Consider the following 72,089-nt stretch of genomic DNA (forward strand, 5'->3'; position numbering starts at 1 on the left):
GGTTACAGGGAATATCCTTTATGTGAGCTCAGCCTGAGGACATAATGGAGCTCACCAGTGACCCCCAGTGTGTCGTCTATCTGTGGTGACCAATTTTCTCTACAGAACTCCTGAGTGGAAGCTGCATGAAGAGTTCTGTCCTTCTGATATTTCCTGTTTTTATTGCTTTAAATTGTTCTAGCTGTCTTTATATTCCAAAGGAAGAAGATATTTCTTAGTGCTACAAAAAGGTCAGTGACACACCAACATTTTCTTTAAGCAAAAAAAAAAAAAGTTCTGTAAACAAAATAACAAGGACGAAAGAAGGAAGTGCTCCTTGTTGGATGAGAGATGATTATTTGATTTTTAAATTTCCTTCTAATTATTTCTATATTTTAATTATTTGGAACAATTTTAAATGTAAATATATTTTGATACAATTTTTTCCATCCCTTAAGGTCTTCTTTATCCTTTACCCTCCCTATCCCCTTAACTTTAAGTTCTTTCTCCGAAAATAAACAAAACCCTAATAAACAACAAAATCACCCAAAACAAAGAAAACGAAATAAAACCATATCCAAAATGAAAAGGAACCAAAGAACACCCCCCCCGAGACTGGAACCCAATAAAAGCAAACGTGTGTGTATGCGCACAGGCGCGCGCGCGCGCACACACACACACACACACACACACCAAGACAAAACAAAACTCTGGAGTCCAATGATATGTTGGTCAACTTTTCCAAAACATGAGGCTTATCCTGGAGAGGTTGGTATACATGTTGTCACTCTATTGGACAAAACTGATTTTCTCTCTCCCAGCAGATATAATCTAATTGTTAACCTTTACCCTGTTGGCTAGGTTTTCTTTCATTTTTCAAATATAACAAAATAAAATATAAGATAAAACTAAAACTATCACATCAAAGTTGGACAAGGCAAGCCAAGAAGGAACGGAGCCTAAAAGAAGGCAAAAGAATCAGAGACCCACTCAATTACACAGTCAGGAATCCAATCTGATTGGATTCACTGATTGGATTCAACACTAAACTGAAAGCCATAGCATTTTGCAGAAGACTCAGTGCTTAATCGTGCAGTCCCCATGCATGTTGCTTAAGTCTCTGTGAATTCATATGAGCTTTGACAACTAAAGTTATAATTATGCTGATTTAAAGCATTGGTTCTCAATCTTACTAATGCTTCAACCCTTTAATACAGTTCCTCAAATGTGGTGAACCAGACTACCATACCCAGCAAAATTTTCAATCAACATAGATGGAGAAAACAGAATATCCCAAGACATAAATAAATTTAAACAATATAAACACAGAAATCCAGCCCAACAAAAGATATTAGAAGGAAAACTCTAATCCAAGGAGATCAACTACAATCAAGAAAACACAGGATAAAGATAACTTCACAATAAAAAAGCAAAAGAAAACAAGCACACAAACACACAGTCACCACCAACTCCACAATAAAAGGAACTAAGAATCATTGGCCATTAATATCTATCAACATTATGGTCTCAACTTTCCAATAAAAAGACACAGACTAACAGATTGGCTGTGGAAACAGGATCCAACATTCTGCTGCATTTAAGAAACACACATCTGCAACAAAGATAGACACTACTTCAGAGTAAAGGGCTGAAAAAAAAAGGTTTTCCAAGCAAATGGACACAAGAAGCAAGTTGGAGTAGCCATCCTAATATCTAATAAAATAGACTTTCAACCAAAATTAATCAAAAGAGATGGAGACAGACACTTCATACTCATCAAAGTGAAAATCCACCAGGAAGACATAACAATACTGAATATCTATGCACCAAGCAAAAGGGCTCATGAATTTGTCAAAGAAACATTATTAAAGCTTAAATCACGCATTGTTCTAAACACCTCAATAGAGGGAGACTTCAACATCCCACTCTCACCAAGGGACAGACATTGAGACAGAAGCTCAACAGAGAAATACTGACACGTACAGAGGTCTTAAATTAAATGGACATAATGAATGTCTACAGAACCTTTCACCCAAATACAAAAGACTACACCTTGTTCTCAGCACCTCATGGATCCTTCACCAAAATTGACCATATAATCAGGCACAAAGCAAGCCTCAACAGATACAAGAAGATTGACATAATCCCTTTTATCACATCAGACCATCATGGTATAAAACTAGACCTCAACAATATAACATAAATAACAAAAAGCCTGCACACACATGGAAACTGAACAATTCTCTACTCAATAACAACTGGATTAGGGAGGAAATAAATAAAGAAATTAAAGACTTCCTAGAACTTTATGAAAATGAAGGTACAACTTGCCCTAACTTATGGAACACAATGAAAGCAGTGCTAAGAGGAAAGTTCATAGCACTAAGTGCATTCATAAAGAAATTTGAGGGATCTCATACAAGCAACTTAATGGCACACCTGAAAGCAGAAAAAAAAAAAAAAAAGAAAAGAAAGAAAGAAAAAGAAGCAGACACACCCAAGAGGAGTAGACAGCTGGAAATATCCCAACTCAGGACTGAAATCAATACCTTAGAAACAAAGAATCAATGAAACCAAGAGCTGGTTCTTTGAGAAAATCAATAAGATAGACAAACCCTTAGCCAAACTAACTGGTTTCACTCTAGATCCCCGAGCTATCTAGTTCCAAGTTCTTGGTCATCCAAGCAATGTTGAATATGAGTTCAATCTCCTGGAGTGGGTTTCAAGTCAAATCAGCTATCGGTTGGTTGTTCCCACCATATAGTGCCACCATTGCCCTAGCACATTTTGTAAGCAGGACACCATTGCAGGTAAAGGGTTTGATGCTGGCTTGAGGTTATGTTTCTCTTTTGATAGCATGCAGAGTACATTCCTGTACCGAGGATACTGGAACCTAGAGGTGAATGCTTTATGTAGCCACAACATAACTTCTCCATCTTTAATCAGTTGTGTAGATGTTGTCTTCAGCAATGGAGACTTCCTGCCCATTTGTGGGGAGCAAAGGCTTGCAATATCTTGGGTTGTTTGGGAACTCCTACGGGCTTCTTTGGCCAACAACTCTTATTTTTTAATTTCTATCTACCCTGACACGTGTACTGTACGGCTTAGTTTCTCTGCACTGGGATTTCCCCATTCGGTAGAGAGTTATGGAAATTATAGTTTCCTCAAAAATCTGTCCTTTCATACACAGAAGAAGCATTAAATTCTTATGTGTCAACTGCACCTACATGTATGGAGACACCATCACACAGGGTGAACAAAAAGACAAGTGACCTCGAACTCATCTCCTATGACAACCCAATAGTGCTTGTACATACCAAAAAAATGATGATATTATCACTTCTAATATCAGCCCTACTCACTCACTTGTTTATATCAAACTGTATCCAGGTAGGAAGGGCCTCCTAGGAACTATATAAAGTGTATGTGGAAAGACCACTCCTGGGCACAGTAAGATTGAGAAGTTCTTGAAGTTTTACAGCATGTAAGGATTGCTTTCAGAATAAGGCCAATAAGGCATTTATAGTTCAGTTCCCATACGATATTTCATGTGCAGGAATGAAACAATTCCAATAATGGCAAAGGCTTTCACTATTGATGGGACTTGCTCAGAAATCAGAATCGTCTGTGCTGAGCATCTTTATTCTACTGTTGTCTAAAAGGAGATTTAAGAAAGAGAAGGAAGAGTCTTGGTTCCCATCAGTCACACAGGCTGGCACTTTGGGAAAGTCAAATAAGTCAGGAAACAGGGAAGCTCAATATTCAGAAACTTTGTTAGTGTTCATTTTCTCACCTCATATCCTTCCTCTCAAATAAGTAGATCCTAATTAAGCTTGAAATAACTTCTGATCAAAACAGATGTAGTAACTGTGGGGACAGAGGGAAGCTGTACTTCAGGGACTGATGCCCTGCAGAGGCCTTCCTTCCCCTGACACTGTGACAACATGAAACTTGAAGTCCACAATACCTAATGGCAGCCAAGGGACCCACAAGTCCAGATGTACAAATATGACCTGGCAAGTGTCACCTTCCTAGAGCTGCTCCAGAGCCAGTCGGCACCAGAGAGGTCCAGGTGAGTCCATGGAGGTAAGATCATTCTCAGCTGTGCCATGGAGAGTTCTGTTAATGCTCCAATCTCTCTCTGACTGAGCCCAGGAGTGGTTGAGAGGCTCTGTGAGCTTTGGGTCCTCCGCTTGGTTCCTCCTTCTGACACTGACAAGGCTTGTATCTGGCTCCAATGAGATCAGAAACTAGTTCCTGGAGATATGGAAATGGAGTAGAAATGCTGAGGCATCGCTATCCTTCCTCCCGGCTCAAGTACCATGACAGAGCTCCAGGTAGGTCTTTGCGTGTGGTTGACTTTTTACCTTTTTCAAAGGATTTTTTGAAATATAGAAGATTTTGTCTCAAAAATTTTTGACAAGCATAGATACACTCTTGTAACATCAGCAGTAGAGAGACTGAGACAATAAAATTGTTCAAGACCAGCCTTATGTATGTTAGAGACTGTCTCAAAAATAACAAGGCAAAAGAGAAACAAACAAAAATTGACCTGATGTCTAAGTGAAAATTTCAGCATATCTTTTGGTGATTCATATTTAACTGTCTAGAAATTTTTATCCAGTTTGACTTGATATTGAGGTCTACCTTAAAAATATCTAGTGAATATTTATATGGAGTAAAATCACAGAACAATAAATACAAAAACTTTAAATCTTTAAATATGAAGATGTAGAAATTGAAGATACAAAACATTGAAGTCAAATGCAAGTAAATAAATTGTTATGTTAATAAAGATGCAATTTAGAAAAAAACATCAAACAAAGAAGGACTAATATGGAAGATAAAGTTACTAGATCTCAGAGATATCACAGGTGTTAACCAGGAGTGTTTCTCAGTAACTGTGTGATGTGAGGAAGCCAGAAAGATTCGTCAAGAACCTCAGACTTTGGGAATTGGGTGAGGAAATACAATAAAATAGAATGAGAAACTGAGGGAGAAATTTTGGTTAAGGAACTTGGAGTTCAATTCCAGTATGCTGAGAGGTAACAGGAATAAATGCAACAATGCAACCTGAGAGACAGGCTGACAAACACACATCCACAATGCTGAGTCAGTTTTTCTAGTGTGGAGCTAAAAAAATAAAATCTTCTTTAAATCTTTATATTTGAATAGCAGTTATCAAACACCTGTCAGATCAGACATAATAACCCAGTGCCCACAGGAAAAAAAGGGGAGAGGGGATTTCAGGAACCTAATCTGCAACAGGACATGTGTCTGCCACTGTTGAACACCAGAAAAAGCTATTATGAAAAAGTGTGCTGTTCAGATCCATGTCTAGCGTTATTGATGCTTTCTTTAAAATTTATTTGCATCTGATCTTATATACCAGGAAAGAAGAAATGGTTTTGAAGTTTATTAAGAAAACAATTTTTCTCTTCATGACTGTGCTTGGCATTCTGGGGAACATGTCTGTTTCCCTGAATTACATGTTCAGTTGGTGGGGAGCCCCTGAGAAGAAACCCATGCACCTTATTCTTATCCACTTGGCTTTTACAAACATCATAACTCTTCTTGCAAAAGGATTGCCAAGGACAATTGCAGCTTTTGGATTGATAAACTTCCTAGATGACATAGGCTGTAAGATCCTCATTTACCTGGAAAGGATGGCCCGTGGCCTCTCCATCTGCACCAGCAGTCTCCTCACTGTGGTCCAAGCCATCATCATCAGTCCCAGAGCATCTGGGTGGAGGAGGCTCAGGCCAAAGTCTGCCTGGCACATCCTTCCAGTCTTCTCAGTCTTTTGGATACTCAATTGTTTAATAAGTGTAAACCTAATCCATTCTACCACAAATGTAAAAATGAATGCATCACAGCTTCTGAGTGATGACAGCTATTGTTATTTTATGCTACCAAGTCAGAAAAGGAAATGGATTTTTCTCCCTCTCATGGTCCTGAGAGATGCAGTGTTTCAGGGTGCTATGGGAGGGGCCAGTGGCTCCATTATATTTCTTCTCCACAAGCACCATCAGAATGTCCTCTACCTTCAGAACTCCAAGGAGCTCTGCAGAACTCCCCCTGAGCTGAGAGCTGCTCAAAGTGTCCTCCTTCTGATGCTCTGTTTTGTTTTCTTCTATTGGACAGATTGTGCTCTTTCTCTATTTTTAAGTCTCTCTTCAGGGAACAATACTTTGATGGCAAATACTGTCCGAGAAATTCTGACCCTTGGTTATTCAACTTTTAGCCCCCTTGTTTTGATTCACAGGAATAGGCTTCTGGTTGAGTGTTGGCATGGGAGAAATTGAGAAAATGTCTCTCTCATTTATATGTTCAACAAGTGGGAAGATGCTTTCACTTCTGCAATATTGTCGGTAAGACAAAATTCCACACAGCAGTTTAAGCATGTGTTTATTCTCAAACAATAATCTTGATGATTCAAGCCTTGCATTGAGAATGGTCTTTGCAAATTACAGTGATATAGAAACTTCATTCTCCACTGTCTATTCTTTTTACAGAACTTTATTTGTGTACATTTTTACTTTTATATTAATTTACTGTGTGTGAATAGTTTGCCTGCATTTAAGTCTGTATAGCACGTGCACACATGAGGCCTATAGATGCTGGAAGAGATCATCAAATGCCTTGTGGCTAACTTGATTTGACAGATGGTTCTGAAACAACATGTAGTTGCTAGGAATTGACCCTGGGTCCTCTGGAAGTACAGCCAGTGCTCTTAATATCTGAGCCATCCCTCCATCACTGAGAAAGTTTTGTTAACCAGGGTTTGTAAAACTGATTTGGCTACCACTATCATTGGAGGCACACAGATAAATTTCATAAATTTTATCAAAATTCATATTGATGTTATCATATTACTCCAAAAATTTTCATATCTTTTACCTGACACTGTACTTGCTAGATGTTCATACCACAGAACTATTTTAAGCTACTTCAAAGTGTCTGTACGTATCCACCCAAAGCAAGGATTTTAGAAAATTATGAAATGTACTGTGCATTCAGTCAATAGGAGCCAAATACACCAGTCACAGAATTTTTAATGCACTGAAACATTTCATTGTTGTTATATCCTTGACAGTTCTCTGCATGAATAAAGACTGTACATAAGGAATAAACTAAATAACTAATATTCAGTAAAGTTTCTTTTTATGTCTGTCTATAGTTCTATGTTGATTGGCAAATTGCCATGATGAATCACTGAGTGTGACTGAAGCAGACCGGAGGTTTGTGTGCAGCTGCCCCTTGTTAAACCCTGGGAGTGCTACTCAGCACCATCTAACTCTCTATCACCAAAGAGCTGCAGAAGAATCTGATTCTACACTCATCTAAATGCAGGATTCACTGCTTAATTTCTTAAATAGGATCCATACAATAAGGTATTGACATGGTTCTAAGAACCTAACAGACACATTCTGAAAAAATGTGTCTTATTGTTAGAATCATTGAACATTAAGCTGTAGTATGGTTAGAGGTAAACATATAAACTGTTTTTAAAAATTACCTGGCATATCTAACTAGAACCCTTGTAAACACTTTGAGTGCATCCGTGGATCTACTGTACAATATGAATATGTATTTATTTCTGGCACGTTTGCGCAGTATATACAAAACTTTTAAGTAAGTGGTGTGTATTGTATTTTGCTATAGCTTATTAATTAGCCTGTGATTATATCACAAATAGTTATTTTATTTCTGTGTATATGTCTGTGTGAGTGTATGCCACATTTGTACAGGTGCCCACACAGGCCAGAAGAGTGCACTGGGTCCCAGAACACTAGAGCTACAGGCTGTCATGAGTTCTATAATATGGGTGGAACAAGGTCCTCTGCAAGAGGAGCAGGTCTCTTCAACATTCCTCCAGCTCCTTCTCTTTCTCATGTAAATGTGATTTGTAATGTTTCCTGTGAATGTGACATCATTGCTCATGTTATTCTTACAGCTCAATTGTTAAAGCCTTTTTCTAGTGTCTGACATAAAGAACCAGACAAGTCAAGCACCTTTTAAATCAGTCTGTGTATTGGACTCAAACGGAAGTGATGTAAGAACATGGAGAAGGACTGTGGAAAGATGTGTTTAATCTGAATGATGATGAGGTTGCTCCACATTAAGAACAGACAGGGGCTGGAGAGATGACTCAGTGAGTAAAAGCACCTGACATGCAGACAGCCTGATCGGGCTCTGAAGAAAGCTGAGTCTCTCATGCTGTCCTCTGACCTCACATACCAAGGCTGGCCTGGGCTCTGAGTGGCATATAGAGTTGTTATTTTTAATTTATCTCTAAAAGTCAGAGTAGATTAGGGAAAAAAATAAAATAAAATCTTGATCAGAACATAAATTAAAATTTTAATACATGATAAAAAAGTAGTTACAAATCTAAATACATAGAAGATAGTGAAAGCAACCTGGAGATTGAATTAAACTATGCTCTTCGGATACCTCACCAGAGATTTGGCAGTTAGGTCAATATGAACATCACCTTAAATATTATCATTTCTTTATGCTGAACATATTGTTACTAGAACAGACTAGTGGAATATTATACTAAATGGAATAAGACAGCTACATGAAGACAAATCTTCAGGAAATCACAGGATTCTCCTAGTAACTAGAATCTAAATAAAGAAGAAAAAAGAGCCTTCAGTGTGTGGTGCACAGCCTATAAGTACAAACTGAGAAGCTTGGCCTTGGCAGGCCTAACCCAGCACTCACCTTCAGCACAGGCTCCAGGGTGAGGAGAACTCACAGTCCTTTGGTTCACTTGCAGATACTACAAGGTTTCTTTACAAGGCTGCATTTAGTTTGCTTTCACCAAGCAATGGAGGTTCAGAGGGGCTTTGAGTCTTAGAATCTCAACTCCTCTAACAGCAGAAAAATTGGAGACCAGTCTCCCGGCTCTCATGTCACAAATACTGAAGCATCTCTGTCTCTATGTTCAGCAACAGACAACTCTGGATTGGGTTTTCACTGAGGTCTACATCTTACATTTTGAAAAAGCTTAGAAGATGAAGTTCTTTTCAGTGTATTAAGAAAACTTCCACACATCCATGCCAGCATGTGCTGTCACTAGAGCTTTTGATCTTAGCCACTCTGATAGGAATAAGATGGAATCTTTGAGTATTTTGATTTGCATTGCCCTCATGGCTAAGAATGTTGAGCATTTCTTCTCGGCCACTAGAGATTCCTCTGTTGAGAATTCTTTTGGCTCTGTACCCAGTTTTTAATTAGATTATTTGGTTTGATGGTGTTTAATTTCTTGAGTTCTTTGTATATTTTAGGTATTAGCCCTTTCTTGGATGTAGGGTGGTAAAGATTTTTTTCCCAGTCTGTAGGCCGCCATTCTGTTCTACTAACAGTGTCCTTTGTCTTACAGAAGGTTTTTAGTTTCATGAGGTCCCATTTATTAATTGCTGATCTTCAAGTCTGACCTCTTGGTGTTCTGTTCAGGAAGTTGTCTCCTGTGCCAATGAGTTTATGGCTGATCTCCACTTTCTCTTCTAATAGATTTAGTTTTTCTCACTTTATGTTGAGGTCTTTGATCCACTTGGACTTGAGTTTTGTGCAGGGAAATAAATACAGATCTATTTGCATTTTTTTACATGTAGGTATCCAGTCAGACCAGCATCATTTATTGAAGATGCTTTTTTTTTTTTTTTTCCATTGTATGGTTTGGAGCATATAGAGTTTTGTGGAAGAGTCATGGAACAGATAGAAGGACTTGGAGGGGACAAGAGCTCCACAAGAAGAGCAAGAGAACTAACTAACCAGGGCCCATCGAGGGCTTGCAGAGACTAAAGCACCAACCATACATGGACTAGACCTAGGACCCCTACACAGATGTAGCCACTGGGCAGCTAGGTCTTCGTGTGGATACCTAGTAAGGGGAACAGGAGCTGTCTCTGACCTGGACTCTTGTCTGCTTTTTGGTCACTTCTCCTTGGCAGGGCTGCTTTGCCAGGCCACAGGAGAAGAAGATATACTCAGTTCTGATATGATTTGAGTTGCTAGAGGGGCAGACATTTCCCTTTTCTGAGGAGTAGAGGAGGGGGATAGGGAGAAGAGGGAGGGAGGATCAGTCCTGGAGGAGATGAGGGAATGGGCTGCAGTCAGGATGTCAAGTGAAGAACGAGAGAGAAAACAGACAGAGAGAGAAAGAAACGAAGAAACAAAGACGACTTCTGGAAGCCTGGCCTAGTCTCATGCTTTTAATCCCAGAACTTGTAATGCTGACCCAGACAGATTCGGAGTTTGAGGCCACAGGCTTCCACTGCCATACAACGCAAGGGGGTCATTTTTGGCAAGCTTTAAGTTTGTTTGGGGAGGGGTTGGTTGTTTTTTGTTGTTATGTGGAGGGTTTGATTGGTTGGTTAGCTTGGTTTGTTGCTTGTTTTTTGTTGTTGTTTTTTTGGGAGGACGTTTGTTTGTTTGTTTGTTTGTTTGTTTGTTTTTGAGTCAGAATCTACTATGTCACCACAACTGGGATAGAACTGACTATATGGACCAACCTGGACTTGAACTCACAGTGATCTGCCAGCCTCTTCCTCCAAAGTACTGTTATTGAAGGTATTCACCACCAGGCCTGGCTTAAGGACAATCTTTTTAAGAGCTTTTGATCTCTGACACAATAATTAAGCACTCAGTAGTCTGCCTTTATTCATGAACACTACTGTGCTTATGATGGAAGCCTACAGCATAATTCATTAAACATTAGACAGAATTTAATACTGCTTCCTTTAGTGCATTGGTGGAATCTAGTCCCTCCCCCATATAAAATGAAAGGAAACAGAAGTTTAAAGGCCATAACCAAAGTCAGGTGCTACCTCCTACCAACTCCAGGTGCAAACCAGTGTTCTCATAGTTTAGGTTTCCAGAAACCTGCAGAGAAGAAAACTCCAACGCAATCATATATTAATAACTAGGAAATAGAAGAGGAGCTAAGGTTGGCTTTCTAACTATTTAGAATATATGCAAATCTCAGAAACCTGCAGGGAAGAATATTCTAAAGCAATCATGTAATAATAAATAACATGTAAAAGAAGGGCTCAAGTTGGCTTCCCAACTATTTAGAATATATGCAAGTCTTGGGGAACAAACATCACTTTTTTCTTTGTTGTGTTAGTGTTCTTGTACTGTACATATATATGTATTGTATGTATATATATATATATATGAAAATTATCTACATTTTTCTGACTGGATTTGGTACATGTCTGTTCTCATAACATGTACATGTTTGGCAGGAGATATTGAAAAGAAATCATTCTGTCTTATTCTTCGTCATTTGGCTTTTCACCAACATTATAATGCGTCTTTCAAAGCATTGCTCCAGACAAGCAGCCATTGGTTCGAGAATCTTCTTAGTTTGTTAGTCTGAAAAGGTCTTGTTGACAGGAACAGGATCATAAGCTCCAGAGCGTCCAGGTGGGGGAGGCTAGGACTGAGGTCTGCACAGCATGTGCTTCCCTTGCTGTGGATTCTCAGTTCCTTGATCAGCATGAATCTCCTCCATTTCATCAGATAAAAATCAACATAAATACATCAAAACTGAGGAAGAGTGTCCTGTACCTCTCCTTTGTACAAGAAAGTCAGAAAGTGAAATGGACTTTCCTTACTCTCAAATACACTGTTTCAGGGAGGTATGGTTGGGATCAATGGATACATGAAATTTCTTCTTTACAAGCACCAACAGCACGTCCTCTACCTTCAGAACTCCAAGACTCCCAAGAAAACTCCCCTTGAGCTGAGAGATGCTCAAAGTGTCCTCCTAACGTTTTGTTTTTTCTTCTTTTATTAAACAGAATGTGGGTTTTCCTTACCTTTTAAGTTTCTATTTAAAGAATAATTCCTTGATGATACATTCATGAGTTTGTGAGCCTTAATTATACTATGCTCATCTGTCTTGTCCTGCATTATATAAAGAAGCAAGCTGAGGGAGCCAAGGCAGGCTGGCCATTCCTCTGAATTTCTGTGTAGGGATACAGACCTACTCATGTCTTTCTCATAGGTCCTGATGAAAGGATTAAGGGAACTCTAGTTTTATATCCTTGTCCAGGAACATACCTGCAGGACCAATATGATGCTAGAGCCAGTTCTTCATGGGAGTCAGGGTTCAGGCTTCTAGGAACCTGACTCGGCCCCCTGGCCTGTGGTTATCAGTACTATGGCAGCTATGTCTGAGGTATCCTGTGTTCTTTGTGCCAGCATTGTCTGTGAAATAGAGAATATTAGATGTCAAATACAAGGTAGAGAATTGGGAGCATTAAGTCAACCAAATGTTAAATCAGAAAAATTAAAGAACACTATTCTGGGACACTATAAAAAGACTAGCCTACAGTTCATAGTTACAGAGGAAGAAAAAGAGACCTAAGTCAAAAGGCATAGAAAACATTTTCAACAACAACAAGAAAAATTAAAATAAAAAGCAGACACCTTAACCTCAGAGGGGTCACTGAAGGAATGTAGGGAAGGACCAGCTGCGAAATCAGTGTACAGGCCAAAGTCTGTCCATCAGGAATTGGCACACTTCAGAAAGCCAAGAAGAATCACTTTATAAAAAATATGATTTATAATGGACTTTCAAAAACACAAATTTGTAAAGCAAATTGCTGTGGTTTGAGGTTCTGACCCACAAAATTGAGAACAGAGAAAAAGAACTGTGAGTACAGATAGAGAATAAATATAGAGGGCACCACATACAAGACACACTGCAAACATATTCACAGGCTGAGGGAAAGGCCATCTCCTGTCACGGACCAGAAACAATGTGAAGATGGAAGAAGGTAGCAGACTGAGAGAAGGGGAGTCTGGTTCAGTCAGATCTCTCTAGGTTTTGTTCTGATCAGCAGAGACAGGCAGAACCAAAGAAGACACTGATGGAGAGCACAATTTGTAGGAAACAAAACAGACTTATCTCACCCGAAATATGCTTAGAGGGGCAAAACTCAGTAATCTACCACACTTGGAAGACAGCCCGCAAGCAGCTGATGAGAACATGGGACTAAGGACTTCAAAGATACCGCCAAGAGGGACAGACAGTACCTGAGGCCACTGAGTACAGTAAAGGAAGTTCCCTTGTTCCAGTTTGTTCTTGGCATTTCCCAGGTGACAGCTGGAAAACCAAACAGTGACCCCACCTAGGTTAATGTGTCTGGTGACAGCATCTTGAGCTGAAGGATTCCTTGAGACAAGATATTGTAATGAGTGTCTGCCTCATGATCTCAGTTTTATAGATTTAGGTTTCCTTAAAGCAGAAGAAGGAGGGATACATCCAGAATGTTCTAGTGTGGACACCTACTCAGCAATGGGGCAAGTGTCCTTTTAGTGAGCTGAAGTGCAGTGGCTTATGAGAAACCAGAGTCTGCGTCTTTGAGTAGTTACAACATTAGTGAAAAACGACAGCCTGTGCTTTTAGGTTGAGAAGGCTGATTTACTTACATAAAACTATTTAAATAAATGTTAGGAATGCAGGGAGTTTACACTAGTAGTTGTGATTCTATTGGAAACTGTAGCTGCTGTTGCCTGTGCCACTCCGGAGCATTTCCTGGTCATTATTCACTTAATTCTTAACACAGCTATCCATTTATTTCTCTTTTAACACTCACCTCCCAAAGCTTGAGTTCCTTATCATTCCTGTCTTGCTTGGCCTGCTGAGGGTCCTAATTACTCACTCCCTTAGATTTGAGAATATTGCAGCTCCTGTGTAAAATTTACAGTGATTACAAATCCTTAAAAGGCTTAGGAAGCATATCCCACAGTCCTCAATACAATTATTTCAAGAGTTCGTTTTTGTTTGGGTATTTTGGGACAGGGTCTCTCTCTGTAGCCATGGCTGTCCTGGAGCTCCCTCTGTAGACTAGACTGGCCTCACAGAGATCCACATACCTCTGCCTTCTAAGCACTGGTACTAAAGCTGTGCACTATCACACCCAGCTCAGGAGCTGTTTTATTTTATTCATTAAAACTTACTTGTTTTGTGTGAAGTGTTTTAACATAATGACCTATGCAATGTGTAATGTTGGCCTAAAGAGTAAATGACTAATCAATTTTTAGATTTGTAGATTTTAGTTGGGAAGTATTTTATATTTTACCATTGATGACAAAATAATGGAATGTTGCTGAGAACTTAGTCATTTTGTGTAATGTATTATGGTAATTCAGATTTCAACATATGGGATGGTTTGCTTGTTTTTAGTCAAGTTTCTTAAATGCCTGTGCTATTAAATTTCTGAAGGAATTTATGTGTAATGGGACCGTTAGAAACTCCGTTGATTGAACCTAAATGAATTCTGCCAAATATTAATTAAAGACTCCCTTGAACATGAAAAAAAAACATAGAAGAAAACTTCTATAGTTTAAGAAAAGAGATGCTTACCAAGAGCAGTGGTAACTTCCTGGAATGAGTCTATAAAGGTGACCCTAATAAGGACTCCTAGTAATGGGGATTATGGAGTCTAAACTGGCCGTCTCTTAGAGATAGGTGAGGCTTCCAGTGGTTGGACTAAGCTGCATTCAGTTGAGTTGTTTGCCAAGGGTGTTCCACAGAATTCCCCAAATAACTGAGGCTGTTGCTAAGACAAAGTGTTTTTCTCTGAAAACTGACTTTAGAGCCCCATTGCTGAAGACAACATCCACACAACTAATTGAACATAGAGAAGTTGAGCTCATGCCTACATGGAGCCTTCACCCTTACATTCTAAAAAGGTACTCTTGCAAGCTTCAGAAAGAGAAGCATGTTCACCAACCCAGCCATAAAACCTTTGACCTACAATCTGTCATGCATGAAAAATATGCCAGGGCAATAGTGACAGATAACTTATGGAACTAGACAACCAATGTCTCATTATATTCAAGGCCTACTCCATGAGAAGGAACTCATACCCAACACTGCTTATGTGACCAAAACCAGACACTAGATAGTCCACAGACCTAGAGTAAAACCAAATACTATTGGTCTTAAAAAAAATTATGAGTAAAATGACCCCTAATGATATTCTTCTGTACACATAGATCAGTGTGTTATCCAGTCATCATCAGACAGGCTTCCTCCAGTACCACATAGGAACAGATGCAGAGACTCACAGCCAATTATTATGCAAAAAGGGAGTCTATCTGGGAGGTCTCAGTCAAATCCCTCCCTGCAGAGCACAAGGGGTCAATTGGAAGAGGAGGTAGAAAGACTGTAAGAGCCAGAGGAAATTAATGACCCCAGGGAAAAGGGCCCTCAGAATCAACTAAGCAAGGTGCATATGAGCCCTCAGAGACTGAAGCCGCAAGCACAGGGCCTAAATGAGTATACAAGAGGTCCTTTGGAGATGTGGGAACCTCAGTGGACAGAAAGTTGGTGAGTTGTTCATTTACTCACCTCACATTCTTCCTCTCAAAATAATAAATCCCAATTATGAAATAATTTCTGAGAAAAACAGATGTAGTAACTGTGGGGACAGAAGGAAACTGTTTTTCAGGGACTGAGGCCCTGCAGAGGCCTTCCTTCCCCTGACACTGTGACAAGAAACTTGACGTCCACAATACCTGATGGCAGCCAAAAGCCCCACAGATCCAGACTGTACAAATATGACCTGGCAAATGTCACCTTCCCAGAGCTGCTCCAGAGCCTGTCTGCACCACAGAGGTCCAGGTGAGTCCATGGAGGTAAGATCATTCTCAGCTCTGCCATGAGGAGTTTAACTAAAGCTGAAGTCTCTCTCTGACTAAGCCAGGGAGTAGTTGAGAGGCTCTGGGAGCTTTGGGTTTTGCACTTTCCTTCTACTCTGACAAGGCTGGTCCCTGGGTCCAGAATGTTCAAAAAGGATGAGTTTCTGGAAATAAGGAAATAGAATAAGAATGCTGAGGCATCGCTGTCTGTCCTCAGGCTGGAGTACCATGGCAGAGCTATGGGTAGATCTTTGCCTAAGGTTACCTTCTTATTTCTGTAATTGAATCAATAATATATAGAAGATTTTCAGATGTCTATAAAAATTTGAGACAATAATGAAACACTTACATAATATTAACTCTAAAGAGACTGAAGCAAGGTAATTGTTCAGGGCTAGCCTGGTTTACACAGGGAGACCCTGCCTCAAAATAACAAGACAAAACAAAAAACAAGCCAAAATAAATGTTGACATTTCGTGTTTGCCAGCACTGTGACTTCAACAGTGTCACTAGTGTTTGTGAAATTTATACTTTTCACTTTTGATTTTCAGTTTTCAAATACTGGCACATGTTTTCTTTTAGAGCAACATTATAACTCCTAGCTTGAAGGTTTTTCATTTTATATCCACCTTTAAATTCTCTCAATTATATATTGAGGAATCATGATTCAAAACTTTCCCTCATCTCTTCCCAGCACCTAACTCCACATTAATTCCCTTCTTCCATCCCCTTCATCAGCAAGAGCTGGTCCCTGTCTGCTCCTTGCTCCCTTAGTCGCCCTGAGGTCCCCAATTGAGGCCACAGATGCCCTGAATCATCTGCAGAGAGCACAAGCCTCTGCTACTGTCTTTCTTAAGAACACCCAACACAGTCCCTGCCTGCAACCTGGAAGTTACGTGAATTTTTCTCACAGAGTCTTTTTTCAAGATCTCTTTTGGTGATTCAGCTTTAGCTATGTGACTTTATCTAAAACATGTCTGTTTAAAACAATTTGACTTGACAATGAGGATTATCTTTTAAAGATAATCTTTAAAGTAAACATTCATACAGAGAACGGTCACTTAATAAATGAAGTTGTAGAAACGTAATACATTAAGTTACCGTATTAAGATATAAACATATTAAAAAACAACGTATTAAGATGTAGAAATTGGCTGTGAGTCTCAGCATCTGCTTTGATCCCCTGCTGGTAGGAGTCTTTCAGAGGATATCTATGGAAGATGTCCTGTGCCTGCCCTATTTCCTCTCTTCAACAGCTTCTGGTGTTTTTTCTACTTGCCCTTCTGAATGAAAATTAAGCATCCTCCCTAGGTCCTCCTTGTTACTCAGCTTCTTAACTCTGTGGACTGTAGTATGATTATCCTGTATCGTACTGTATTGCTAATATCTGCTTATAAGTGAGTATATACCATATGTGTTTTTGGAGAATGGGCTACCATACTCGGTATGGTATTTTCCAGATCCATTCATTGCCTGAAAATTTCATCATGTCCTTGTTTTTAATAGCAGAGTAGTAGTGTTCCACTGTGTTAGATGTACCACAGTTTCTTCATCCATTCTTTGGTTGAGGGACATCTGGGTTGTTTCTAGTTTCTGCTTATTACAAATAAATCCACTATGAACATATTTAAGCAAATGCCCTTGTTGTATGGCAGAACATCTTTTTGGCATATTCCCAGAAGTGGTATATCTGGGTCTTGAGACTCACAGCCAAACTTTGGGCAGAGCATAGGGTGTCTTATGGAACAGTGGGAGGACAGGAAAACATGGAGGGAACAGGAGCTCCACAACAAGACCAACAAGACAACAAATCTGGGCCCAGGTGGGTCTGTGTAAACTGATATACCATCCAAGAATCGTGTGTGGAGAGGACCTAGGGCCCCTGTTCAGATGTAGCCAATTGGCAGCTCAGTTTTCATGTGGGTTCCTGGTAAGGGGACCAGTGGCTGTCTCTGACATGAACTCTGTTACCTGCTCTTTGATCACATCCACCTAACGAGGTGGCCTTGCCAGGCCACAGAGGAAGAAGATGCTGGCAGTCCTGAAGAGACTTGATAGTCTACATTAGTTAGTGAGGAAGGAAGGCTCTCCCTTTCTGAGGACTATAGGATTGGGATACAGGGAAAAAGAAAGGGAAGGTAGGACCAGAAGAAGATGAGGGAGGGCACTACAATTGGGATATAAAATGAACTAATTAATAGAAAAATTTAAAAGATATAAAAATTCATGCCAAATGCAATTCTAAAAATTGTTCCACTACTCAAGATGCAGATACAAAAGAATTATCAAGCAAAAGAGGAGACAGTGTGGAATGTAAAATTACTAAATAAGCAATGTCTCAGGCTTTAACCTCCTGTGTGTGTGTGTGTGATGTAAGGAAGGAAGACAGCTTAAGAATGAGCTTCAGGTTTTGGGAAATGGGCAATTGGGTTGGGAAATATGATGGAACAGATTGAGAATCAGGAGAAGAAATTTTGGTTGGGGTCCTTGGAGTTCAATTTGACCAAGCTGAGAGGTTACAAGGACAATTCGTGCCAGTAGACAGACTGACAGAAAGACAGACAGACACACAAAAGCACACACACTTGAAAAAAATCTATTTTTCTAGTGTAAATCTAAAAAAAAATATCTCCTTTAAAATTTTAGATTTGAATGCAAGTTACCAAATTCATCCGTCAGAGCACACACAGCATCCCAGAATCCACAGGGGGGTGAAAAAAGGAGGGAAATTCAGGCACCTAATCCCCAACATCACATAAATGCTATTATGCAAAATAAGCTCTTAATTTCCATGTTTAGAATTTCTAATGCTTTCTCCAAAACATGTTTGCATCCTGGATACAAGATTTTTTATCTAGGAAGGAAGAAATGGTTTTGAAGTATATTAAGGGAGTAATTTTCCTCTTTCTCACTGTGGTTGGCACTCTGGGGAATATTTTTGTTTCTGTGAAGTATTTGTTCAGTTTATTGGAAGGCCATGAGAAGAAACCCATACACTTTATTCTCATCCACTTGGCTTTTACAAACATTATATCTATTCTTGCAAAAGGGTTGCTAAACTTAGAAGCTTTTGGTTTGAGAAACTTCCTAGATGACATAGGCTGTAAGATCATTGTTTACCTGGAGAGGGTGGCCCGTGGCCTCTCCATCTGCACCAGCAGTCTCCTCACTGTGGTCCAGACCATCATCATCAGTCCCAGAACATCTGGGTGGAGGAGGCTGAGGCCAAAGTCTGCATGGCACATCCTTCCATTCTTCTCATGCTTTTGGATATTCAATTCTTTGATAAGTATGAACTTACTATATTATATTAAAAGTACCAATAGTGTGAACCTAACACAAGTCAAAAAAAGTGGCAACTATTGCTATTTTCTGCCTGAAAGTTTGATCACAAGATGGATTTTTCTCATCCTCATGGTCCTGAGGGATGCTGTGTTTCAATGTGCCATGGGAGGGGCCAGTGGCTACATGGTATTTCTTCTCCACAAGCACCACCAGCATGTCCTCTACCTTCAGAACTCCAAGCTTCTCTACAGAACTCCTCCTGAGCTGAGAGCTGCTCAAAGTGTCCTCCTTCTCATGCTCTGTTTTGTTTTCTTCTATTGGGCTGATTGTACCTTTACTCTATTTATAAGTATCTCTTCAAGACACAATTCTTTGATTGTAAATATTCGAGAATTTCTGACCCTTGGTTATGCAACTTTTAGCCCGCTTGTGCTGATTCACAGTGATGGACTTTTGGTTGGATGTTGGCATGCTCACTGGGAGAAACTAAGAAAATGTCTCTCTCATTTATCTGTTTAATAAGTGTAAAGAAAAGATCATCATACATCCAGTAAGTGACTAGATATATATTGTTTTGAAACAGTATATAGTTCTTAAAAATTTAACCTGCCTTCTCTGGAACAATGCTTTTAAGTGTTGAACCATCTCTCCAGCATTGAAAAAAAAAATAGATCTAATGAAGATTTGTAAAACTGGCTTTGCCACTACTGGAACTGTGAATATGAAAATGAAATTTGTAAACCTTATCAAAATTCATAGTGATTTAATCATGTTAGTCCAATAAATTTGATATCATATACTTGCCAACCTCTGATTCCCAAGGACTAAGATTAAAGTTGTTCACCAGCATGCCTGGTTTAAGAGTAATTACTTTCAAAAGCTTCTGATCTCTGACACAATAATTAAGCATTCAGTAGTCTCCCTTTATTAATGAACACTATTGTGCTTGTGATGGAAAATTTCAGCATAATTCATTAAACATTAGACACCTAGGACTTCATACTTCTTCCTTCAGTGCAATGATGGAATCTAGTCCCTCCCCCATATAAAATGAGATGAAACAGAAGTTTAAAGGCAATAACTAAAGTCAGGTGCTACCTGCCACCAACTACAGGTGCAAGCCAGTGTTCTCATGGTTTAGGCTCCAGAAACCTGCAGAGAAGGAAACTCTAAAGCAATCATATATTAATAACTAGGAAGTAGAAGAGAAAGAGCTAAGGTTGGCTTTCTAACTATTTAGAATATATGCAAATCTCAGGGATCAAACATTGCAATGTTCCTTACCCTAGCATCCTGTTTCATATGAATACAGCTATATGGGAGATGTGTTGTTACAGTTCCTGGATGAGAAACAATAAACTCATGTACATCTAGAAATAAAATCAAAATCACTGTGACACAGTTATTAACAAGACTGAGGAAAAAGAAATGGGTAAACCGGAGGAAACTTAAAAATTGACTGCAGAACTCCTGAAATGAAGCAGTATCCATGACACCCAGGACGTGAGTGATTTCATTTCATTACATAACCGATTTGCTTGGCTGAAGGAAGCTGTTATAACACATTCTGTGTTCATGGATTTCCCAGATCCCATGACAATTCACAGCAGCAAGTTATTCTCCTTCCTGCAATGCACCTTAGAAAGTATCCAGGTATAAAGGGAATTTTAATTCAGAACGTGGCTTTTATGGCAAGAGATCATATCCAAAGACCCTCAAGGTCTCTATGACCCAGCAGGCAAGAGATTACATCCAAATATCTTGTAGCTCTGTTTGATCTGGCCAGAAAAAAAAAACAAACAAACAAAAACAAAAACAAACAAAAAAAAAACACTCCTTTAATTCATGAAACAGAGGCAATCAGATCTGAGTTCAAGGCCAGCCTGGTATAGAGCCAGTTTCAGGTAAAGAAAAGCTTAGGTCCAGACATGTTGGTACACACCTTTAATCCAAAACAATGAAGATAAAGTTAGTTTGTAGAAGGAAGCACCCATATTTGAAAGTAGTGGTTAATTGAGTGGCTGAAACAATTAAGTCACAAATCAGAGAAAGACCTGACAGAATAAGATATGCCCAACTCTCACAAGGAAAGAAAAGGGAAGCTACTTAAGAGACAATGCAGAAAGAGAGACAGAGGCAGTTTTACTGGGAGAGTTTTACAGAGAAAGGTTGAATGAGAGAACAAGCTAGACACAGGTGAAGACAGAACAAGTCAGAGAATGAAAAGGAGCCAGCAGGTTAGAAAAGATTGCTGGAGTTAGTTTGAGGCCAAACAGAACAATTTCAGGACCAAGAGAGAGAGCCAGGTTGAATAAGTTAGCTGGGAGAGGAGTTTGAGCCAGAACAGCTGAATTAAGTCAGGCAGCCCAGAGCTCAGGAAGAACAGGAAAGAGTGAGCTTGTTTGGCAGTAAGTCTCAGAGGCTGAAAACATCCTAGGCCAAGGTTAGATTGTACAGAGCCCAGAAGCTTCCAGGATTAGGCCTAGGTTAGCAGAAGGACAACAAGACAACACTTGAAACAGGTAAATAAAAGTTGCTTTTCCATCCACACATATAGAACAAATCCAGGCTTCCCTCAGAGGCCAGAAACAGAAACTCAGACCTCAAGGTCAAGTGCCACCTCACAGCTCCTCAAGGGCTCTCTACCGCCTACACCTGGTAGACAATTTGATTATGTGTCAACAGGAGATTCTTTTGAACATTTTGGGTAGATCATCATTAATTATTAGATAGTAAATGGAAAAACTGTGAAGCTTGATTTAAAAAAAAATTACACTTAATATTAAAGCATAGAATTAGTTTGGGGCTCAAATAAGTCCCAGGAAATTTTAAGCCTGTGGAAAAAGGGCACGCAAATTGGAAGTAAAAAGGCCATCCTAGAAGTCATCTTGCTTTCAAAGGGGAAGACAGAAAAGAAACTGTGAGAGGTCGCCACAAAGAAAAGTGCTTGCTTTCTAGGCTGACAGCTTGGGTTCCATCCCTAGAACCACAAAGTTGAAATACAGAACCAATTCCAGGAACTGTCCTCTAACTTCCATGTACACACCATGGTATATGTGTAAGCCCAGACATATACACATACATGACCTTACATGTTTTAAAGTTATAAACGTGGAGACACAGTAGAAGTGGAGACACCTTTAAAGTTAGAGATTAAAGAATCTGAAGCAAAGGATTTCCCAAGTGTATGTACATGGGAAATAGATAAGACTCACGAGGTTGCAAATGGCTGTTCATGGGCATAGGTAAATTGCATCAGTTTAGCCCCTGATGTTTGGAATTGCATGATGGAAATATGACAGAATGAAGTGAGAAAGGGACAAGTTAAAAAAAAAATTAGTTTCAATTCAGATTGACCATGAGCAGGATAAACAAGGATTCAAAGAGTTTTGATTTTATGGGGCTCAATAAAGGTAGCTAAAAGCCTTAGATGTTTGTTGTGTGGTAATGTGGTGGTTTGGATAAACAGAGCTTCCTTAGGTTCATGTATTTGAATGCTTAGTTATGAGGGAGTGGCTCAGTGAGGGTTAGATGCTGTGGCCTTATTAGAGGAAGTGTGTCTGAGGGAGAGATTGGGGGTTTCAAAAGCCCACACCTGTCTAGTTTCTCAGTGTCTAGTCTCTGCATCTCTGGCTATGTGTCTGTCTCTGTCTCTTTTCTCTCTCTCTCTCTCTCTCTCTCTCTCTCTCTCTCTCTCTCTCTCTCTGTCACACTGTCTCTGTAGGGCTTGAGGACTGTGCCTTCAGGAGAATTAGCATGCGATGGAGTTGGAACATGTTCAAACCCTGGAAATCTTAAACTTGAGATTTAAAGTCTCATCCTGAGAAAGGAAGTTGTGGGACAAAGCTGTTTCCTTGTTTCTGTGCCGGTCTCAGTAGCATGTGACACAGCATCCCCACCCCCACTCCCCATGGCTGCAGGCTGTCCCCATGCAAATTGAGCATCACCGGCATTCTAGCCCCAGCCAATCAAATGCATTCATCCTCAACCCCCCCCCCCACTGCCAAAGGTTTATAACGTCCCTGTTCATAAAATAAATCACACTATCTATTTCATCAAACATCATCTGATACTCATTGTTTATTCTGGAGGAAAGTAAGATCTGAAGAGGACAGGAACTGCAAAAGGAGAGCAACAGAACCAAAAAGTCTGAGCACAGGGGTCTTTCCTGAGACTGATACTCCAATCAAGGACTATGCATGGAGATAACCTAAGACCCCTGCACAGATGTAGCCCATGGCAGTTCAGTATCCAAGTGGGATCCATTGTAATAGGAACAGGGACTGTCTCTGACATGAACTGATTGGCCTGCTCTTTAATTACTCCCCTGAGGGGGAAGCAGTATTACCAGGCCACAGAAGAAGACAATGCAGCCACTCCTGATGAGACCTAATTGACTAGGATCAGAAGGAAGGAAAAGAAGACCTCCCCTATCAGTGGACTTGGGGAGGGGCATGCATGCAGAGGGGGAAGGAAGGGAGAGGTTGTGATGGGAGGAGGGAGGAAACCACATGGGGGATACAAACTGAATAAAGTGTAATTAATAAAGGAAAAAAAAAGAGCCAGCTCCAATTAAATGTTTTTCTTTATAAGACTTGCCATGGCCATACAGTTTCTTCATAGCAATAGAAACCCTAAGTAAAACACTATGGATTTTTCAAACCTCCTTAGTGTTGTTTGTTCTTCCGCACTCTTCTTGCCTTCTGCATTGATCTCAATCCCCTTCAAAATTACACACCATTTTCCCTTTCATATCATATACATCCTGCTAGCCCTCTCTCAAATGCCCCTCCCCAACCCCACCATGCATGTCAATAGCCCCTTTTTACATTCCTGGCTTCTGCAGTTATTCCAGGTTATGGGCTCACATAGGAAGATTTGGAGCTAGGAAACATAGCTGAACACTAGGAACCACAGGAACACATGAAAGATCCCAAATGTCCAAAATAATATTGAGTAAAAAGAATGATTCTGGAGGAGTTACAGTGTGCAGCTTCTACATACAACATAAAGATGTAGACCAATGAAATGAAGTAGAGGACTAACATGCAAATACACAAACTCTCAGCCATCTGATTCTCTAGAAAAGAAGCCAGAAATGCTTTGGGTGGGAAGATGATCCCATTCAACAATACTGTTAGGACAATTAGAAATCATCATGTAAAGAATGAATTGAACCTGATTTCTTGTCTTGTGTGAAAGGCAGTTCAAAATGAATCACGGACCTTCATATGAAGCCCAAAATCTGAGACTACAGAATAGAAACACAGAGGAAACACTTCCATATGTAGACCTAGGCAAATGTGTTCTGCATAGAACACTCCTGTGACAAATCATAAGGAAAGTAGCTCAAATTTATATGTCTTTTTCCCAATATCTTGCTAAAAATGAAATATAAAAATGTATGTAAAGAAAGGTCAAACTTGCATAAAGGTAATACAGTGAAAATTAATTAACCTAGACTAACTTGTGAGTCAAATGAAGTAATTATGGATTGGTGTGGATGAAAGTTGCCTATAAGGGACTGCGGTTTCACAGAAGGCTTGCTTCTCCCTGACATGGTGACAATGTTGGAGACTAAAGTTTTCCTGATATTTTATGGTAGCTGAAAATTCTGCAAGCCCTGGAGATGTAAATATACCCAAGCAGAGATAACCTACTAGGAGACCTCAGCCAGAGCTTGTCTGCTCTACAGCCATTGTGGCGAGTGAATCTGGTAGACCATTGATTTACTCGCATATGTCAGTTTCCCTGAGAAGCACAAATATTGATCTGTCTTTGAATGATCAGGGAACTGGGAATCATGAGTTCAAGGACCTTGAGGATTTCTGTCTCTGTCTTCAGGATCTGCTCTCATCACAGAGCTCCATGGTAGCCTTTCCATTAGGCTTCATCTAGAAATATTATCAAGATTTCTTAGAGAATAAACTTTCTTCAGTTTCCACTATGTTCTGCTTTGTGATGCTGGCTGTTTTATTATAAGTTTAGGAAAATCTACTTGTCTGATTTCAGTGAGTTTCTGGGATCCAATGAGTCACATTCATTTTTTGTTGATTGTTTCTTACCACGTGGATTGGATTTAATTGACAATATTCTTTTTCTGAATAAACCATGATAATATCCATATTCATACATATTATATGATACATGAAAATAATAAAATGCTTGCAATGAAGAATGAAAAATATGTTTTTCAGATAATCAGTGATCTCAAAGAGAATTCAGAAAACAGTATGGAAGAAAGAGGTTAAATTCATGATGCAGACCAGAAAGTCAATGGTGTAAAATACACATTCAGCCAAAAAAAAAAAAAAGAGAGATTTTGAAGAAAAACAAACAGATACATTAGAAATGGAAAAAATCAATAAATCAAACAAAAAGCTGTGAGAGATATTATGAAAGAGTAGATAAAGCAGAAGAAAAACATCAAATATTGCTTTAAGGATTAGGAAACAGTTAGCAATATAAAAACAAACACACATTACACACTGAAGACAGTTTCCTTCCTCCACACCTCCAGTCCCACCACAATGTTCCCCCTATCCCCCAGATGCACTCTCCCTCTGTTCCCCTTCATAAAATAACAGGCCTCTCAGTGATATCAACCCAATATGGCACAACAAGTTACAATAAGCCTGGGCACACAGGTGGACGGGGGGCAAGAGGAGATGTAAAACAGAAAGGATCAGGCCAGGGGATCAGGTGTGGAGAGAGAAAGTACTGAGAGGGATGACTGCAATTGTGGGGCTCTGGAGGGAGGGTAGAATCCTAATGCAATGGAAACTGTGAAATCCACCAAGGACTTCTAGAAATGAGGTACATGGAGCTTTGACCTGCCAACTTCTTCACCAGGCAAGTCTCCCAGCAATGAGCTGAGACATCAACCCAGCCAGAAAACCTCCAACTTACAATTTGTGCTGCTTGAAAGATGTGCTGGGGTAATGGTGGCACAATCACTGGATTTGGCCAACCAGTGACTGGCCCAACTGCGACCCATGCCTTGAGAGTGAGCCCATGCCTGACGCTGTGTGGATTGCCAAGAACCAGAGACTGGATAGCCAGGGACCAACATTACAAACAAACACAAGTGGAAAAAAAATCAAGAAATCTTTATGATCAAGATTGAAGACCTAGGAAAGCCACTGGTTAGGAGAGTTTATATCCCATATACTAAAGTGGGGAGCTCCACATGAGCTCTGCACACACTGTACAATGTGATTGTGTATTACAAGTACACACACACATACACACACAAACACAAACACACACACACATACGACTTTAGAGAGAGCTCCAATGATCACATTTATCCCTAAGGTTGAAGAAAAATTAAGTAAGAAAATGTGTCTGTATGGCAGTGGAGGGCTGAGAGAAAGTCAGACACATGCTGATGCAGAGAGAGGACAGAGCCTCCCTTCTAGCAGAGTGAAAGAGGGACAAAGGGCTAAGACATCAGAGGTCTCTGGGCAAGACTGGGAGCCCTCTTCTCTTCCTCCCCATCACTCATCCACCTGAGCTGACAGAAGCCCAGATGTTTTTAAATCTGAGAAAAAGTGTCTACTGAATACTAGTTCTCAGATTCAAACATTCTAATGCATTCCTTCACACCAGGAAGTGGATAGGGCCCTGGGAAGGGACAGGAGAAGTGGGGATAGGGAAGTGTGAGCTAAGTGCCTCTGAATGGCTGGCTGTGTGAATGCTGAGCCCAGTGGGTTCTTCCTGGGTCTCCTCTGCTGTCTAATAGAAAATGAGAACTAAAGACTTCATCGCTCAAACTGGTGACAGAGACCCAGAACTGATGTGTGGTCCTTAGAGTTAACTTCTCCACTTGATCTGGGCAATAACTGAATAATCTCATCTTTAAGAGACAGAAGAGAACAAACAAGAGGAAAAATGAAGAACTGAGCCAGGAGGGAAGTTGATTCCTCTGCATAAAGTCAATGGTCAGAGCAAGAAACAGACAAAACCTCCAAAAAGTCCCCCTGCTGCTGTGCCCTGGACACCACAGACTAAGACCAGACACTGGCTCTGTCCCTTGGAAACGTTCTGTTTTGGTGTCACTGCATTTTTTTTCTTTAAACCTTTATTTTTATTAGATTGATTCATTTTATCTTATGTGTGATTACATGTATGTATGTTTACCATGGGTAATTGATGCCCATGGAGGTCATAATAAAGCATCAATGCCCTGGAACTAGACTTACAGATATTTGTGAACCACCATGTAGATGCCAGGAATCGAACAAGGATCTCAGCAGGAGCAACAATTACTCTTAACCACTGAGCCATCTCTCTACCCAAAGTGTCATTGAACTTTGAAATGTACAGAGAGCAAACTTCAGTTTCTCAGAAGGTTTTCCCAATTCATTTCCTGGCTTGGGGGGAAAAGGAGGGAAAATTCCTAGGATCCAGGAAACTCAGGCACTGTAATTAGGACCAGAAAGTTTTTGGCTCAGCAAATGGCAGGGCCCCAGGGAGAGGGCATAACTGGTGTCCAGGATGGAGATGTGCAGAAGGAGACCTTTTCCCCTGGAGAAGCCAAACTCCTGATGGTGACATCCTATCAGCAGTGACAGCTGCTGTGGGCACAGGGCTTGGGGATGATAAAGAGTGTCTACTGTGCTGTGAGGACGCCCACCCTGAACTCTGCACAGACTCCACAGGTGAGTGTTCCTTCATGTCACTGTGGACTGAAGCTGCCTTTCACCTTGACAGGGATGCTGTGAGGTAGGAATGGGTAGGAGAGGTGGTTGAAGAGACAGATATGGATCCTCTGTCACTGTGAAAGAGGAAGGTGACAGATGCAGGGAGAGACTCTCTCATTTCCACCTGCCATCTAGAATTTTTTACACATCTATGAGGAGCCAGGCGGCAACTGGTCCTAAACATGGACATAACAGAATCTTAAGTGAACATGGGACAGGTGAGGGACCCTGGCCTCCAAAGGCCCCAAGCCTCCCCAGGCTGAGGGCTGTCAGTTGATCTTTTTCTTCTTTGTTTTTCTTTTAGCATTGTCATGTTGGATTCTGGCACATTGAAAAAATACAACTGACCACTTTTGGCCAAGGATACTCCTTGGCATTGGTAGAAGGTCCCAAAATTTTTGTCTAAACCCCAACAGTCTATGCAGACTCAGTACAGGCTATAATTTATTAATGCTGTCGCCAGGACAACAATCTTTAAGACAAATTTGAAACTGCCATATGGAAAAAGGTGAGGGAAAATATTTAAGGGTAAAACCATAAAAAGATCATGAGCTTCTGCACAAACAAGTCAGGAGATGATTTGCTTTTCTGAGATTATTTAGTCACAATGACCTCAAAATAGTCCTTGAATGTCTGCATGAACAGGTTACAGAAACCAAAAGCAGCTAGTCATACCAAGTAGATAGTCGTGGCTGTACATTTCTGGGTGGGGCCTCTGAGTCAGGCTTCCTGGGAACTTATCTTCAAGGTACTGAAGTCAGAGACAAACTGCTGATGTTTACCAAGATGGATGCTCAGCATAAAATGGAGTTGTTTTATTTTATTTTTATCCTCAAATTACTGTCTAGGGGTCTGAATTGAGTTTATTTCTCTACCATTTAAAAAATTAAAAGGCAGTGAGGCAGAGAACAGACACAGAAGAAAGAATGAGCACACAGAATGAAAAAAAAGGCTTTTATTAGGAATGAGAACACACACACACACAGTGATGCACAGAGGAGGCCCCACTGTGAAGCAAATTGGAGACTTTAGAAGCAGAAGCCCAGTTTCCACTTGAGGGTGGGGTGTGCTAAGGGTCTTTGAGGGATCCTCCTTCTTTAAGTTTGGTCAGTTTTAACAAAGAAGGGGGGCACTATAGTCATGCAACTGTTGTGTAAACATGTCCTGATCCAGCCTTGAACTTGTGAGATCAGTACACAGGCAGGGGGTCCTCCTGGCAGGAGAAAAAAAAATGCTAGAGCTTTAGGCATTTGTCTCTGTGACTGGATGGTTGCCATTTTATTATCTGTTTGTGGCTCCTCATCTTCCCCCCTAACCTCTTGTCTTCAGTACCATACCAACAGATAGTGAGGTCAGGTTTTTTCTTTTCTCTCTCTTTCTTCCACTCTCTCTTTCCTTCCATCCTTTCCTCCTCCCCCCAGCCTTTGCCCTCTGTCTTCTGTTTCTCTCTTTCTCTCTGTTCTCTTTGAGATGTAATCTTTCAGAGTTTCATGAGTTTAAGCCGTTAAAAATGGTACTCTACATGTGTAGATATCACAGATGTGTCCTCTACCTACAGAGCTGTGGATTAGAAAACAGTTCTAGTTCAGAAATCAGAATTGCACAGTCTTCGCATTCTCATGACCCGTTTCCTAACTTTTTACCAATTAAGTTTCAATTTATCCTTTTGTGTGGGTTCTAACTGTTGGCCATAGTTGTGCCATTTTGGAAAGTGCTTCCATTTTGGTCAAACTGTGACAATTCCCATGAGGGAAGTTCTAAAAATAAAGTACTTCGTTTTTCTAGGTTCTCAAGTCCCCTCTCTGTGAACCCCTAGTAATGACTAAACCTATTTCAGCCTAACAACAGCCAATTGCAACAAAAAAGAAAACCTTTCAATCTGCATTTCTTCCCCCACCCCCGTTTCCTGTGAAAAATCTAAAAGGGACCACACTGTGACCTGTGGCCTAAAGCACTCTTCAGTGCTCCTGCTGAGGTGTGTCCTAGTGTTAATAATGCTTTTAATGAAGTTTATACACTTAAAAGATAATACACCTCAGTGTCACCCTTGAACCCTAAACCTGAAACCACTCCCTATCCAATACATTCTTCTACAACACTAAATGTTAGAATATTTTTAAAACATAGCTTTGCTGTTCTCAACCCCTTTGTCCTGATCAGGGAAGCTGGTGTTGCTAAATGATAAAGGTCCCACTGACAAATGAATATAATATGGCATCATGATATTGATGCAATAAACCCAAAGAATTGACATTTGAACAGGAGTCAGTCTCCTTTGTGTAGAGAAAATGCTGAAGCCCTGGAACTACCAAAAGAAAAAATTTGCCTTCCCAAATAGGCTTCCCACAGTTCTCATGACACATGTACATTTCCTGGGTTTTCTTTCTGTTACATAATTCTAACTGAAGGCTCTAACAGGTGCTAGTCTGGCAAACATGGCAATGGTAAGTTCTGGTCTTTCTCTTTCCTTTTCCCTTGCTGAACTGTTAGATTATATTCCTGAAGTTAGCCACCTAGATATATTACTTTCTTTGGCCACTGACTTATTCCTCAGACTCATCACCAAGTCGTAAGTATCAAAACATCAAGGTCCAGCAGTGAAAATTCATTATTTTGAGTAACTTAATTAAAAACCCAATCAGAATTTACCAATCCATCCTAGCTCATTCTAACACAGACCTTTCCTACTCCCTCTTAAAATTAACACTTGCCAAGATATTTCTCGCTCTTTCTGCCAAACTCATATTTCACAACCTTGCCTTGCCTTGCTTAGTAAAGAATGTTTTTGTGTTTGAAAAATGGTGTTTGAGTGGAGTCTGCTTAACTGGGGTCCAGACTGGAGACTCCAAAGTAGGCAGATCCCTTTAGTGCCATTGCTATAGAAAAGGAGGAAAGAAAGGAAAATTCTTTCTCTCCCTTGTTTTTCCAAACCATAAATAAATCCATTTCCTTTATCTGTTTATTTCCTAATTTTCTTAAGGAAGCAGCAGCTTCATGAAATTTTGCAATTTCTATTTTGTCTATGTGTATTACATGTGTATTTTGAACATGTGTTATATTTTTGAGTAGGTGGGCACACATGTATGAGAGGTGGTACAAATACCCATTTGTGCTCATCTACATGCATGAGATTGAGGTTGACATCAGACCTCATCCCCACCTTCCACTTTGCTGAGTCAGGATTTTTCAGTCATACACAGAGCACAGCAAAAGGCTCATCCCACTTTCCAGTTCCTCTCGGGAGAGCCTGTCCCTGGCCTTTGAGACTGGAATTATAGGTAAGCTGTCACCCCACCAGGCAGTGAAGTGAGGTGGCAGTCACAATCGGAAGCAAGGTATTTTAACAACTGAGTCCTCTCCCCAGCCAGGGTCTATTCATCTTAAGTGCCACCTTGTTACAAGGGAATATGGCACAGCCATATCCACTGGAAACAGTGAAAGTCATGAAGCCAGCACAGCTGTTTGAGACAGTTTCAGCAACGCTGAGCAAAATGCTGCAATTACTGTCATTCTGTCTCTCACTTTTAGGTTTTGGTCTCTGTGTGTTGCATTCTTGGGAACTTTCTGCACTATACTTCATTTTATGTCTCTCCTTAGAAAATTGTATCTGAGTGTCTTTAGGAAAGTCCCAAACATACCATCCCTTTTGCTTTTAGGTGAATAACTTTATCTGGTCCTATTTTGAAGTCTTCCTTATGCTCTGGAGATTGGGATAAGCATAGACAAGTACTAAGATGCTAGAAATTTCTTTATGATGCTATGACTCCAGGAATGTTCTTGGGGTATCCACCTCTAAGCAAACTCAAACAGTATAATTGGAACAGGGTAAACTTAGAGATATTTGACAAACTCTGGCAAGACGAATTGGTAACAGGTTCAAGGTCTCTTTTTACAATATACTTAGATCTCTCTGAAAATTCAGTTTAAAGATAGGTAACCATACAGCCCTGTAGAAATAGAACTCAGTAAATAAGACAGATTGACTAAAATAACTGTTTTGTACTTAATAGTATAAATTCTTAAAGGATATAAATTAAAGAAGTCAAGTATCAGTATTTGCTATTTATAAAAGGACTGGTTCAGACACATTCTCTTTGTCCTGGGTGCTTTAAAACTACAAATACTAGCAACCTAAAAACAGCTGTCATGTAATAAATGTGTTAGCTTTGGCAGAAGCATTCCTAAAATTTTTTGAATTGGAGTTACAGGGCTGATAACAAAAATAAAATTTGTTCTATTTGTACTTTCTAATTGTGACTCAAATTGTTGTAACCCAGGACATGGAATAAAAAATATCAAACACATACGTGATGACAAAATGATATAACCTGTACTTCTTGGGTAACTGTTAGTTCGAATTTGTCCTGTAAGGTCTGTATAAATGAAGAAGCAACCTGATTGCTAGTCAGTCAGAGCTTCAAGATTCTCTGGTCACCTCACCTGACTCAGTCCTCCCTTGCCAACTCCTTATCTCCTCTTGACATCCCTGTCAACTGCCAAAGTTGGCCCCTGGCAGGAATATCTTTTATATTAGATCAGCTTACAGAGGATAATGGAGGTCACCAGTGGCCCGCAGCATGTCCTCTGTCTGTAGGTGGCCAGTTTTCTCTACAGAACTCTTCCAAGATGAAAGATACCTGAGGTATGCTCTTTCTGATATCTTATCTTTGATTGAATAAACTAGTTGGAGCACTGCAAGTTTTAACCTATTTTTTTTTATACTTAAAAGACAAAGAATAGACTTAGAAGTTTTCTATACAAAATCACAAAAACATCAGAGACCTAGGTGGTAATATGGCCTCTAATCCCACACAAGAGACAGATGCATGCAGATCTCTGAGGTGGAGACCAACCTAATCTACATAGTGAGTTCCAGGACAGCAAGTGCTACCCAGAGAAAACATGTTAAAAAAAAAAACAAAAACAACAACAACAACAACAACAACAAAGACTTCAGAGGGTAGTAGTCCTTATTGGACCAGAGAAAATCATTTTATTTTTCCAGTGACTATCTACTCTGACACATGTGATGCTCCATATGTTAGTGTCTCTGCGCTTGGATTTCTCAATCAGTAGAGAGTATAGGAATTATGCTCTCCACAAAAGCTGTCATTTCACTTACAGAAGAGGAATTTTTAGATTCCACCATGTGTTGGCTGAACATACATGTTGGGAGACACCATCATGCAGGACACAGAAGATGACCAGGGACTTCAAACTCTCCCCTCTCCAAAGCCAAAAAAAACCCCACCACCACCCCCAAAAAAAATCAGTGGTGCCTTCTCTTCAAGAACAAAATAGTGTTATCATCACTTCTAACTTTAACTCTGCACACACATTTATTTACACCATTTTGCAAACAAGTAAAATCCAGGATAGGAATGGCCTCCTACGCACTAGAATGAAAAATATCTGGAAGAACCTTTCTTGGGCCCTTGTAACTTGCTCAGGAAGCCGAATCCCATTCAGAGCATCATTTTTTTTCTACTCCTGTCTAACAGCAGATTTTAAATAGGGAAGGAAGAGACTGAGTCATTGTATCAGAAGTCAGTTCCTTGACAGTTCACAGGCTGGAACTTGGAGATGATAAAAGTCTGGAGATGCAGGAAGCTCAGTACACAGAAACTTGGTTAGCTGTTTATTCTCTCACCCCATACCCTTCTTCTCAGAATAATTAAAGCCTAATTAACCTTGAAATAAAACAGATGTAATCCTGAACAAAACAGATGTAATAGCTGGGAAGAGAGGAAAGCTGTACTTGAGGGACTGGGGCCCTGCAGAGGCCTTTCTTTTTCTTGACACTGTGACAACACTAAATTTGAATACTTGTAAGCCAAGAGCTCCAGAGGTGCAGATAGTACAAATATGACCCTGCAAGTGTCACCTTTCCAAAGTGGCTCCAGAAGATGTGTGATCCTCAGAGGTCCAGGTGAGTCCATGAAGGTAAGATCTTCGATTCCATCAGCGGTGCCATGTCATTAAAGTCTCTCTCTCACTAAGCCAGGGAGTAGCTGAGAGGCTGTAAGCCTTGGGTCTTTGCCTTCCTTCTGACAAAGCTTTTTCTAGCTCCAGAAAGATCAAAGGAGATGAGTTCCTGGAGATACAGAAATGGACCAGAAATGCTGAGGCATCACTGAGTATCATGAAAGCTCTGGGTAGGTGTTTGCTTAAAGTTATCCCCTTGCTTTCTTAAAGGAATAAGATATAGAAGATTTTCAGCTGTCTATGAAACACTATGAGACAACTATGATACACTTCTGTAACGTCAGTAATAGAGAGACTGAGGCAAAATAAATGTGAGTCAAAGCTACACTAGTTTTCATAGGAAAACTTGTTCTCGAAAAAAACAAGATGAAAGAAAACAAAAGCTCTTGTTTCAGCCTCTATGTTTACCAGCATTGTGACTTCAACTGTGTGACTTGTGTTTGTAAAGTTTGTCATTTTTACTTTTGATGCATTTCCACTTTCAAATATTAGCACATGTTTTCTTTTACAATAATGTTATGACTCACAATTTGAAGGTTTTCCTTTCAGATCTATCCTTAAAGTGTCTCAGCTACACCACATAATATTTTACATACTTATCCCAACTGTAGTCATTGCACACCTGGTGGATATAGTGTATAAAAAGTTATCATTGTCATCTTGAGAATTCTTGTTTTAAAGGATCCAGGCTGTGAACTAGCACATGCTGAAACTGCTCATTGTAACTCTATTCCAACACAAATTAGGAAAGACCAAAAATCTCTTTTCAGCTTGATTGTTTGTTTGCTTGCTTGCTTCCTTCTTCTTAGAAAACCATGATGAATAATATAGCTGGCCTAAGGCTCTTTCAGATTAGATGCAAACATGGGATCATTCATCTATGTTCATACAAGTCCATCTTATCTTTTAAATTAATTTTCTATACCATTTCCCAAGACAGTGTAATGTGTGGGTGGTGGGGAAAGGTGAGTTGCATTTTCTTCCTCTGACAGTCCACTTCAGGAGTGAGGAATCATGTATTAGAAAATCAGAATCTGCTCTTAAATATTTCAAGTTTGGAAAAGGGAAGAGAGAACTAAAAAAGGGGGAACTGCAAGGAAATCAAACATTAAGCCAGGAGAAAAATGTTAATATTTTTATCAGGATTAGGGGTGAATTATTACAGGGATTCTGAGAGATTCTAATCTCTGACTAAACACTTAATATTTACACTAAGTATGTTGAAGAATTTTTGTGTGCTTGCTGTTAATGTCTGGATCATATTTAATTATATGCAGATATTTAGGACGATATTGTGCTTTCTAGGATGCAGTGATATGAGTGATAATTACTTCTTTATCAGAGGAGTAGTTGAAAGGCAGTATATGATAAATTCTAAACTCATGAGGCACCTGGACACAAGCACAGCATCAGCCAGGGTTCATGAGAGTCATGCATTAGATCATCAGGACATAAAAGCAACCCCATAAGTTTAACAGGGGGATCAAAGGTAACAGAGACATTCCAACTACTCAGAATACGCACAAACCCATGGACCCACTAAAATACACAGATTTCTATTATTCCAGAAAAGATGCCCAAAGCTTACCATAAATCCCTGAGAAAGGAGAAAGGAGCTCTCGAACATGATTAATACCCACCCAGGTCTAAGTTCTTAAATCAGCTCAAACTGATGTAAACAAAGCAGCCTGCATGGTAAACAGGTAAGAGGTGCAAAGCCAAGTGACACAATTGCTGCTCACAAGCCCCCACAGAAACAAATGACCCCATCGCCTCTTAGATGGGGGAATCCCTCACAGTGCTATACCCCAAACTACTGTGCTAGATGCAGCCATATAGAAAACCTGTAACTCAGAGACTGCGTTCATCTCATGGCTGTAACTAACACCTCATTAATCCCCTTTCTCCAAACACCCCATCAGTATCATCTTGTCCAGAGCTGTTCCATGCTCCCTTAGATGCCCAGAGGTCACTCACTGGGGTCACAGATGCCCTGAATCATCCACTGGGATCACAGCTCTCTGCCGACCTCTCTCCTAGGAAGCACCACAAGGTTCCTAGAGACACCCTCCCTGCCTGCAACCTGGAGGTTACAAGAATGTTTCAGCATATCTTTTGAAGATTTAGCTTTAACTGTAAGGCCCTATCTGCAAAGATTAAACACCTTGACTTGACATTGAGGACTGCCTTAAAAAAAATAACTGTTAAATATTTATATGGAGTGAAATCATGGAATGGTCAATATAGAATCTTTAAAGTATTAAGATACAGAAAATTAAATTATAAAGTTTTGAAGCTAAATGAAAGTTAAAAATTGTTATACTAATCACGATGCAAGTAAGACAAGAATATTGAACAAAAGAGGAGGCAGTGTGGAAGATATTGCTAAATCTAAGAGACGTTAGAGGTGTTGATGCAGCAAGATTTCCTACTGTCTGACATTTTGTAAGAAAGGCACAGGGGTTAAGCAGCAGCCTCAGGCTTTAGGAGCTGTGTGGGGAAATACAATGAAAATAGAATGAGAAGGAGAGGAAAACTTTTGGGTGGTGAAACTTGGAGTTCAATTAAACTATGCTTACGGTTAACAAGGACAATGCAAACACACACAAAAGAGAGCCCCCCCAACACACACATGTAGTTACATATTTGAACAAATCCATTTTGCTAGTGTAAAATGAAAAAATAAAAAGCCTTCTTTAAAACTTCAGATTTGAATAGCAGTTACCAAACTGACCTGTTAGGGCACATACAATATCTGAGAGCACACAGTTGAAGCAGCAGATTCAGAAACCTACTCTGCAACATTACATGTGTCCACCACTGCTTCTTGCACATCAGAAAATGCTCTTATGTGTAATGTGTTTTTCAGATACATGCCTATCGTTGCTAACGCTTTCTTGAAAAAGCGTTTGCATCCTGGAAACAATATTTCCACCTAGGAAGTAAACATGGTTTTGAAGTTTATTAAGGAAATAATTTTTCTCTTTATGACTATGTTTGGCACCCTTGGGAACGTGTCTGTTTCCATGGATTATATGTTCAGGTGGTGGGGAGGTCCTGAGAAGAAGCCCGTACACCTGATTCTCATCCACTTGGCTTTTACCAACATCATAATCCTTCTTTCAAGAGGATTGCAAAAGACAATAGCAGCTTTTGGTTTGAGAAACTTCCTAGATGACATGGGCTGTAAGATCATTGTTTACCTGGAGAGGGTGGCCCGTGGCCTCTCCATCTGCACCAGCAGTCTCCTCACTGTGGTCCAGGCCATCATCATCAGTCCCAGAGCATCTGGGTGGAGGAGGTTCAGGCCAAAGTCTGCATGGCACATCCTTCCATTCTTCTCATGCTTTTGGATACTCAATGCTTTAATAAGTCTGAACCTAATCAGTTCTCTTAGAAGTACAACTCTGAATATGTCACAGATTAAGGATGGCTACAATTATTGCTATTTTATGCCAGAAAGTCAGAAAATGAAATGGATTTTTCTCCCTCTCATGGTCCTGAGAGATGCAGTGTTCCAAGGTGCCATGGGAGGGGCCAGTGGCTACATGGTATTTCTTCTCCACAAGCACCACCAGCATGTCCTCTACCTTCAGAACTCCAAGCTTCTCTACAGAACTCCCCCTGAGCTGAGAGCTGCTCAAAGTGTCCTCGTTTTGATGCTCTGTTTTGTTTTCTTTTACTGGACCGATTGTGCCTTTTCTCTATTTTTAAGTCTTTCTTTAGGGGACTATTCTTTGGTGATAAATATTCAAGAATTTCTTACCCTTGGTTATGCAATTTTCAGCCCCCTTGTGCTGATTCACAGAGATAGACTTCAGGCTAAATGTTGGCATGGTCAGTGAGAGAAACTGAGAAAAAATCCCTCCCATTCATCTGTTTAAGAAGTGAAAGAACTCTCGTTTCTGCAATATTGTAAGACAAAATCCCACAAAGCAGTTTAAACAGGTATTTATTCTCATACCCTCTTCCTGGTGAGTGGAGACTTGCACTGAACATAACTTTAGCCAATCGCAATGATATAGAAATTTTTTTCTTCTTATTGTCACATTTTGAAGAGACTTTTTTTTTAACTTTTCTGTATTTGTGTTCACTTGTTTTGTATGAATAATTTGCCTAAATTATGTCTGTGTAGCGTGCACATACCTGGAGCCTGAAGCTGCTGAAGAGACCATCAAGTGTCCTGTGACAGATGGGAGTTGGCTGACTGGAGTTAAACAGATGACTCTGGAACAAAACATAATTACTAGAAATTGAGCCTGGGTTCTAAACTCATGAGGCACCTGGACACAAATATAGCTCTGAACTGCTGGGTTATGTCTCCAGTACTTAGAGAGAAGCTTTAAATAGGATTTTAAAACCCAATTTTACTCCTGCTATTAATGGAAGCATGCATGTGGATTTTGTAGATTTTTTAAAAATTCACATTTAAATTCACAATTAAATCACATTTTTCCATTCCTTATATTTTACCTGACATTTTACTTGTTAAATGTTAGTACAGTGAGGCTATTTGAGGCACCTTCAAAATGTTTGTAAGTATCCATCTATAGAAAATATTTTACATATTTGTGAAAGAACAGCATGTACTGTGCATGCATTCAATAAGAGCCCAATGCATCACTTACAGACCTTAAACCCACTGAAATATTTCAACAGTGTTATATTCTTGAAGGTTCTCTATAGGAATAAATGCTGGAGATAAGGGATAACTACATAGAAAATAAACTAGGCAAACTAGATAAGAAATATACAGTAATGTTTGGTTTTATATGTCTATAGTGTCTATGTTGATTTTAAAATATGTCTTTTCCAAGATAAATCAATGAGTGTAATTAAAGTAGATTAAGGTTTGTTTGCCCTTTGACACAAATGCTCTCCCAGCACCATCCATCCCTTTATCATCAAAGACCAGCAGAAAGATCTGATTCATCATTCATTTGAATATAGGATTTGCTGCTTAATTTCATAAGGTGGATCCTTTGACCCAAATTATATCCAAATTAAAACAAGCTTTAGTAGTGTATACATCAGAGCAGAATTGGCAGCTGTATTACCCTGAGGTGGGATTCATTAGACCAGCTGTGAGCCAATGTTCCGTACCTCTTTTATATACGGGAGGGAGATCCTTTAGAACAAGTGTGGTTGCAGATGCGAAACCAGGCAGTTAGAATTTTACAAAGCAGTTAAGGAAATCTTCCTGGAACGTTTGTTACAGAACATTTCATGGTTATGGGGTGGAGTACAGTCCAGCTATGAGAAAAAGAAACTCACGTTTCACAGTCACAGAGACTAAACTTAGCTACACAGTTAAAATGATTCCCAGGAACAAAAAGGAGTTCCGCTGGTTTCCTGCCTACCCACCCAACTTTAAGTTCTTTCTCAAAAAACAAAACAAAAACCCAGTGTAACAACATATCTCCCAAACCAAGAAACCAAAACACAATATCCCAATAAATCAAGACACAAACTACACCTAAATAAAAGCACACACACAGAACTGTGGAGTACACCACCCTTTGGTCAACCACTCTTGAACATGAGAGCTGTCTTGGAGTGGCTGACATACCCTGTGTCATCGCATTGAAGAAAACCAATCCTCCCTATCTCAATAGGGAGAAATGACAGTTTGGCTGGTAACCCTCACCCTTCCGACCAGACCCTCATTCATTCATTCATTCATTCATTCATTTTAAAATATAATAAAATACAACATAAGATAAATATCAAATCAAAAACCCTCACATCAAATTTGGACAAGACAAACCAACAGAAAGAAAAAAGCCCAAGTGAAGGCACAAGAGTCAGAGACTCACTTGTTCACATTCAAGAATTCCATGAAAACTCTGAACGAAAAGCTATGGCATAAAGGCAGAAGACCTGGTTCAGAACCATGCAGTCCCTGTGCTTCAGTCATTGTTAGTTCATGTGAGCTTTGCTCATGTGGATGTAGAAATCTTGTATTCTTGTCCCTCGTTTCCTTGGGCTCTGACATTCTTTTTGCCTCCTATTCTTTGGCTTTCCATGAGCTCTGAGGGCATGGAATTGATAGAGAAATCCCATTTAGGGCTGACTGCTCCAGGGCCTATCATTCTGTGCATTATGTCTGGCTGTGGGGTTTTTTTTTTTATTTTTTATTCCCATCTGCTGTAACTTCCTCTATTTGTGAACTCTGCCTGTAGCTGGTTCCTCCATATAAGCATAAAAGGTAGCTGTGGCTCCTCAGAGTTTGCTAGCCTTCAAAATTTCCCTGACTTTTCATAGGAAGACATTAAAAACACCTGTTCACTCCAACTAGGGTAAAACCCTCAGTCATGATTCTACCTCATATGTACTCTCTAAAGTAACATACAGCAATGGCAGGAAGAAGGAGAAGGAGACACTTGGAATCTCAGGTGAAGCTGTAAACACAAGTTTCTCCCCCCACCCCTGCCTTCCACCGGTACCATAAGGCAAGCTACCAATCTACTGATCTACTTACTTCATTGCTGTGACTGTAGCCAAAGGTATTCTATGGGACAATCACTGCTTCATGGTGGCCAATGGCCATGTGCTGAGTAGTTTTTGTTTTTTGATACAAGCTAGAGTTATCTGAAAGAAAGGAACCTGACTTGACAAAGTGCTTTCATAAGATCTGGCCACAAAGGAACTCTCCTAATTAGTGATCCAGAGGGGAAGGTCCAGCCCACTGTGGTTGGCACCATCCTTGGGTAAATGGTCCTGGGTTCTATAAGAAAGCAGAGTGAGCAACTATGATGAGCAAGCCAAAAAGCAGAACCCGTCTGTGGCCTCTGCAACAGCTCCTGCCTCCAGGTTCCTGACATGCTTCAGTTACTGTCCTGATTTCCTTTCATGTGGAAGTGTAAGCCAAATAGAACACTTTCCTCCAAAGATGCTTTGGTCATAGTGTTTCATGGCAGCAATAGAAACCTTAACCTACACAGACAATGTCACTCCTGAAGGAAATATATCAACTACAAAACTACATTATTCCTCTGGTTCATACATTCTCGTCACTCTTTTCAAAATGTTTTCTTAATATCTTCGGATGCTGATTCCCAAGCCCAGCTCACATTTACTTGTCACTTACATAACTGAAGATCATCAGAGTTCTTAATTCTTTTGTTTATGGCACAACAGTTTTTGGCTCTCCTTCCTCAGTGATATAGTTGATTCTCATAGGAAACACGGGAGTAAACTGTGACAGTAAGCAGTATCCTAGCCAAGATAGGGACCAGGAGGCTCCACCCAGGACAGGACCAGTAACCAGCAGCCACTTCTCAAGCCAGCCCAAAACTGCTCTCGTTTCTTGACTAGGGTGCTCCTCTCATCTCCACTCTTAGCTCTGTGCCCACAATTACTTACAGTCCTTTTCATCAGGAATGAAAAAGGTCTGCTAAGGTGGGAATATGGCAAATAGGACCATTGTAAAGAAATCTTAATTCAGACCATTGTTACTCTGCCAACAGATCACATCCAAAAACATTCAAGGCATAGGTGATTAGGCCAGAATACAGACAGGCCTTTAATCCCAGGAGACAGAGGCAAGCAGATCTCTGAGTTCAAGGCTAGCCTGAAATAGAACAATTTTCAGATAAAGAAAAGCTTAGGTCCAGGCAGGGTAGTATAACCCTTTAATCACAGCAGTAAAGAGAAAGATCCATACAAATCTCTGACTACTAGTCAGTTCTGTTCAGGCAATTCCATTGAGTCACTGAGTTGGAGGCAATGCAGAGGAGATGAGTTTGTGGCAGTTCAGTTTGTGAAATTCAAGACAGTTTTTACTGAGAGAATTTTACAGAGACAGGTCGAAGAGAGAACTAGCTAGACATAGTGAAGACAGAACAAGCCAGAGAATGAGAAGGATTCAGAAGATTAGAACATTTTGCCAAAGTTAGGATAAGGCCAAGCAGAGAAATTCAGACAGAAGTGAGAGGAGCCAATTTGAATCACTCAGATTCAAGAGGAGTTTTGAACCACACATCTGAGTTAAACCAGGCAGACAGAGTTCAGAAAGAACTAGAAAGGGTGAGCTTATCCAGCTATAAGTCTCAGAGGTTATAAACATTCTAGGGCTGGATTGGATTATAGGGAGGCTAGAAGCCTCCAGGACTAGACCTAGGTTAGCAGACAGAGGCAGTAAGTCTCTAACAGAACAATTTCTTAGGTGAATACAAGTTATTTATACAATCCTTTCTTAATTTTCTTCAGCCATTGGAGCTTCCAAGTCTCTAGTTATTTATTCCACAGAAGCCTAGCTAATTTCGGTTAAGAATGCTTTGTAGAGAAACATTTTCAAGCTCTTGAACATACACCACCTTGAGGCAAATGTAAAAAATTAACAGTATGTAAGGAAAGTACAATAATATCTTTTGGTGCTCCCACTTTTTATCTCTTAATAACTATTGTAGTGTTCTAGGTGCTCTTTCAATTATGCTCTTGCCTTGAAGGTTATAAGGAATACCTGTAATGTGATTAATATTTCATTCTTTACAGACTTTTTATTTTGTTTGTTTGTTTTTGCTATTCCAGGCTGTTCTGTTGTCAGTTTTTTAGTGAAGCAGGTACTCCCAAAGTTTGCTTATGAGAAGAACACACTGCAGAAGCATCCTCTGAGGACTGAAGTACAGCTGAAAGAAATTCAGAGTACGTATTAATGCAGATGTTCAAGGACAGCATCCAAGGAACAAGAGCAAAGTGAGCTACATCCATTTGCTATAACTTATTAGTTTTTTAATCTTCATGATTAACCGCAGCTATATGACTTTGACACACAAATAGGACATCCTTGCAGACATTGTCTTGCTTTTCTAAGTGAGATGAAGTTTATTAACACGCATGTGTTGTGTTGATGCTCCCTTTCTAGAGAAGTGAAAATAGGGCCGGTTAATGCATTGCCTTGCTTGTTTCCATGTGTAATAAAAACAGGGAGGCTACAGTGTGCATGAACATGGGTAGGAATCAAAGGATGTGTGCATGTTTTCACCAGATGTTGTGGTTCCTGTAGTAATGGAAGCATAGCAGGATGTGAAGACAAAATTAAAGCAGTTTCTATCACTTGAAATACTCCTAAAACATGAGCTGAATCTGCTGGGTGGAGTCTTTCAGGGAACGTCTATGATAGGCTCTCGTCCTGTCACATCTTGTCACCGACCTGCAGTGACACCTGAATAGCACCTAAGTGAGGGCTGGGGGACAGAGAGCAGGGTGACACAAAGAGGACATCAAGTCTAGGTTCTGACCGAGGTGTCATTTACTGAACGCAAGGTCAGCACTTAAATAGCAGGAAATTATAAGCAGTTTCTCGCTGCAGCAGCCTTACTTGGCAGAGTGTACAAGGATTCAGTCAACGTTACACAGAGTTTGCTGTCTGGTTACCGTGGTTGCACAAATTTTATTGTCTAGTTCTCAGGGTCAGAGCTCTCCACTGTAGGACATAGGCTGTAAGATCCTCGTTTACCTGGAGAGGGTGGCCCATGGCCTCTCCATCTGCACCAGCAGTCTCCTCACTGTGGTCCAGGCCATCATCATCAGTCCCAGAGCATCTGGGTGGGGGAGGCTCAATCTAAAATCTGTATGAAACATCCTTCCATTCTTCTCAGTCTTTTGGATACTCAATGCTTTAATAAGTATGAACCTAATCCCTTCCATGAAAAGTACAAATCTGAATATATCTCAGTTTAAGGATAGCTACAATTATTGTTCTTTTATGCTAGGAAGTCAGAAAATAAAATGGATTTTCCTCACCCTCATGGTCCTGAGAGATGCAGTGTTTCAGGGTGCCATGAGAGGGGCCACTGGCTACATGGTATTTCTTCTCCACAAGCACCACCAGCATGTCCTCTACCTTCAGAACTCCAAGCTTCTCTACAGAACTCCCCCTGAGCTGAGAGCTGCTCAAAGTATCCTCCTTCTCATGCTCTGTTTTGTTCTCTTCCATTGGACAGATTGTGCCTTTTCTTTAATTTTAATTCTCTCTTTGGGAGAAAATTCTTTGATGGAAAATATTCAAGAATTTCTGGCTCTTGGTTATGCAACTTTTAGTCCCCTCGTGTTGATTCACAGGGATAAACTTCTCCCTGATTGTTGATATGCTCAGTGAGAGAAACTGAGAAAATGTTTCCATCGTGTATTTGTTCACTAAGTGTGAAAGAACACTCAGTTCTGCAATACTGTGGGTAAGACAAAATTCCACAAAACACTTTCAGAATGTGTTTATTCTCAGATACTCTTCTTGATGACTCAAGCCTTGCACTGAAAGCAATCTCAGCCAATTACAGTGAAGCAGAAATTTCACTCTTCATTTCTCTCATTCTTGCCATTCTGTTGAAGGTACTTGGGCTTTTTTTTTTTTTCATTTTTCTGTATTTGTGTTCATTTGTTGTGTATGAAAAGTTTACCCAAATTATGTCTGCGTGGTACATCCATAAGTGGTGCCTGGAGCTGCTAGAAGGCAGCATTAAATGTCCTGTGACTGACTGGAGTTAAACAGATGGCTCTGAGGCAAAATATGATTGGTGGAAATTGAGCCTGGGTTCTCTGGAAGAACAGCCATTGCTCTTAGCTGCTGAGTTCTCTCTCCAGCACTGAGAAAGTAGCTGGGATTTTGAAAACTGGTTTTACTCTTATCATGACTGTAAGCATGCAGGTGAATTTGTCAGATTGAAGCAAAACTCTTAGTGATTAAATCATGTCTGTCCATTCCTCTTCTTGTTCCTGACACTGCATTGGCTGTTAGTACCAAGGGGCTATTTTAGGCAACGTCATAGTGTCTGTAAGTGTCCATCAGTAGAAAAGATTTTACAGAATTATGAAAGAAGGACATGTTCTGTGCAATCATTCAGTAGAGACCCGTGCACCAGTCACAGAACTTAATAGCACTGAATTAAATTAACTGAAACATTTCGGTGCATTTATATAGTGTTAAGTTCTTTTTTTTTTTTTTTTCTCCCGATGTCTGCAGGGAACATCCTGTGCACAAAATTTTATTCTTTATAGGAACAAAGTCACTCCTTAGCATCCTCCCTTGTCTTTATCCATACCACAACAAATAGCTGCTCTCTGCAGAGGGATAACAGCAGTCCTGGTGGTCCAGTGGACATGAAGAAGGCCTTAGGTCTACGTCCTAAAGTCAGCTGCCATCCTCCTCCAACTCTCCCTCAGACTCAGGCGCACTCTCAGGCAGGTCCTTTTGCTGCAATCTTCTGGTCTGGGCATCCCACATGTATTTGATAGTGACTCTGAATTCAGCTATCTCATACCCAAAAAGCCTCAGGACACGGGCCTGCTCCGGGGTCGGCACATCACCCTTCTTGCATATTTCATACTCAGATATCAGGGTCATCACACCTTTCTTGAGGGCAGTGGGCAGGCCCAGCTGCATCTGCTGTGGCTCCATGGAATGAGGGAACTGCTTCAGGGGCCCTGGATCCCAGCTCACAGTTAAGTTGCTTCATTTCTCGCTGGAGCAAAATCCATTTCTGTGTACTCACTTGGTCAAAAACTCATTTACCTCCTCGTTCGTGCAGTTGGTAAAACGGAGGCCAACTTCGCCTCTCAACTTCTTGCTGACCTGATGCAGGTTGTCTTCATAGTCATCAGATGGCTTCTACCCCAGACCACCATCATCACCTTGTTTTTGCCAAAGAACATCTGGCTGTGCATCCAGGCATTTTGATGTCCTTCAGCTTGCTGTTCCTCCTGTTGGCCACAGAGAGGATGAAGAGGTATTTGTAGGTGTCCACGCATTTCCAAAGCTCTTCTATCAGGTTCTGCTTCAGTTCCAAGCCTTTCTTGGCAGTTTTTGTTAGGGAAACTTTCTTGTCTCACTTAGATTTGGGCATTGCGGTAAAGACACGTGGGGCGGAAGGCCTGGCAGCCCCTAGTGTTAAATTCTTAGCTGTTCTCTTGGATATATAGGATAAAATAGATAACTAATACACAGTACAGTTTCACTTTATATTTGCCTATAGTTCTATGTTGATAAAAAAAAAAATGTCGATTCGTGGATGAATCACTGAGATGACTGAAGCAGACCGAGGCTTGTGTGCAGCTGCCCTCTGTTAAGACCCAGGTGCTCTCCACAGCCCCATCCGGCTCTCTATCACCAGAGCGCTGCAGCAGGAACGGATTATACATTCATTTCAATGCAAGATTCGCCGCTTAGTTTCTTAAATTGGATCCATTGACACAAATCATGGTCAAATTAAACCAAGCTTTCTTTGTCTACACATCAGAGCAGAGTTGGCGGCTATCTTCCGCTAAAGTGGGGTTCATGAGACCAGCCCTGAGCCCATTTTCCATACCTCTTTTATATGGCAAAACCACAAGTTTGGAGATCTTTTCAAGCAAGTGTGGTGGCAGAAGCCAAACCAGGCAGTTAGAATGTGACAAAGCAGTTAAGGAAATCTTCCTGGAAAGTTTGTTACATTTCATGGTTATGGGATGGAGCACAGTCCAGCTATGAGAGAAAAAGACTGTTTCACTGTCAGCAGAAACTAAAATTAGCTACAGACTTAAAATAGCTGAAAGGAACAAAAAGGAGTTCTATTGGTTCTTCATCTACACATCCAACTTTTAAGTTCTTTCTCAAAAAAAAAAAAACAGAAAAACAAAACAAAACAAAAACCAATATAACAACAAATTGGTTGTTATATACAACATCTCAAATAAATAAACACAGAAACTGCAGCCTAATAAAAGCATACAAACTGGAATCTATCATCTCTTAGTCAACCACTCCTGAACACAAGAGCTGCCTTGGAATGGCTGACTTGCCCTGTCATCCCATTGAAGAAAACCAATCCTCTCACACAGCAGGTACAAATGACAGTTTGGCTGTTAGGCCTCACCCTTGTGACTAGAATCTCATTCATCCATTTATTCATTCATTCATTCCTTTTATTATATGATAAAGTATAATATAATAAGATGAAGCAAAACCCCTCACATCAAAGAAAAAGACAAACCAAGAGAAAGAAAACAGCCCAAGAAAGGGCACAAGAGTCAGAGACCAACTTGTTCACACTCTTGGGAATCCCATAAAAGCAATAAACTGGAAGTTATACTATAAAGGCAGAAGACTTGGTACAGAACTGTGCACACCCGATGCATGCTGCTTCAGTCTCTGTGAGTTCATGTAAACTTTGCTCATGTGGATTTAGAAGGCCTTGGAGTCTTGTCCTCTCTACCTTCAGACTCTTAGGTTCTTTCTGCCTCCTATTCCTTGGGGTTCTCTGAGAGAAGGAATTTGATGGAGACAACCCATTTAGGGCAGACTGTTCAGGTTTTAACATTCTGTTCATTATGTCTGGGTGTGGATCTTTTTATTTGTTCCTGTCAGCTGTAATCACCTCCATTTGTGAACTCTGAATATGGCTCATTCCCGTATTTAATCATAAATATGAAGCTGTGGCTACTTAGAGCTTGCCAGCATTCAGTTTCAAATTTCCCTGACCTTTCATAAGAAGACATTAAAAACATCTCCTCACCCCAGATAGGGTAAAACTCTCAGTCAAGATTCTACCTCCTATGTACTCTGCAAAGTAATATACAGCTATGGCAGGAAGAAGTGGAGACAGAATTTCAGGAAGCTGTAAAAATAATCTTCCCCCTCCCTCAGGAGGCTTTTACTGTCTCATTACCAGCACCATAGAGAAAGCTACCCATCTGCTGATCCACCTTACTTCATTGCTGTGACTGTAGCCAAAGGTATTCTATGGGACATATAGACATGGCTTCATGGTGGCCAACGGCCATGTGCTGGCTAGTTTTATATTAGCTTCACATGAGCTATAGTTATCTGAAAGAAGAAACCTGAATTAAGAAAATGCTTTCATAAGATTTGGCCATAGGGTACTTTCTAAATTAGTGATTGATAGAGGAAGAGCCAGCCTCTTGTGGGTGGTACCATCCTTGGGCAGATGGTCCTGAGGTCTACAAGGAAGCAGAATGAGCAACCATGATGAGCAAGCCAGTAAGAAGGACCCTTCCATGGTCTCTGCAATAGCCTCCAGATTCCTGATCTGCTTTAGTTACTGTCCTGATTTCCTTTGGTGTAGAAATGTAACCAAATAAACGCTTTCCTCCAAAGTTGTTTTGGTCATGGTGTTTTATCACAGCAATAGAGATGGTTCAGAGGTTCAGAGCACTGAATGCTCTTCCAGAGGTCCTGAGTTCAATTCCCAGCACCTACATGGTGGCTCATAACCATCTTTAACAAGGCGTGGTGCCCTCTTCTGGCACACAGGCATACATGCAGGCAGAAGAACATAAATTGTGTACATAATAAATAAATCAAGAAAGAAAGAAAGAAAGAAAGAAAGAAAGAAAGAAAGAAAGAAAGAAAGAAGGAAAGAAGGAAAGGAAAGAAGAAAGAAGCCTAAGCTACACAGACGATGTCCCTCCTGAAGGAAAACTACAATTACTGGCTCATACATTCTTTCCATTCTTTCCAAAATGTTTTATATCTTATTATCTTTAGAAACTGAATCCCAAACCCTATTCACATTTACTTGGAGAGTATGACAGCACATCCTCAGAGTTTTTCATTCTTTTGTTTATGGCCCAAGAGATTTTTTTTTTCTTTTTGGAAAGTGTATCACTTAGTAAGGTGGTTGATTCCCATCTGAAACACAGGAGTAAACAGTGACAGTAAACAGTCCTAGGCCAGGACAGGGACCAGGAGGCTCCAACCAGGACAGGATCAGTAACCAGAAGCCACTTCCTTATCTTCCATCTGTCACCCTCTACCCAAGAATATCACATACAATGGTCAGCACTTAGGATACTGCTCTTTAATTAAGTGTCAACAATGAACTTGGACAGATTGGCATTCACCTTGCTCTGTCTATGTACAGTAAAATAGCATAATTTTATTCCTCGCTTATTCAACAACAATTGTAATTTATAAACAGATGAGGCCTGGAGAGATAGCTCAGTAAGTACTTGCCTAGCATATTCAAGGCACTGAATTTGATCACCAGTGCCAGAAAATGAGCATATTTTAAGTAGTGGGTATAAATTACCAGTGCTGATAAATTAATTAAATAAGTGAAAAGATATTTCAGATTTAAAAATTAGTAGAAACACCCTTTTAAAATTTTTATCACAAAAGCTTTCATCACTCCTGTATTTCATGTCTTCTCCACAAGCTGCTTCTATTACTCATCCTAAATGCCAGAGAGGATATTTCTAATCCTTTTAGTAAAGGAATGTAAATGATGTGGGTCCTAGGGCTTAGAGGACAGGTAAGAAGATGATCATGTTTTCTAGAAGTGAAAACTGTGCTGATGTAGTCGGGGAGTGAGTCTCCTGTTTAAAAGCCTCTTCTGTTAGCTAGAGCTGTACCTGCCCCAGTATACAGACTTATAATACACCTGTCATAAAATAACAGTCCTGTGCTGCCTGGTTTTATTTCCACTTGACACAGAGTCAAGTCATTTAGGGTGTCCTGTTCTCTGTCTTCTCCCACTTCTAATATTTGTCCCATTTGCCTTTTGGAATGAGGATTAAGCATCCTCCTTAGGGTCCTCCTTGTTGTTTAGCTTCTTTAGGACTACAGATTCAAGAATGTTCATCCTATGCTATATGGCTAATATCCACTTATAAGTGAGTATATATCTTCCTGATTCTGGGTTACCTCACTCAGGATGATCTTTTCTAGCTCCATCACTTGTCTTCAAATTTCATGAATTTTCTTGTTTTTAATGGTTGAGTAGTATTCCATTGTGTAAATGTACCACAATTTCTGTATCTATTCCTTGGTTGAGGGACATCTAGATTGTTTCCAAATTCTGAGTATTATGAATAAAGCTTCTATGAACATTGTTAAACAAATGTTCTCGTTGTATGGTTGAGCATCTTTCAGATATATGCCCAGGAGTGGTATAGCTGGATCTTGAGGTAGCACTATTCCTAATTTTTTGAGAAAGCACCAGAATGATTTCCAAAGTGGTTGTACAACCTTACATTCCCACTAGCAAAGGAGCCGACCTGGAAAGGACATCTAAGCAAGTGGTCCTATTATGTATAGGAAATTACACTGAGCAAATCAAGGAAAATATTCATCACTGTTTTACACAGAACTGAAAAACCCAAGTATATACAGTAAGAGAAGAGAGAAACAAGAGGAGTGTAAATCTCTCTACATCAATCCCAGTGTGTTCTTAAACATGTAAAATCAGTAAACGTATCATAAATTTTCAAGGGAGCTTGATCAAATACCTTATTGTCAAAACTATGTATTATACCGCAAATATATTTTTTGTTCTATTTGAGAAAAGTCAAAAGCAAATCATTTATTTGGGAGCCAGGATCTTTTCTGGGTCTCTGAGGCAGAGGCTGGAAACAACAAACTTATAGTTCAAGGCAAAAACAATTCCTCAAAAAGAAAAACAAGTTGTTTTCAAAGTCAGCATTTTGTTTATTTACAAAACTCATGTGACTGTATTAAAAATGCAGAGAGCACTGAGAGGAAAATATGAAATTCATCCTCATGTGCTTCCACTAACTTACATTCTCTCAAATGAGGCAAATACTCTTTCCTTTCTTTCACATTCTTTTTATGGATTGCATTGTGGGTAATGTGTGATTAAATGTTGTCATATTGTATTTAGACAGAATTATCATAGATCTTAAAATGAATTATAAGCACACCTTAGGTGTTATAATGTAACAGATTTAACTTGTCTAATTCTTTCATATGTTCAACAAGAAGAATCTGCATGGATTTGTTTACCTGTTTTTAAATGACAAGCAAAAGAAACTGTTTCTAAATATCTGGTTGTGAAGATAATGTTGCAGTATGTGAAGGATTTTGCTTATGTCTGATATACATAGTTTGAGAGGTAAAGGCAGGAGGAACCCTGTGGCCAAGATCAACTTTTTCAAAAAGTAAATCCCAAGGCAGCCAGAATGACATATGAAGACTCTATCTCATACGCTCAAACTAAGACTGAAACAAAATAAACATAAGCAATTACGTCTGCAAGCTAGAACATAGAACTGAAATTTTTATGTCAAAGTGAGACTCTGAAAGCAATTATGCAGAATTTCTAAGTTGTTTGTTTCTCAAAAGTGAATGTGACGTTTATTTTCATAGTAATTGTTAACTTGGTAACTGTATAATTCAATGGGGTTTACACTGCCTCTATCACGTGCTGATGGTCTGCTTCCATAATTCTTTCTGCTACCAGAAGTGATGATCCTTAATGACCCTGTATAGACACAAGATAATATCAAGTATTTCATGAAAGGTGGCAAGATGGAGGAAGAGACAGACAGTTGAGACTTTGAACTTTCCTCAACTTCATTATTAGTTAAGCACTGTCATCATTTGGTGAGTGAGGTCCACCTGTATGGGCTTGAAACACTCTTCGTAGATCTTGTATTATGTGTACTAAACAGAAGTATTATCAGGGCCTGATCTCTCTAACTGAGTATGACAACATTTACTCAGATGTCCATCTCTGAGAATCAACATGAAGGGGCTGAAAACTGCATAACCACTGGTCACTGTGGGCACAAGTCATGAAAGCTGGGCACTTACTTGGCAGGCAAAGAACACAGAGATTTTTTTAAATAAAATAAATAGTTTAAAAATCATTGGTTGTCACATCCCTCGTATGAATTGATCATTCACAGGGAGGGTCGAGGGGCACTTTTCAGCTTCTATGTGATGTCATGTCCTCCAGGGCAACAGTGTTTTCAGGTGACTTTGTAGCTGTTTCATCCCTGCCTTTCCCCAGCACAGGCAACATTAGAGTGGCCAGGCTGTGAGCATGTCACACTATTTTGAGTTCAGGCTGGGATAAGATCTCTCCTCTAACTCTAGGAGCTTCAGTCTCCTTAACTAGGAATTCATGTCATACTATGTGCTCTATCTACAGAGCAAAAAGATCAGGATGCTTGTTCAAACGTTGGGATTCATATATGTTTTATATTTTTAATTAAATTTTTATTTTTTTACATAGATTACATTTTATTTGCTTTTAATCCCAGCTGTAGCCCCCTCCTTCATTCTCTCCCAATCCCACCCTCCCTCCCTCATCTCCTCCCATGCCCCTCTCAAAGTCCACTGATAAGGGAGGTCCTCCTCCCCTTTTATCTGACCCTAGCCTATCAGGTCTCTTCAGGGCTGCACTGTCCTCCTCTGTGGCCTGGCAAGGCTGCTCCTCCCTCAGTAGTGGAGGGGTCAAGAGCCAGCCATTAAGTTCATGATAGAGACAGTCCTTGTTCTCCTTACTAGAGAACCCCCTTGGATACGGAGCTGCCATGTTTTATATTCTTAAAATACAACTCCACAAGCCTTCCTTTCATTCACACTAATTATTAAAGTTTGCAAGCTGGGCAGTGGTGACACAAATTGGCAATGGTAGTGCCAGTTGAATCCAGGAGGCAGAAGCTGAGGAATCTTGCTGAGTTTGAGGCCAGCCTGGTTCACAGAGCTAGTTCCAAGACAGCCAGGACAGCTAGGCAGATAAACTCTGTCTCCAAAAACCAAAACCCACAAATGCATACATACATACATACATACATACATACATACATACATACATAGGTATTTTTAAAAATAAAATAAGTTAAAAAAATTAAAAGGTTGCTGTAGACTTTTGTCCTGGAGTTCTCTGACAACGTGAACTGCTTAGACTAGACTTGCACCCAGGTAGTCAGCAGGCAGCCTCAATGCTCCAGGAATATCAGTTTTGCCTTCCATTCCCACCCCCAAGATGGGGGGAGGGGGTTTATATTTGAGCCATAGCATTACAGGGCTCTTTTTTAAACTCTATTTTTGGTGGGGTTTCTTAAAGCCTTTCCCTTCCAACCTTCGACCCCTAAGCACAAGAGAGAAGGTTAGTGAGAAGTGGGGGCACAGACCTATTTATGGTACATGGTCACTGTGTTCTTTCAGGGCTATACCAACCTCTGTCAACAACAAACGCAGCTAGCAGTCTCCTCCAAGCCACTGCGCCCCGAAGAATCTCTCTCCATCTGTCTGATCCAAACTACCACAGCAACAGTCTCTGGTCTCTTTACCACATGTCACCACTGCACATCACACTTTCTCTTTCTTGGCTCTCCTAGTTGTAGCCTAGACCACGCCCCTCTCTGTGCTGCACTGGGCAAGCCTTTACCAGCTGTCAAAGGCCAAGCCCTGCAAGTGACAAGTATCAGCTTTGGACAAACAAAGCCTGAGTTTTGTTGTTTTTTTTTTTTTAAACAAAACTTCCATTATATTTTAGAGAGAACACTACTGTAAATTATTAGCACATAATGAAACAGGCAGCAGCTTCTATGACAATTACAGCAAAATCATTCACACTATAAATGAACAAAAGTAGAATAAAAAAGTTATCAAGTCAGGGATTAGAACATACTAAAAATACATCTCAATGTACAGATGGACTTGTCAATCCTATCCAAAGCTTTTCTGTCTGTCTGTCTGGTCTGAACTGCCTAGCTCTTTTCAGCCCTCTGTTCCTTTTCATAAACTTCAATGATCAATTTTGGGACAATTAATGAGTGATGTCTCTTTTTTCTGACTGAAATTGATATTGTCAGAGGAGAAAGGCATATTACAGATTCTTAAAAGTCCTTTAGGAAAGTAGGGGGTTTTTTTTCCTATTTTTTTCTTCTTCTTCTCTCATTACAATACATTCTGACCACAAGCTTCTCTCTCCCTCAGCTCCTTCCAGGACCACCCCAACTATCCTCCCCCTGAGATCCACCTTTCTCTCTTTCCCTCCCTCTGAAGAGCAGGCCTCCCAGAGATATCAACTGACTACAGCATAACAGGTTACAATAAGACTAGGCACAAATCCTCATATCAAGGCTGGATGAGACAAACTAGTAGAAGAAATGAGGTCCCAAGCCCAGGCACAAGAGTCAGAGATACTCCAACTCCCATTGTTGGGAGTCCCACAAAACCACAAGCTAAACAACCACAGAATGTATGCAGAGGACCTAGCACAGACCCTTGCAGGCTCTGTCACTGGTGCTTCAGAATTCTGTGAGCCCCTATGAGCCCTGCTCAGTAGATTCTGGGAGCTGTGTTCTCCTGGTGTCCTTGACCCCTCTGTCTCCCACACTCCCTCCTCCTCCTCTTTCAGGGGCTCTGCAAACTCTGCTTTGTCTGTGGGTTTCTGCATTGACCTCATGGCAAAAGTATCACATAAGTAGTTTTAAAAATAGGTTTTGTAGGGAGGACCAGTGGGAGGGGAAAGGAGAAGAGAGGGCAGTAGGTAAAAATATATAAATATACAGTGACATACGGAAGAAACTGTCATAATGCTACTCATTGTTTCACACAGCAACATCAACAACAAAGCATCAGAGAAAAAGGGAGTGGGTGCCTTTGCAACATGATAGATGGGTCATTTCCTGCCTACCTCTGTCTCCCGAGTGCTGGGATTAAAAGTAATGTGTCACCATGCCAGGTTTACTTTTTCGAGAGCAAAATAAGGAGGTAGAGATGAAGAGATGTCTTTTATCTGAGAGGACACCACTCTCAACTCACTGCCAGCACACACATACACACACAGGAAAACCCAGTGGTGCATGCGTGCGCTCTGCTCTGGGAAGCCTTGCTCTTTCAGAAGGTAAGGGAAGGAATCTGGGAAGTGTAGACATTTGGCAAAATGTTTATTTATTTTTTTTTTTTACCCCAGACTGGATTCATCTTGGATGTGAACCTGGTATCATGCTGATAGAGCAATGAGCTCCCAGGTTTAAATAGAATACTCTTTAAACAATAATAACCATCCATGTGGCAGCTCTCAACCAATTCCATGGACCCAGTGCCCTCTTCTGATCTCTATGGGCAACAGACATGCATATGAATAACATCATACTTGCTCTAAAATGATCATACACATAAAGATACATAGTCCATCGCACAGAATAAAATACAGTACATAATATAAAAACATATAGTACATACCACTATCACCAATAGTAATCACATCTGCCTTGTTGCTTAACTGGTGTCTTGAATGCATTCCTCTTGTCTCACTAATTAATTGCTTTTTTGCTGTATCTTTGTCTTTATCTCTATTTTCCCTTCTCTCCCTCCTCATTCTTACACTCAACCATTGAACTTATCTTTCCCTTACATCTTTTTATTATCAAAGAAGTTCAAGTTTATGAGCTCAAGCTCAGACCTCCATCTTGACTTTGAAACCTTGACAGTTTGTTAATTGATCTATTGGCAGACACTTAGGTTGAATCCACGTGACTAGTGAATGCTTCTGTGATTAAAAATGGAATTGCAATGTCCCTAAATTCTGATTTCATTTCCTTTGGATGTATATACCAGTTAGATAATTGGACCATAAAGAAAAAAGCTACACTTAATCTTAATATAGTCAGTGACTCTTAGATACAGTACATATCTACAAACCTACACCCAAATGCTTACAGCAAACCAGAAGCCTGTCCCATGTGCCTCTCCAGTTACCTCCTCAACAAAGCAGAGGAATTTCCTCTCCAGAAGGACGCTGCCCTGGCTCTTCTCCACCTTCTGTCTGTTTGACATGCTATCTTTGTCCTAAAAAGCAATGGCCAGAACCATTTCTACATCTCTCAGATCTTCATCGCAGCCATGAAAATAAATTTGAGCCAGGCAGAATGGCACATAGCGCTAATCACAGCAGTTGGTAGGTAGGAAGAGGAAGATCAGGAGTCCAAGGCCAGCCTCTGCCTTAAAGTAAGTTTGAGGCCAATATGGGTTACACGCGGCTGTGTATCAAAAACAAATAGGAAAAAAAAGAAACCTTCAATAGCCAAAATGTTTATTTTTATTTTTAATTATTTGTTTGTGTTTATACAATTGGGGGTAGGTACTGCAGAAGACCAAAGGAATCAGATCCCCTTTGACCTGGAGTTATAAGCCTTTGTGAATCACTTGATGTACAGGGAATCAAACATGGGTCCTTTCCAAGAGCTGTATTTGTTCTTTACTGCTGGACAATCTGTTCAGCTTCCCAATATTTCTTAAAAAAAAAAAAAGATGAAGAAGAAGTAAGAGAGGTAAACGGGAGTAATTGTTGAACTTGTGTTCACCTAAATTCTTTCAAACACAGGTCTTTCATTTATTTTTAATTTTTGGAATTGATGAAGAAAAAAATTATTGGTAATGTTACTATATTCTTCCATTATTTTCACATTTTTATTTTATTAAATTAAATCACCCTTGGACATTATCCCATATCAATACATTTTGAGCTCACTCACTTGTTCATAAATACCACATGAAAATCTTTAAAAACTTTTAAATTACATTTATTTATGGGAGGGGGCATGTATGTACCATGGCACAAATGTAGAGGGCAGAGGTCAACTTACAAGAGTCAGTTTTCTTCTTCTGCCATGTGGGTCCTGAAGACCAAGCTCAGGTTGTCAGGCTTGGTGCTAAGTGTCTTTCTTTTGAGCCACTTCACCAGTCCTACATGCCATGAAATTCTGTTTTATGTGTGCATACTTGGGGATGAGGTTTGTTCTCTGTTTTTCTCTTTATCTTGCTTCTGATGATGGAGCCTGCATCTTCTTAGCCATAGAGGAAGTCATTCTGATGCTGAGTTACATCCCATCTTTGAGTATTTTCAAATAGCTAACAAATTTCCACCTTGTTTTGTGTTCAGGCAATGTGTTTGGAATGATGGATACTGTTTTTAATTGTATTTCTTCAGTGAAGGATTTGTTCCTAGAAATGGGGTTCCAGAGTGAAAGGGATTCACATTAATAGTTTGTATAGATGTTGACAGATTGCTCTGCTCATCTTCACTTCCTGATGCTCAGTGGAGAAAATCCACCAACTATGGACACAGTTCACAACAAATGTTCAAGGATGATGGGATAGAAAATGAGAAGAGACCTGGGCCTCAAACTTGCCAGCATGTGTCAGATGTAGGCAGCTTGTCACCAGCTGTGCTGTGTGAGAACCTATCTTTACCTGCTCAAACTTTTCTTACTTTGATTAAAAAATATATACAGGGCATCTAAAATACTAACAGCCATTTCAAACCTCCTTTTCTGAAGAGATCAAAGCAGCATGGCTTTTCAAATATTATTGAGCATGACAACATTCAGTCACGTGTCCATCCCTGTGAATCATCAAAAATGGGCTGAGAAATGCATAACCAAGGGTCAGAAATTCTTGAAACTGAATTGTTAAGGAGTCATTCTTTAAAGAGGAAGATAAATATAAAGAAACAACACAATCAGTCCAATAAAAGAAAAGAAAACAGAGCATCAGAAGGAGGACACTTTGAGCAGCTCTCAGTTCAGGGGGAACTCTGTAGAGCTTGGAGTTCTGAGTGTAGAGGACATGCTGGTGGTGTTTGTGGAGAAGAAGTACCATGTAGCCACTGGCCCCTCCCATGGCACCCTGAAACACTGCATCTCTCAGGACCATAAGGGTGAGAAAAACATTGTTTATTTTCTGATTTTCTCTTTTGAAATAACAATATTCACTATTCTTAAGCAGTGGTAATGTGTTTGTACCTTTGTCTCTGAAGGAAAGGAGAAGGTTCATGCTGATCACGGAATTGAGAATCCAAAAGAAGAGCAGTGAGAGAAGCACATGTCCTGTAGACCTCAGTCTGAGCCTCCCCCAACAGGAGGCTCTGGGGCTCATGATGATGATCTGGACCACTGTGAGGAGACTGCTGGTGCAGATGGAGAGGCCCCGTGAAACCCTGTCTAGATAAACAGTAATGTGACAGCCCAGTTCACCAAAGAAGTGCCTCATACCTAAAGCTGCCATTGTCATGGCTATTCCCTTGGAAAAAAGCAGTATAGAATTTGTCAGAGCCAAGTGGATGAGGATAAGGTGTACAGCTTTCTTCCCAGAGTCCACAAAAGTGCATATATACCTCACAAAAATAGAAATATTTGCCACAGTGCCGAGTCCAGTTAGAAGAAGGAATATTGTTATGTTGCTAATATTCAAAACCATTTCTATCTTCTTGGGTGGAAAATTTGGGATCTCACAAGCAGAGTTTGGATAAAGTAACAGAATTGATATGTACCTGTAAAAAAACATTTCACATCATAGTGTGTTTCTGGTATACAAAAGACAGCTTTGACAGGTGGAATGGAACAGATTCTTTTTTAATCTAAAGAATTCTCATTTTCTTCTTGTCTTTATGGGACATCTTGTACCTTAAGTAATAACTGTGGGAAAAAATAAAAAATATATTTAAAATTACCAAAGAGATTAAATTACTTGACTTCAATATGAGTAAAATTAGATTACATATTCATATATATATGTGTATATATATATATATATATATATATGTATGTATGCCAGTATGTGTTGAAATAAATTGAAAAGTTTACTAACTCAAATATTTCCTTGCATTTTCTTTTTGATTCTGTTAACATTCCTATCAGTCAGGCCCTCAGTCCTGCACCTTCCTTCGCCTTTCCCCCACTTGAATTCCTAGTATGCAGACAATTATTTTAATAAATTGTCTCAAGAATAGTGCTTCACACTTGTCATACCAGCACTGGAAGAAGGGCAAGGCAGGAGGAACACTGTAAATTCAATACAGCCTGGGATCCATAGTGAGTTTCAAGTCAGCCACGGTCATTTAACAAGACCTTGTCTGAACCTACCCCAAGTACTCACAAAACAAAACAAATTCAATACTAAAAGGAACTATCCTATCTTATTGCATCAACATCAGCATCTTTCAGAGCAAGAGTATAAGAGGAACTTTTATTTGCCTCTTATTAACCCTCCAAGATAACAATCGAATTAGATGAATAAAACTTTCTTTTCCCTATGGCACTCAATGTGGTTGGTCAGAACACCCAACCTCATTGAAAAAGAAAATCACAAACATTGCAGAAGGAAAGGATAACTGAAAGAAGTGTCAGAGAAGAGAGGCCGTTTTACTGGAACAGCAATAGAGAGACAGGTTGCAGAGAAAGAACACAGGTGAAGATGGAAGAAGCCAGAAAAAGAGAAGGAGTCAGAAGATTAGAAAAGATCGCTGGAATTAATTTTTGGCCAAGCATAGTAATTCAGAGGCTAAGAGAAAAGCGAGATTGAATGTGTCAACTTGGAGAAGAGTTTGAGTCAGAACAGCTAAGTTGAACTAGCCAACCCAGAACTCAGTCAGAACAAGAAAGGGTGAGCTTATTAAGCAGTAAATTTCAGAGGCAGAAAATATTTTAGACCTCAGTAAGTCTATATGGAAGCTAGAAGCTTCTGGGACAAGGCAGAGGTTAGCAGACAGGCAGTAAGCCTCTGAGAAAACAGCTGGATTAGGCGAATAAAAGTTTCTTTTACAAGAAACCTTTCTTCTTCTGTGATGCCTTTTGTTTTGTTGCTATGTGATTTTGATTTTACAATAAATATAGCAAGGACCCACTTTGTGTCCTGTCTCTAGTTACTATATATTTGATTTATTTATCTTTATACTCCAGATTTGTCATTTTAAAACTAAGGTTTTGTGTTGGTTTTTGTTGTTGTTGTTGTTTTGTTTTATTTTTTTCCTGTTAATTTCACTGTGGACAAATTTCCCAAGATTAATTTTATACCTTCCCACCAAATCCAGCAGCACAGCACTTCACCATTGGTGCAACTGATAATGCTGAGGGAGTGGAGCCTGTGGTCTGGAAAAGCAGTACATCAACTGGATGCCATCAGACTGTGCCCGAGAGCAACCGTGGGGTGCTCCCGAGAAGGGTTCAGGAGAGGGCTGCTTTCCCTGAGGGAACCTGGACTAGATATGGTCAAGCTGCTATTGATCATGTAGAGAAAAGACATACTGGTGTGTGACGCTATGGGGTGAAGGCAGTTTGTGAGTTAGGAATCCCTAGTAATGCCTACAGATGATTTGTGGCTCCAAGGCTAAGTCAAATGTTCACCCTCACACCAGCCGTTATGGAATTGCAGCTCTATGTAGCCATATTCCTTATTGCGATGGCTACATTTACCCATGTCTGTTCTCTCAGACTGTTAATACAATAGGGTTGCTTCGATGTCTATCAGACTGACTTGATTTTCTGTCTTATCTTTTTGTATTTGTTATCAGTAGTGATAATGATTCCAAAGTTTCCATTAATGTGCAATGATGACACATTTGTGGAATGCAGTGTGATATGTTAACACACGAACATTTTTTACTGATCAAATTAGAGTAGTTACTGCTACTTGGTCTTGGTGAGGAGACCACTGTTGTCACCATTTTACCTTCTTAGAAGGCTCTGAGCTCCTTCTTTAAGCTCTTCACCCAGTGTGTCCTATTACCACGAATGGCTGTTGTGTGCTATGCTGAAGGACATTAGGTCTGACTTTTCTAAGACTATCTTTGGGCACTTGCTGATTTCCCAATGTTATGCCAGGTTCACAGGACCCTCAGAGACCACAAGGAGATGACTCTATGAAATAGCAAGAGAGCTTTATTACAGAGTAATCAAACTCGGGACCCAAGTCTCACTGGCACAGCAGTAGAGAAGTGGGACCCCAAGCTCTGCATGAGCAGAATTTTTAAAAGGAAAGTCTATGAGCCAGGAGTTTCCATGGCAGCAAGCAGTGGGTGCAAGCCTTGGCGTTACAGAATTGGGTGAAGTTTAGCAGGGCAGGGTGACTTTTTCTGAGGCACACAATCACAATGGCTAAGGCATATAATCACAATGGCTATTTTTCTAAACCATATCTGAAACATTGGGGAGAATTCTCCCACCCGATTCTCAACCGATTCCCATTGATTGTTGCCAGAGAGTTTGTCTCTATTTTCTATGAAGCATTTATTTTGTTATATTTCCTGGAGGCTGTTGGTAGGAGAGTTAACTTTGTTTTCTGCCAGGTGTACATTCTGTGATATTTCCTGGTACCTGAATTCAGTTCCCAGTCAAGATCTTTATTTCAAAATGGAGTTATGTTCAGGCTATCTTAAGTTCTTCACCCAACATTTACAGGAGAGGGAGAGCTGTTCCCCAGCCATCAGCTTTCAGAGTTTTACCTTTGGGTAATCGGTTTTCACACTTTTAGGCATGGATAAGATTTTACACTTTCACAGCTAACCTCTCCATTCTCAGTTCTCACCTGTAGGACATATATCAAACTAGAGTCTGTTTATAATTACTTTTCATTGTTGCACTAAGCCTCTGACAAGAAGCAGTTGGAGGGAGAAAGGGCTTGTCTGGCTCACAGCTTGAAGTCCAGCTGGGCAGGGAGCATGGTAGCAGGAGAGTGGGACAGTTGGTCCCATTCCTCAGCAGACAGGAAGCAGAGACAACGCTGATGCTCAGCCACCTTTTCCTAGGATCCTGGGCCCAGGCCACAGGATCCTGCTATCCAGGCCAGGTCCTCCCACCTCAGTTAAAACTCACTGGAAACTCTCACTGAAACACCCAGAGGTCTGTCTCTTCCTGAGACAGACCTCTTCAACCTGAACCCACTCAGGTTGACAGTGAAGATTAACTTGTGCACACAATTCCCCAGAACCAGGACAGCAGGGCTGGCCCAGGTTGAACGTGCTTGGAAAGCTTTACACCCCCCTCCCTTCCTCTACCCTTCCTCTATCTATCTTCTATCCCTTCCTCCTATCAGTCATCAGGGGTGTGCTAACTTTATCTTTGCCCTTTCTTGTTTGTTTCATTTTGGTTTGTTTTGCACCAGGGTCTCCTGTAATGGAGGCTGACCTCAAGCAGTCTTTGAAGTTGAAGCCCTGCTTTGAAGCCCTGATCCTCCAGCTTGTACTTCTGGAGCAGAAGGATGTGGAATACAGGTGTGTGCTAGTATGCCTGGTTTTGCTTTTTTATCTTCAAGATCACTGGAAGAGAAATATGTCTGAACATGAGGCACCTTGAATAGGAACACCAGGTACTGCCTTTCAGCCTCAGTTTCCTTGACTGCAAAATAAGAGATTATAATCTTTGCCTATGCACTAAAGAAAGCATGCTGTGATCTGAAATTCACAGCCCACAGTGCAATAAAGCACCAGGTATATCAGTAAAAACAACTGTAACTAATCTATTTAAATAAGAGTTGATTAAAAATTTAATCTGAGATTGAGAATCTGTTTTAAAAGAATGAATGTTCAGAATATTCCCAATACGGTCATGTCATTAACGAACACTTTTATATTTTTCTGACTTGGATCTAAGTCAGAACCCTCTCCCTTGGTTCTCTGCCCTAATGTTAGAAAAGGCCCAATGCCCCAAATCAGAATTAAAACACCTCTTACAATGCTTCCATTAGTTTTTGACTGAAAATTTTGAATGTTAGCAGAGGAAGAAGGAAACCATCTTCCTAAATAGCTTTCTAATCATTATTGGAAACTCCTTAAAAGGAGTTTTACATTGAGCTATGTAACAACTCAGGCTGGCAACTGTGCCCATTTCAGAGATAGTTTTCTCAACTAAAACATTAGAGCAGTGCTTGATGCATCATAAAACAATCTGATTTTCAGTGGATTATATTAATGTACAACCTGGCCAAAAAGCTAACAAATTTTAATACTAACTGTGAATAGTTTTCTCCATTGATCTAGTCTATAATTTTGAAGCTGACTGAGATAGATGTGTTTTATATATAATTAGGAATCAGCTGAGAATGAGTGAAGAAAAACCTAAACACATGTAGAAGGGAAAAAGAGAGGGTAGAGGGTGAGGGAGAGATAGAGAAAGAGAATGAGAGAGAGACAGATAGACAAATGAGGGGGGAATTTGAGGATTTAGAAGCATAATGGATAAAGACAAAGTTTGCCCACATATAAGAGACAAATATGCAGTGAAGATTTTGTGAAAAGTGATAATGGTGTCAATCATGATACGGTGAAAGCAGAGGCTTAGAGAAGAGAGGTTTGGGGTTTGTTTCCCCCTAGAAAGCAAAAAAGTTCTTTCATCATTCTTATTCTCCCCAAAAAGGAGAGAAAACACATGCAAAGAGCCTCCTGAGCACTGCAAAGGCACTGGCTCCTGAGCACGGAAGCCTGGTGCTTAGCCATGTCTCCAGCCTGTGGAACATACCTTTGGAGATCAGGCTCAGCAAGCCCTAAGCCTCACAAGCAAACACCAGCAAAGGTGCTTCTGAGGGAAATTTCACAGCCCCACGGAGGAACATGGAAGAGTAGTCAGGTGTGCTCAGGGCAGCAGCTGCAGTGAAGAGAAGCTCTGGGTTAGTCCCTGGCAAGGTGAGCCTTCAGGGTTGTATTTGAACCTTTTGGGTTTGGAGAGTTCTTGTTTTCAATAATCTGTCACTGGGCTTCAGTTTTAACAGTTCTCAGTGTGTGAGGGAGAAAAAAAAGTCCTCTGTTGAATCTTAATCCTTGAGGTACAACTCTCTCCCTCCACAATTACTACATAAGTTTGTTCCAGAAGCTGTTTCAGACTTAATTAGAATTTAATGACTTAGGTAACAAACTGTAGAAATGATCCTTGGAGCCACAGTCTTGAGTTTAATTAGTTAACAGAAGGATGTGCACTTAGGGTGTGCACAGCAGCCAGGTTCTGTGCATCCAGTTGCCTGTCTCCAGTCCTCTCTTTGCCTTCACTGAATCCCACAGCTGTGAATCAGAAGGGGACCCACAGTGTAGGCACAGAAAAAGCAATGTCCTGTTCTTTCCCTTGACCTGTTTTATCCACCAAGGATGACAAAACCATCCATCTCTGGAGATTCCACATTCTGAGCAAGTCTCAGTCAGTTAGGAGAGAGAAGTTCTCCTTGCTGTAGGCACATTGATGGTTCAAGGTCTCTGAAAGAGATTGTTTCCTTTTTTGTCCATTAAACAGCAGCCGAACCCCCAGGCTCAATGGAACTTATGTAAAAGACTAATCCTGTCCTACAACAACTGTCTGTAGATATGAGAAAGTTATTGACTGATTTATTGGTGGAGACAGGGAATTTACACAGAGAGCCAAATTACCAATTGAATTTAGGATAAATTGTGCTTTACAAAATAATGTGCCCCTTACTTGATACTGAGGTGTTTTTTTGTTTGTTTGTTTGTTTGTTTTATGGATTTCTGCTATTTTATGTCTTACGAGAAACGGCAAAGAATCTAAGGCATGCCACAGGGTTGTTGTGAAGCAGAAGGTTACAGCTTGACAGTCCAGAATGGTTTGTTATGGCCAAATCTGGTGGCAGATCACAGTTCCAAGTGCCATGCTCGCGTGCTCTGAACCAAGGCTCTTTGGATTTATTCCAGGGCTGCTGTAGACGAAGTGAGCAAGGTGAGGATCAAGGTGAGCCTGCAGCCTCTTGTCCTGTCAGAAACTCAGGACATGTCCAGAAGCTCAGAGAGATATCAACATTGGAGCTGTTCCCCATAAGACCACCATTGGGACAACTGCTGAGGTCTGAGTATGTTCTGCTTAGTGAATAACAGTATGGAGATCAACACTTAATTTCCTGACCCTTTCAGCTCTTTTGTGGTTTATGTAAGGGGATGTTTAATTTTTGTAAGTCAACACTGAAGAGTTTAGAAGGAATAAGTGAGCGCCTCTGCAGGCTGTTGGGCGTGGAGCAATACATGAGGTGTTAGTGGTTGTTTTAAAATTGTGTTGCAGTTTCTCTCTTATCCCTGTAAGCACCCAAATAATTGAGACTGGACTATCATATTTATTTGACAAGCTTTATGACATAAGACCTGAGTAGTATTTATCTATTTTAACCCTCTAAGGTAATCTTGCTTCCTCCCAGCTGAAATCCTGAGATACTTGCTTTTAAGGCTTTCTCTGCTCCAGCAGCTCTCTCCTGGACCTCTCCTCATGGCTGAATCCCCACTTCTTCTCTCCTCCTCCCCTGGCTGGCAGGAAGTCTGGCCTTTTCTCTTCCTACTCCGTCATCAGCTGTCAAGCCTCTTTACTGACATATCAGAGAACAGTTGTGGAGCAAAGTCTAGGCATGAGATTTTTTTCAGAACAAGGATTACAACCAGATATGGGGAGCACAGAAATCAGCATTTGAATCTTTACATAGTACAATAACATGCCTCCAATAAAGAACTGTGTTCACAAACCACTGTAGATCAGAGAGCACTCATGGGTCCATTAAAGAATCTGAAGCAGGGAAGAGGAGAAAAAATTGAAGCTTCTGCACAGAGAAAAGATTGCTGGTTGAGATCAGAATCCCTGAGAGGTCAGGAACTGTGTGGGGACCATAGGAAACTGAAAGACAGACGGAGGCTTTCTGTGGAGTTCAGGGAAGAACTTTCCATGCAGCCTGTGGTTTGTGCTTTCTCCACAAGGAGGTCCTGGGACTGATAGTGGCAGCTTGGAACATGCTAAGGAGACAGGTGGTGCAGATGGAAAGGCCCCGGGCCACTCTTGCCAGATAAACCACAGTTTTACAACCCGCATCACCTAGAAGGTTTTTGAAATGAAGTTCTGTGGCTACATGTCTGACCCCTGAGGTACAAATAATGATTGCATTTGAAAGGGCCAGATGAGTGAAGATAAGGTCTATAAGTTTTTTTCTCAGAACCCATGATAAATGTGTGCACATGTATTGCAAATGTAAAGATGTTTCCAAAAATTCCAAGTCCAATAAGCAAAAGGAAGATTATTCTGTGGATGAGGTCACTCCAAACCATCTTTTGACTTCATGGTGAGAACTAGGGACGTGCATGTTGAGAAACACAGATGAGTGAAGCTGACATCATCTCCATGGATTGTCTGTGTATTCAACGGGAAGTTTCAGAATCATGAAAACGGACATGATTGTTTTCTAGCAGGCACCTGATTGCATTCTTTGCTTTTATTCTTTTAACTTTCTTATTTTCAATGACAAGGGTGATGATGGTGATATTTTAGACACAAACCCCATGCTAACGCATCTACTTGCCTTTCAAAACAAGTCTTTTTTCTTCTCTCTCTCTCTTTTTAGATTTTTTTTTCTCTCTCTCTTTTTAAGATTTATTTATTTATTATGTATACAGTGTTCTGCCTGCATGTATACCTGCAGGCCAGAAGAGGGCACCATACCTCATTATAGATGGTTGTGATCCACCATGTGGTTGCTCAAAATTGAATTCAGGAGAGAGAGAGAGAGAGAGAGAGAGAGAGAGAGAGAGAGAGAGAGAGAGCTGTGAACAGGACCTAGGTGGCCTCAGACTTACAGAGATCAAATACCTCTGCTTCCTGAGGGCTGGGATTAAAGGAGTGTGTCACCACCACCACCCCCAAATAAATCTTTGTTGTTGTGCATCAGCTCTAAAATCTATATTGTAATGGTGAAAATTATATCTAGAGGATAAATTTCTGTGCTGGAAAGTCTTATGTTATAGCCCAATAAGATCGTCAGTCAACACTGAGAAGAAAAATCCCCAGAACCTGCTGATGACAGTGCTGAAAACTTTATTATGGCCAGGCAGCACTTGTCTATGGAGAGGATGTGCACCCACCAAAGCACTCCGTATTCCCTTACATGGTATTTGTTGCTAAGCAGGTAAGAGCAAGCTAACAAGTTACAAGTGCCAAAGAAAATTAGCTTGAACTATAGCACAAATTAAATAAGCAACAAACAGACATGGGTTTTAGGTGTGACACAGTTTGAACAATTTCTTTGAACAGATGTTATCTCCTTCCTGTTATCACACCTTCCTTACAGCACACTGAACCTAGGTACACAACAAGTAAACTTGAGGCAAGTTTTTTCACTTGGGGAAAGACTTCTTTTTCTCAGACATATTACTTGTAAAAAACAAGATTGTAAAAATAAAGCATATGAGAAAGAAACTTATGAAAAAAACATTCAGATAATCTTTGTCTAGTTTTTTTTATTATTAATTATACTTTATTCATTTTGTATCCCCCCCATAAGTCCCTCCCTCCTCCCCTCCCGACCCACCCTTCCTTCTCTTTCTGCATGCATGCCCCTCCCCAAGTCCACTGACAGGGAAGGTCCTCCTCTCCTTCCTTCTTATCTTAGTCTATCAGATCACATCAGGAATGGCTGCATTGTCTTCTTCTGTGGCCTGGTAAGGTTGCTCCCCCCTCAGGGGAAGTGATCAAAGAGCAAGCCAATCAGATTGTGTCAGAGGCAGTCCCTCTTCACATTACTGTGTAACCCGCTTAGACACTGAACTGCCATGGGCTACATCTGTGCAGGGGTTCTAGGTTATCTCCATGAATAGTCCTTGGTTGGAGTATGAATCTCTGGGAAGTTCCCTGTGTTCAAATTTTCTTGTTCTGTTGCTCTCGCTGTGGAGTTCCTGTCCTCTCCAGCTCTTGCTATTTCCCACTTATTACATAAAATTCCATTCACTCTGCCCGACAGTTGGCCATCAGGCTGAACATCTGCTTTGATAGTCTGCAGGGCAGAGGCTTTCAGAGGCCCTCTGTGGCAGGTTCTTAGGTTGTTTCCTGTTTTCTTCTTCTGATTTCCATCCTCCTTGCCTTTCAGGATGGGGATTGACCGTTTTAGTTAGGGTCCTCTCTTTTGCTTAGTTTGTTTAGATGTACAAATTTTAGTGGGTTTATCCTATGTTGTATGTTTATATGAGTGAGTATATGCCATGTGTGTCTTTTTTGCTTCTGGGACAACTCACTCAGGATGATCCTTTCCAGGTCCCACCATTTACCTGCAAATTTCATGATTTCCTTATTTTTCATTGCTGAGTAATACTCCATTGTGTACATGTACCACAACTTCTGCATGCATTCTTCAGTTGAGGGGCATCTGGGCTGTTTCCAGCTTCTGGCTATTACAAATAAAGCTGCTACAAACATGGCTGAGCAAATGTCCTTTTTGGGTACTTGAGCCTCTTTTGGATATATGCCTAGGAGTGGTATGGCTGGATCTTGAGGAAGTGCTATTCCTAGTTGTCTGAGAAAGCACCAGATTGATTTCCAGAGTGGTTGTACAAGTTTACATTCCCACCACAGTAGAGAAGGGTTCCCCTTTCTCCACAACCTCTCCAGCATGTGTTGTTACTTGAGTCTTTGATCATGACCATTCTGATGGGTGTAAGGTGAAATCTCAGGGTTGTTTTGATTTGCATTTCCCTAAAGGCTAATGAGGTTGAGCATTTCTTTAAATGCTTCTCTGCCATTCGATATTGCTCTACAGAGAATTCTCTGTTTAGCTCTGTTCCCCATTTTTTAAGTGGATTACTTGGTTTGCTGCTTTTCAGCTTCTTTAGTTCTTTATATATACTGGATATGAGTCCTCTGTCAGATAAAGGGTTGGTGAAGATTCTTTCCCAATCTGTAGGCAGTCGCTTTGTTTTGATGACAGTATCCTTTGCTTTACAGAAGCTTTTCAGTTTCATGAGGTCCCATTTATTGATTGTTGCTCTCAGAGCCTGTGCTGTTGGTGTTCTGTTCAGGAAGTTCTATCCTGTACCAATGAGTTCTAGGGTATTCCCCACTTCTGTGGGAATTTAATTTACCTATTTAATTCCAAGGTATTCCCCTTGATCTCCTTCAACTGTCTTATTGCTCTAGCAAGGACTTCCACCTCTATGTTGAAGAGATATGGAAAGAGTGGGCAGCCTTGTCTTGTCCCTGATTTCAGTGGAATTGCTTTAAGTTTCTCTCCGTTTAGTTTGATGTTGGCTATAGGCTTGCTTTATTCTACCCGATTTAAAGTGTCTGGTTTTATGTTGAGGTCTTTGATCCACTTGGACTTCAGTTTTGTGCAGGGTGATAAGTATGGATCTATTTGCATTTTTCTACATGTAGACATCCAGTTGGACCAGCACCATTTGTTGAAGATGCTATCTTTTTTCCATTGTATAGTTTTGGCATCTTTGTCAAAAGTCAGGTGTCCATAAGTGTGTGGGTTTATTTCTGGGTCTTCTGTTCAGTTCCATTGATCCACCATTCTGTTTCTATAGTATAGTCCCTGGATGGCTGGTGTTTTTTCAGGAGTTACTCACCTCAGGGATATAGACCTGAGTGGTAACTGTGGTCTTTGTTAGTCGAGAGGGTTCTCCTCTCACCCAGGGAAGTCCTGAGGGCAGCTGCCCTGTTTCTGGGTTTCTTGTTGTAAATTTAATGATCAGCTGCTGTGACCCAGTTGGACATCTGGCGTGCAGCAACTGTTTGTGCCTGTGTCTGGAGCACAGCTGAGTGATGGCGGCTCGGTCCTGCCTGTCTGCAAGAGTTTTTCCAGGGAAGGATTGGGTGATTTAAGTCAGTACAGTTTTCTTCTTTCCCTGTGGATTCTCTGGAGACAGGGACTCCCAGTCTCTTTTTTGCCCTGGGACGCACGCTCAGTCTCCACCAGCTGGCTGGCGCACAGAAACTGCCTGTGTTTGCCTTTCTGGCCTTTGGGAGCCTGGTTGTCAGCCTAAACTGGGTAATTTTCCCGATACCTTTTCGAGGTGGGGGTGTTGGCTCAGTGCTCTGAGATAAGACCAGCCGTTTCCCTCCCTGTGGGTTTACACCAGACAGTGAAACTAATTTGCTGGTGCCCTGGTGCCCACAGTTCTATCTGAGGCGGCGAATCAGGCGCACAGGCAGGGCTCTGTGCCAGAGCCTGGGTCCCCGGGGCTCTGGCTCCGGGATGGCTCCTGAGGCGCCCGTGGAACCTGAGTCTTTTCCAGGGGATGTCTGGGTGATCTAAGGTCGGTCCCAATATTTTCCCGCACCGTGGGGTTATCTCTCGACTGAAAATTCCAGTCTCTGATAGAGTTGTGCGCACGGTTCAGTCTGGGATAGTGACCAGAGACACTGGGGTGTAGTTTTGGCTGGGGCTGACGGCCAAGCGTCTGGTGGAACTGGGATCTCTTCCACGGTTTAGCCGGGTGAGTTAAAAGCTGGTTGAATCCCCCACCGTGGGGTATCCTCTCACCTAGGAAACACAATCACTGTGTTTTATGGCCGTGAGTTCTGATTGCTGGTCACTGTGCTGATCCTGCTGTGGTGCTGGTCAGAATGAGAGTTCGACTGGTGCTGCCATCTTGCCCTGCCTCTCCTTTGTCTAGTGTTTTTGGAACATATCTGAGGAAACAAAATGGAAAATGTATGCTTTATGATTTTAACTGAAAAAAATACAGAGAGACTTGAGCTACTAGGGACCATCTTCTTAACAGGAATTTGATGGTCATCTCCTTCATTTTGCTGAGGCCACATCTCTGTCCTCAGGGTCTTTGAATCCACAGGAGCTGGATTCTGGTAGGTGAGCCCTAGGGCTTTGAACATCTTTGTCCCTGTGTTCAGGATCTGCTCTCATCACAGAGCTTTGTGGTGGCCTTTGCAGGAGGCTACCTCAGTGAGTGCTACAGCTAGAAACTTTATCAAGGATTCCTAGCCAACTCACTTTCTTCAGCTTCTTCTGTGTCCTGCTTTATGATTATGGCAGCATCAACATGTTTTAGAAAAGTTAATTTACCTGATTTTGTTGAATTTCTAGGTTCCAATAGGTCAGCTTCTGCTTTTTTTTTTTTTAGTTGTATTGCTTTGTCTCATATGGATTGGATTTGAAAGACAACAATCGTTTTTTAATCTACCCTGAAAATAACAATATCTTCATACATGCTATACAATGCATGAAAATAATAAAATGCTGGAAATGCAGAACAAAAAATGTTTTTCAAATGATTGGTTATCTGAAAGAGGATTCAGAAAACAGAATGAAAGAGAGAGGTAAAGGCCTGGAGGGTAGAGGAACTCCACAAGGAGAGCACAGAATCAAAGAATCTGGGCCCAGGAGTCTTTTCTGAGACTGATGCTCCAACCAAGGACCATGCATGCAGATGACCTAGAACGCCTGCACAAGTGTAGCCCACAGCAGCTCAGTCTCCAAGTGGAATTTCCTAGTAAGGAGAACAGGGGCTGTCTCTGGCATGAACTCAGTGGCTGGTTCTTTGATCACCTCCCTCTGATGGGGTGCAGCCTTACTAGTCCACAGAAGAAGACAATGCATTCAGTCCTGATGAGACATGATAGGCTAGAGTCAGATGGAAGGGGAGGTGGACCTCCCTATCAATGGACTAGGGGAGAGGTATGGGAGGAGAAGAGGGAGACTGGGGTTAGGAGGGGACAAGGGAGAGAGCTAAAGCTGGGATACAAAGTGAATAAATTATAGTAAATAAAAAATAAATTTAAAAAAAGAAAGGAAGGGGGGAGGGGCAAGATGGTGGTGCCTGGAGGACTCTCATTCTGAGCAGCAGCAGCAGGATCAGCACAGTGACCAGTAATCAGAACTCACGGCCATAAAACACAGTCATTGTGTTTCCCAGGTGAGAGGATACCCCACGGTGGGGGATTCAATCAGCTTTTAACTCACCCGGCTAAACCGCAGAAGAGATCCCAGTTCCGCCAGACGCTTGGCTGCTGGCCGCCAGCCCCAGCCCCAACCCAGAGCTACAAGCCAGTGTCTCTGGTCACGGTTCCAGACTGAACCATGTGCACCACACTATCAGAGACTGGAATTTTCAGTCTAGAGATAACCCCAGGGTACAGAAAATAATTGGGACCAGCCTTAGGTCACCCAGACATCCGCTGGAAAAGACTCAGGTTCCACAGGCACCCCAGGAGCCATCCCGGAGCCAGAGCCCCGGGGACCCAGGCTCTGGCACCACAGAACTCTGCCTGCCTATATACCTGATTCGCCGCCTGAGATAGAACTGTGGGCACCAGGGCACCAGCGAATGAGTTTCACTGTCCAGTGCAAATACACAGGGAGGGAAACGGCTGATCTGATCTCAGAGCACTCAGCCGACACCCCCAGCCTGAAAAGGTCCCCGGAAAATTACCCAGCTTAGGGAGGCACCCAGGCTCCCAAAGGCCGGAAAGGCAGACACAGGCAGTTTCTGTGCAACAGACAGCTGGCAGAGACTGAGCAGCCATCACTCAGCTGTGCTCCAGGCACAGGCATTTTCTGCGGCCAGCCAGCTGGCGGACACTGAGCAGTGTGCACCAGGGCAAAAAAAGAGACTGGGAGTCCCTGTCTCCAGAGAATCCACAGGGAAGGAAGAAAACTGTACTGACTTAAATCACCCAATCCTTCCCTGGAAAAACTCTTGCAGACAGGCAGGACCGAGCCGCCATCACTCAGCTGTGCTCCAGACACAGGCACAAACAGTTGCTGCACGCCAGATGTCCAACTGGGTCACAGCAGCTGATCATTAAATTTACAACAAGAAACCCAGAAACAGGGCAGCTGCCCTCAGGACTTCCCTGGGTGAGAGGAGAACCCTCTCGACTAACAAAGACCACAGTTACCACTCAGGTCTATATCCCTGAGGTGAGTAACTCCTGAAAAAACACCAGCCATCCAGGGACTATACCCAAAAAGCTGAGAAGACATCCTTCAGGAAAAACCAGCTTTCTGCAAAGGGGATTCTCTCCACCACAGGATCCCCAGGAACCATCAGAAAATAACCCCAAACACCTAAAATAGCAGATAGCACAATGGGTAGAGGCCAGCATAAAAGCTCAAGCAACAAAAGACAGAGCAATATGGCATCTCCAGAACCCAGTTACCCAGGGGCAAGTAGCCCTGGACACCCCAGCATAACTGAAATCCAAGAAGATGACCTAACAACTATGCTCATGAAGATG

At 40.8% G+C, this 72,089-nt stretch overlaps 4 protein-coding genes and 2 pseudogenes across 4 annotated transcripts; 4 read left to right on the plus strand and 2 right to left on the minus strand.

Annotated features, from left to right (window-relative positions):
- Positions 1–5,312: 5,312 nt before the first annotated feature.
- Positions 5,313–6,284, plus strand: LOC110562760 (vomeronasal type-1 receptor 4-like). Its single transcript, XM_021659638.1, has one exon. The coding sequence runs from the start codon at positions 5,313–5,315 to the stop codon at positions 6,282–6,284; it is 972 nt and encodes a 323-aa protein (XP_021515313.1).
- Positions 6,285–18,455: 12,171 nt separating this feature from the next.
- LOC110562759 (putative vomeronasal receptor-like protein 4) lies at positions 18,456–19,449 on the plus strand. The gene has a single exon (XM_021659637.1). The coding sequence runs from the start codon at positions 18,469–18,471 to the stop codon at positions 19,447–19,449; it is 981 nt and encodes a 326-aa protein (XP_021515312.1). The 5' UTR covers positions 18,456–18,468.
- A 17,027-nt stretch (positions 19,450–36,476) lies between these two features.
- LOC110562756 (putative vomeronasal receptor-like protein 4) lies at positions 36,477–37,465 on the plus strand. Its single transcript, XM_021659635.1, has one exon. It carries the CDS (start codon positions 36,569–36,571, stop codon positions 37,463–37,465), a length of 897 nt encoding a protein of 298 aa, XP_021515310.1. The 5' UTR covers positions 36,477–36,568.
- A 3,564-nt stretch (positions 37,466–41,029) lies between these two features.
- On the plus strand, positions 41,030–43,722 carry LOC110562752 (vomeronasal type-1 receptor 51-like; annotated as a pseudogene).
- A 1,029-nt stretch (positions 43,723–44,751) lies between these two features.
- LOC110562749 (mRNA turnover protein 4 homolog) lies at positions 44,752–45,463 on the minus strand (annotated as a pseudogene).
- An 11,219-nt stretch (positions 45,464–56,682) lies between these two features.
- LOC110562758 (putative vomeronasal receptor-like protein 4) lies at positions 56,683–57,576 on the minus strand. Its single transcript, XM_021659636.1, has one exon. It carries the CDS (start codon positions 57,571–57,573, stop codon positions 56,683–56,685), a length of 891 nt encoding a protein of 296 aa, XP_021515311.1. The 5' UTR covers positions 57,574–57,576.
- Positions 57,577–72,089: the final 14,513 nt, after the last annotated feature.

This window comes from Meriones unguiculatus, chromosome 19 (assembly GCF_030254825.1).
Source record: "Meriones unguiculatus strain TT.TT164.6M chromosome 19, Bangor_MerUng_6.1, whole genome shotgun sequence".
NCBI lineage: Eukaryota > Metazoa > Chordata > Mammalia > Rodentia > Muridae > Meriones > Meriones unguiculatus.

Excerpts from the sequence above, each read along its gene's own strand:
- LOC110562760 (XM_021659638.1), top strand. The coding sequence starts at position 5,313 with ATGTCTAGCGTTATTGATGCTTTCTTTAAAATTTATTTGCATCTGATC.
- LOC110562759 (XM_021659637.1), top strand. The coding sequence starts at position 18,469 with ATGTTTGCATCCTGGATACAAGATTTTTTATCTAGGAAGGAAGAAATG.
- LOC110562756 (XM_021659635.1), top strand. The coding sequence starts at position 36,569 with ATGGTTTTGAAGTTTATTAAGGAAATAATTTTTCTCTTTATGACTATG.
- LOC110562758 (XM_021659636.1), bottom strand. The coding sequence starts at position 57,573 with ATGGTTTTGAATATTAGCAACATAACAATATTCCTTCTTCTAACTGGA.